The sequence below is a fragment of the Sciurus carolinensis genome, chromosome 13 (assembly GCF_902686445.1).
Source record: "Sciurus carolinensis chromosome 13, mSciCar1.2, whole genome shotgun sequence".
NCBI lineage: Eukaryota > Metazoa > Chordata > Mammalia > Rodentia > Sciuridae > Sciurus > Sciurus carolinensis.
The window spans coordinates 77,188,086-77,260,174 of record NC_062225.1 but is presented as its reverse complement, the minus strand read 5'-3'; positions in this window follow the sequence as shown (position 1 = coordinate 77,260,174).

Here is a 72,089-nt window from a genome sequence, read left to right as displayed (position 1 = left end):
AGACTGAGGTAGGAGGATTGCCAATTTGGGACCAGCTCAGCAACTTAGAGAGAACCTAAGCAACTTCGTGAGACTTTGTCTCAAAATAAAAAATGGAAAGAGCTGGCTATGCAGCTCAGTGGCAAACCATTCCTGGGTTCAATTCCTAGTACAAAAGGTGGGGGGGAAGATGTGAAAAAATAAACATTACCTTGGCAACTCCTCTTTCATTTCTTTTCTGACCAAGTCTATTGTGCCTTACTTAGCTCTTCCTGAAGTGATTGCCTTTGGAGTGGTTGCAGCTCAGAGACCAAGCCTTTCCTACTCAGATGTCATTGTCACGGGAATTTTCTCTTACCCTTATGTCATGGTTGTGTGATGGGCTGACAGATCTGGCTCCATGAGAATGTTATAGGCCAGACTCTAAGGGAAATGACTAAACAGACTCCATTTTGCTCTGAGACTCCATGTATGTGGGAAATAAGCTTCTCCCATGGCAGCACCCTGCCTCTGTGCCCATCATCAGTTACTTAGTGTGACGTGTTTAACAATACAGAATGATCATTCCTATGTAAAGAAACATTGCTCTTTTGATTCCTATTGCTCCTAAACAATGTACCATGTGAATAGTGATTGTGTAAATGTTAGCAACCATGCTTTAGTTTGTACCTAGGTAAGGGTCGTTTTGACCCACTTCCCCCTGTGTGAATGCTCTCATGATGTTAATGTATAATTTTGAATCATAGCAACAGACACTTATGATTAATGTGATTTTCGGTATAAGAACCCCTACAACCCTGTGGTCAGGGATGTTCTCCCAATAGCCATTTTTTGGGGCATTGTGTGAGACAGTCAGTCGGCCAGCTTAATAAAGACTCTCAAATTTGGACTTCTCAGTGGTGATCGGTCTGTTGCGCCCCATAACAGTTGGAGAGAAACAGTCTTGCCACAGTGTCTTTAGGCATGAGAGGAAACCTTACTTAAGCTCAGCTCCCTTTCTGGAAGAAGGGATAAAAGTCTCACGGAGTTAAAGCACACCGGACAAGTCTTGCACTTCACCCAGCAGGGGTACAGCCACAGAACCGCCACTAGCCTGACCTGTTGTTGGAGGCTCTGCCGGGGCAGGCACCCTGGAACCCAATCCCTGCAGCGACAGCAGCCAGAGCAATGATTCTCTCAACGGCCCTCTACTGGGGAGGCACGCCAGGCCCAGAGATGCAGTTTCACAGGATGCTAGAACTCACTGATTGTGTCAGATTGAAACAAGCTAACCAAACCAGACAGCGATTCATTCAGAAAAGTGTCAGGAAAAATCAGAGACAGAGCTTCTTTGCCTTCCTCTAAGCAATACAGACATCCCCACAGTTTTTAATATATTAGAAATGGAAGGAAGAGTAACTTTTTCAATAATCAATGAGAGGGTGACGTATGTCTTTCCTCAGGGTTTAGAAGCCTTCAGTGCCCACCCCCACACCAACCACCAAGTAGTACATTCCAGAGCCTGGCACCTATCCTTGGTCAAGGGCTCCCTGCAATTCCTACCCACTCCCCAAAATCCTATACGAAGCACATCAGTCCTCGCTCTGGATTACATCTTCTCCCATTCAATGTAATTATCTATGGTTTACTAACTTTCAAAGCTCATCTCAAATCATTTCTTTCCATGGTCACTACACTGAATGCACCAGTTCACTGCGGAATCCTTTCTCTGAATTGTCTGAGTCACACTTAAACAACTCGGGCATCCATTCTGCAGGACGAGTTTGTGTAGGTCTACAATCCCCCAAAGAAAGCTCCCCTTCCAAGAGTGCGAGATTATACATTCATCCCCTAGGGGTGCCACACCAACCTACTCAAACCAGGTAACTAAGCAACACAAAGTTCTTCTCTCACAATTTTGCAGGTTTAAAGTCTAAGGTTAAGGTGTCAGCAGAGACATGTTCACTCTGAGGGCTTTGGGGAAGACCCCTTCCATGTCCGTCTTTTGGCTTTTGTTATCGCTGGCAGGTCTTTTCCTTCCTTCCCACTCCAGCTTCTGCCTCCATCTTCACATGTCTTTGTTCCTATGAGCCCTCTCCTGTCCTCAGAAAGACACAAGTCATACTGATTGTGGCCCAGGCTGCACAGTGTAAACTCATTTTACCTTAAGCAATTATATCTGCAAAGACCACGTATCCAAATAAGGTCAAGTTGGATAGACTTAAATTTGGGGAGGGGAGCACTATTCAGCCCAATACAGAGCTCTGTTTCTACTTTCAATGTTCAGTCTTCCCTCCTCTAAGAGAATTTAAGAACTCAGCTGCTAATGATGAAACTTGATTTGCAGAGCTTGCTTTGTATGATGTTCTTGGCTCTGCAGGGGACCCTTTCTGCACCAACTGTGACATGGAGAGGCAATAAAAGTACCCTTCCTAGAAGTCTTGATTCCACTAAGAGAAAGTCCATCACTTTGTTAAGGTAATTGCTTCTGACCTGCTCTTCTCAGAGGCCACAGGTAGGTACAGTGGAATTCACTTAAGCAAAGCTTTAGTATAAGGATCAGGCATAATTAAGGAAGGGAGGGTGGGAGAGGAAACAATCACGGAGAAGTCTCATCTTAAAGCATAGGAAATGTCAAGTTGGATCCACTCTGTGTAAAGGTCAGCCCTAACATGCCAACCTTTTAAAATTTCATTTGAAGGACTGTGTTTAAAATACCATGCTGCAAATTTGCTAAAAATCCATTCACTCTAGGAAAACCTTTTATGTAGCCACAAAATGCAGAGATGCCATGTTAAATGCAATATTAAATAAAAACAATATAAACTCCCTGAATTTCCAGCAAAACAAATGAACAAGCACACAGAACTTTAAACATCTACAAGAATGCTTAGGTAGAGGGAAGCAAGCAAATAACACACAACAAAACCCGACTAATCTTGGAATCAGAAAACTTGTTCTCCAGTTCTAGTTTGCTGTTTTCTGGTTTTTTGTGCCATCAGGCCAATAAAGACACTTCCCCTTTCTCTAATACAGAGTAACACTTTGCTTACACACCATAAATGACTGCTTTATAAAAATGAGATCTTATAAGCAAAATGATTTGAGAAATCATTAATAATCACTCCATAAATATACGTGATAGTCTTCATGCCTTTAGACAAGCAGTTATGTGTTATCTTAATGATTATCAAAGTGGCAATCAAATACTGGTTGACATCTTGAAATAAAACAAATTTTTTCTTCAGTCAGAAACCAAAATCCTAAAGCATAAACCAAACCGGCTGCTGAGGAGGGGCACTTAATGAAAATTTATGGAAGATTGAAAAATATAATGAGACATTCAAAAACAGGGTTTTGAAAGGTGATCTGTTCAGTGAACGAACATGCTTATTGAATACCTAGTGTATGTAGATGTTCACTAAGATTGAAGCACAGATGAAAAAATCAGTACCCCCAACCTATGAAAATTAGGATGTATCCATATACTATTAAAAAAAAAAGTAAAATGCCAAAGTAGTAGATGAAGAAGGCAGAGGCCTGGATTAAGAATTGCTGGAGAACGTCGACATAAGAGGAATCCCTGTGAATATACCTGCAGAACAGCAGAGCAGAAAAGGGGATCAACTGGACATGACAGATACCACGGTACCACTGTGAGTCCATACAAGGTGAATGCATGCAGGTCTTAAGTGGAGGGGAGATTGGAAAGGATGAGGGTGAGGAAGGAGGAGAAGAGATGAAGATACTTTGATTTTGATCCAAAAGGCACTGACATTTTAAGTACTTCTCTGTCATGGACATGACTATCCACATCAGTGTGGAACCACCTGTCACACAGAAACAAAGGGGCCTTTAGCAAATTAAGCAGACTTAGGAGAAACCGTAATGATTGAAAATATTTTTATTCTCTGTTCATTCCAAACAGGAAAGAAGATAAAGAGGTAAAGACTGAACTTACTTACCTGTGAGGTACCAGACACGTGGCCAGCACATTCTATCTATGACCAAATGAATCCATCCATTTCTTGTAATCTCCTTAATTATAAAATATATGTGTATGTAAAAATTATATATACATATATATATGCCCCCCCACATCTGCACACATATATTCCACTCTGTGTATGCAGATAAAGGACTGCATTGCTATCTGTTGGGAAAAGGGGGAAAAAAACTTAATGAGAGATGAAATATAAAAAAAAAATCAGAATGGAATTTAGAGTTGAAAAATGGATGCTTTTTAAGAAGACTGAACAGAAGAAAATGATCAGATGGGAATTAGCTGGATTGGAACAATACATTCTAAAAAGTGACCTATTCTGAGATGGGAAGATCATACCCCTTCAAGAAGAGACAATCAGCTTTTGTGTGCTGTGTCAGTGTAAAAGCTGCTTCCAGCCGAGAGGAGCATAGCCCAGCACTTGCTTTTGAGAGGAGATGGTAAGATGACAGAACGATGAACTTTAATGGGCTATCAGATATTTTTAAATAGCATTTTCCATTTTAAATGCGGTTCCAAATCCAAAGCTTATAGAATGAGGGCTAAAAGCTTCAGTTCAAACTAGAAAGGCCTTCACCAGTATCCGCACCAAAAGCTCTCTGACAAGAATACACTTGATTTCCAACCAGCAAGAGACTAGTTATTCCATTTAGGGAAATGACATCCTGATGACCTAAAATTACCCTTGCAGTTTCTGCATCTCATAGCTTCAGCAATGCATCTATCCTGGGTTGCACAGAAAAGCTTTGCTAAGGCTTTTAGAGAAACTTCCTCAGGGACATCATGCTTCCCTGACTTCTTTGCTAAAGGTGATATGAATGTCTGTCAACTTGGCACCTACCAGCTACCAGAGTTGAACATCCATTCATTTAGGAACAGTTGGTGAATGCTGACCATGTGCTCGGCCATGTGTTAGATGCTGGTAATACAAAGATTAAAATTACAGCACTGGGCTCAAGATATTACACCCTGTGGGGAGGAGTAGAGTAAACAATCAGAATACAGTAACTAACTGGATGCCCAAGAAGAAAAGATGGCTGCTTTTGCCATCCTTATCCTCTTGTTCTCTATTCACCCCTCAACACTGAAGTCAGGCCCATGTCCCTGAATAACACTCATCTGCCAAGACAGCTACCAACCTTCCCATATGATGGCCAGTCCATCCTATCATACCATTTCCAACAACACGTGTCTCTTTGTTTCATTTGCTAATTTTCTTATCTATCTTTTTCATTGGTTCCCAAGACTACATCATGTATTTTCTCCTTAAACTCTTGAAAATTCCTTCTAAGTGTCCTTGGATGGGGTCTTCTTTATTATTTGGTCCCCAAAGGTTAGTCTGTATATAATTTTATTCATTTCTCTGTATATGTGCTTTCCTTATATAATTACAATTGAGGTTCCTAAATAAAACAGAACCCTTGAATCAGGCCTATATATAGTTCATTGTCATTTCTGAGCATGAGATTTTGGAAATGCCTCTGAGCTTCCATTCGAGATGGTAAACACAGCCCACATTTTAAGTGCATCATAGAAAATTTCTATCTATATTCAAAATGGCACATAAACAGAAACATACACTACTGTGACTAAACAGGAAAAAGATGACATTCAGATATTCAATAGTGCAAGAATGTTTTCCCAACATATAATGAAGGGCTTAATTACTAGGTAGAAAAAAATACCACTGACCTAAGATTCATGCAATGCATGGGAAGGTAATCCCCCAAACCTCACAGTACAAATGACTTCAGGATGGATCAGGGGAATTCCTGAAATAACCTCACTCAAGGGCTCTTGGGCTATAGGCAGTCTCAAGGAAATACCAAATAAAATGAGGACATGCTTATAATCCAAGCTACTCAGGAGACTGAGGCAGGAGGATCTCAAGTTTAAGGCTACGTTGGTGACTAGGTGAGACCCTGTCTCAAAAATAAATAAATAAAAATGAAAAAAATAAAACTACAACCACAGAAACAAAAAGATGTACCCCATTTCTGTACAAAGAATCAAAAATAAAAATAAAAAATCTGGGGATTTAAGTCAGTGGTTAAGGGCCCATGGATTCAATTCCCAGTACTGAAAAAGTAAAACTAAAAAAATTTATATGTATACACACACACACACACACACACACACACACACACATATAATACGTACATATATATAGTTATATATATATAGTTATATATATGTGTGTGTATTTTATATATACATGGCATTTCCTTAACAAGTTACTAATGAAAATCTAACTATCCTGCTACTTTTTCTACTTTTATTTTTTCCAGAGGAGGACACCATTTGAAAGTGAGGAGGAGGAAGGGTATTAGAACTATGGACTTTGTCCATCAGGAAGGTCTTATTCTTCTGACATGGGTTCAGTTCTCAATGTTTGCAGGTATTTGTTATAGCATCCCAAACTTAGCAGAAACCTGGTCCTTATTTACAGGGGACTCTGAAGTCCACACTGTGTAGCTTTTGCACTGGGCTTTCTCTTTACCCCCAGAACAGGCTCTGTGCCCTGCTGGCCACAGTTCACTCCCATCACGTTTCTAAAACGTCAAATTTGACCCCACTCCTCCAAAACCTTCTCCTCCAACCTCCACTGCCTGTCCAGATGTGTGCCATTGCCTACTTGGCCAATCAGTTGCATTACTTCAATTGGAGAGAGCAATATAGATAATAAATCTTACTGCTATTTGTAAAAAATAGTTGTTTATTTTATCCTCCATAGAGTTGGAAAGTTAGCTGGACTTTCCCTAATTGACATGACTTTTCTCATCACTGTGTTCTGAGTGTTTGTGCTTCCCCAAACCAAGCTAACAAATAGATACCCTGAAATCTGATTCCTAAGATGAGGATATTAGAAGATGGGGCCCTAGGGGTGATTAGTTAATGAGGGCAGATCCCTATTGAACAGGATCAGTGCCAATAAAAAAGGAGGCTTCCAGAACCACCTTGCCCTTTGCATCACTAAACTGTTAGGTGTCATCTATGAATCAGAAAGCCAGTCCTTTCCAGGGACCAAAGTTGTCAGTGCCCAGATTTTGGACTTCACAGTCTTCAGAACCAAGAGTGATGAATTTCTTAGTAGGATGCAATAGCAAGCACTAATTTTCCTTGCTTCTATGAGTCAGCTATGCTTTTGCTACTATAGGATGGGATTGGCTGCTAGGATAGAATGAGGTTGGCTGCAAATTTGGATCCAAACACTTTTCTTTATGGGACAGTGGACATCTGAAGTATGTACTTCACTTGCTGAATCACAGAAGCACAAGGCAAGCCAAATCTCAGAAGGAACAATTCTTAAGGTCCAAGCCTAAAACTGGTACTTTGTCCATCACTTATAAGTGCTATGGATAAGTTCACCTGAAATAAAGTGGATAGGACACCAAATAGATACAATTAAATGACAAGTATGAATGAGGAATGGTTGAGTTCTGTGGGGTAACTTTCTGATCTTATCAATAATTTGGATATATAAGATATGCAAAAGGTGACTTTCCAAGCTGTACTTGGTCTTATGTGCTAGATTTAACTCTTCCCAATTTTTCTTTCTTCAAGTTGTAAGAATATACATTCACATTCTTCACAAGCACTATAATGTGGGTTCATGGTTATTGGATCTTGGATTAATCAATGTAGCTTTCAATTGGATACTATCATCATATGTATATATTTGAGACACATATATCCCTTATATTTGATACAGGTATATATATGTTTATATGTTTATATGTTTAAATACCACTTCACTTACTATAGCAGGATAGGGTGGATGTGGAATGCAGGTAATAAATGCAAATGGCCCAAATTGCTAACTTGAATTACAAGACACATGTGTGTGGTTTTTCCTTAATTATGTTTCTTCAAAGGGGTTATGAACCATCCTTGTATCCTAAGCATATGTTATTATTCCTGGAATAATCAATATATACTAATGAAATGTTCAAACTATGAACCAATGAAATTAATGATTTGGTTCTTTTCAACTATTTTATGATGATATGTGCTTCAGTCTTGTACTGAAATCCTGCCTCTGTTCATCTCCATTCAATCTCTGACCCAGCAGTTTGATCCTGTCTTGCTCACCCTATAGATTTTTCAGTTCTATGAGGCTTCTTTTATAATGGAGTGAAATATGGGCCCAATAACTCAGGTGGGAAAGCTCCATTATCTGTGCACAGAGCAAAAAACTGTTTCTTTGCGTTTTCATCAGAGTTGGTACCTAGAGAAAGTCAACAACAGTAGAACCTGGTTCTGACTTTTCTGTCACTGTTGGACTTTTTGAAACCACTTTACCTTCCTAGTTCTCAGATTTTTTCCATTGCAAAATGGAAGCAAGATTTTAATAGCTATTTTTCCTTCCCTTCCTATCCTGCTGTATCAAATGAAATGATATTTAAAGCTATGCTTTCAAAACAAGTGTTACACAAATATGCTCTGCAATTATTAAAAGAGAAATGCAATAAATCCAAAGACTTGTTTGAAAGTAAATATTACTTTCTCAGGGAAGGGATGGAAAAAAAATATAAGATATAGAGAAGCTATATTTAGTTCACCCCTGCCTGGATGAAGTGACTTGAAATACAGTATATAACTACAGAATAAATACAACTATTCAAGATACAAATGATTCCCATCTTATCTCACCTACCATAAGATGGAATCCAAGTATGGGACAGGCAAAGCAGGCAAGAAACAAGCATCTCCAGAAAAGGATCTCTGTTGGAGCTGTTTTGCAGAATCTATTGGCCTTACTCAAACTTCAAGGTGCTAGCTAATGCATTTTAGCATACAAGAAAGTTGGTCCTGATTAAAAAGATGTCTTCGCATAAGGAAGTTTCGAGAAGCAGTAGGGAGAAAGAAACACCAATACTGGTGCCATCTCCCATATGGAATTTGAGGCTGGTGCTCCATTTGAGTCTATGTAATGCTAGGGCTTTTTATTTATTTATTTATTTATTCATTTATTTATTTATTTACATTTTTTTGCAATGCCATTCATATTCTAAAACTGGGAAAACATCTTTTTAATGACTAAACTCCACACCTACAAGGAAAAGCTGATTTTCTTAGCCATTGCTAACAAGGAGTCCTCTTGAAATCCCTTTTCCACTCGAAGGACAGGGATTTTCAGAACAGGTACCACTGTAGTAAGGATAGACTAAAAGCCTTTTCAAGACTTCTATGCTATGGATAAAACCACTAATAAAAGCAGTTCTAAGACCTTTCTGTGAAAGATTCCGAAAGAACACTAATTAACCCAGATGGGGAAATCTTCCAAAGATGTATTCCTTCTGTTGAAGAATATCCTGTATTGGCATTTTTGTGAATCATTCTTGACATTTTGCCAGTTCTGCTGTCAGTTTTCAAGGGATACAGAAATAGTGAGTAGATTTTTAAAAGAAAAATCTATAAAACAAAAGTCTGATTACAAAACTACTGTCTGCCTTAAAAACAAAACAAAACACAGAGATGATCATTAAAAACAAAACTTGTAGCAGAGCCTCCTGAGATGGAATCTTTTGATCTGTGGAAGGACTATGTCTGGCAGGCACGACTTGGAGTGTCCCTCAGGATGTGGGTCACTGAGCTGTGTGCATGCACAGGTGAGCACACAATCATGCATATGTGTACACACCCATTCAAGAAGAGTTTATTCAAACCCATTATGTGACAGATGCTGCTAATAAACCCTTAAGAGAGCCACTGCTAGTACTTTCTTATAAAACACTAGTAATTGTTCTAAAAAGAGTAGTTGCTAGGTACTGAAATGTTTATTTTATGCTTTTAATAACTGAACTTTTTTAACTAAGTCATTTACTCAAGCTCATCATTAAAAAATTAAATGGGTATATCAACTACTGAAATGGAAGTGAAGTGTCAACCCGAGAGTCCCTAACTTCTGCAGTTTCAACCACCACTTCCTGTGGAAACTGTATTCATGAGGCATGATTTAAAGAAAATTATTCTCAAATATTACCACCCAAATTTTGCTAATGGCTTTCAACTGTGGCACGACTCACGTCACATTTCACCCTGAAACCCATTCTCTTTATTCCCACTTTTCTTACATGACCCCGGTAAACAGTAATCCTGCCTCCCTGACTCTATCTCCCAACATGACTGAGAAGGAAGAGATCAGTTTTCTTCCACCCTCTGCTTCTTTCTTTTTTTCTTTTAAAACAACATCCAAAGGACAATGCAATAAATACAGGAGTCTAGGTCATCTAGAAGTCAATAAGGGAGAAACCTTTTGACTAAGAACTCAAAAGGAAAGCCAGAATGAAGGACAGGTATGTTTCTTCCTAGTTTGAGAACTGGGGTCTTTAAGAAGCTACTACATAAAAAGGAAATTTGGGAAACAGAGATAGGAAATTTGGGCTGTAAGGAGGATTCCTGCTCAGCTAACAGCACAGGGACTAGAGAAGCTCAACTAGGGGTCTGGTGCCTTAGACTTTACCCTCATATCCTGAATCCGTGTTTGTTTTCATAAAATGAGCAAATAAACAAAAATCAAAACAAATAAACAACAGCCCAATATTCACCGGCCACATGCTACAAAACTCGGGCTGGAGAAAATGTATGAGCAAAGGTAGGATGTTTACTTTAAATATGTTTGTATAGCATTTGGAATCCTCAGAGAGCAGGGCCTAAGTAAATAAAACACTACTACTAATAAAACTTCACGAAGCCCTGTGAGGTGGTGGCTGTGGACCCCAGCCATTCCCTGGGCATAAATGCCTCTTATCAAACTTGCAGGAGGGTCTGATGGGGGTGCCTTGCCCTTGCCCGGGCCGTTTGATCATTTCTGCTGGTGCAGAACAGAATGGGAATTTCAGCAAGGGTGGGGATTCTCTGCTCATCTCCACGGCTTGAGCGCTCTGCCCTGTGGTCAGCCCCTCGACTGGCATTGTACAGACCATTGCAGAAGAAAAATGTTCTCTGGGCAGAGTCTGTCAGCAGGAGGCTTGGCTGAGGGAGAGAGATAAAGAGAGTTCTCTTCTGGTATCATATGTCTTTCTGTGCCTCCGTAATAGCCAGAAGAATACTGAAAATGACTGGCTGAGTAAATTGCCTTTGGAATAAATGTGCTCCCTCCCACTGCTCTCCTCCTCCTGTTTTTCAGTCTCTGGCTCTCTCCCCTCCCTGTCCCTCTGCAGGCATGCAAAGCTCTCTTCTCTCTTTCAGATAATTCATATCTACTGACCAAGCTCAAAAAAAGTACATAGATAGAATGTTCCTCTGATCATTCAGGATGTAGCACTTAACTTTCTGGTCGATGAGAGAGATGGACTCTAGGGGAGATATCCTGTCCATCTTCACCTTCACACACACATCCTCAGCACACCGGTGTCACATGTGAGTTGCTGACCAGACCACAGGGTCTATCTCCCAAACTTCCCTACAACCATTACCCTAAAACTCCTCCCTGGTAAAATATGATCCCAGATAGAAGTGATAGTTCAGTTTTCAGAGTAGGTACATTCCAGGTAATGAAGTTGTTAACTTTCTTACTATAATGTGCTCTGTGACCATATGCTATCAAGCAACACCCAGGTTCTCTATCACTTCTACCTGAGTTCTTCTTGGCAAACCTTGCTTTGGATCTCTTTGAATGCCATCTTTATCTGTTGCACAGATCCTGTAATCCAAACTTCTATGAGCTTGGCTCTCTCCAATTGTGGTTAAAATCATACAGAGATGCACCTTGATCTGGGAGTTATTGCTGTGAACTCCTTTCCACTTGGGAAATACTACGACATCTAAAGCAGGTGTCTGCTAAATTAGTGACACAGTCTCTGCTGCTTTCTGACAACAACCATTTCTCTGACTCTCGAGACACCAACCAGGTGTCCTACAATTCAATTCAATTCTGATGCGATCTACCTGGAGTTGGTATCAGATTCCCTGAGTTAAGGACTCAGTCTCTCAACATTGTCCCCACTTGACATACCTGTTCCAAATCCCAAGTTGCCATCTGTACTTCCAACCAACTGGCTGTAAATTTGGGGTTCCAGAAATCTCTTCCTCAGATGTGATAATTACCTTGAATATTTCACAGAACTCAGGAAATAACTTTACTTATGGTGACTGGTTTATCATAAAGGATATACCTCAGGAGCAACCAAATGGAAGACACACATAAGGGGCTGTATGAGGGCAAGGGTTGTACACATGGGGTGTCCACAGTCTTCTCGGGGTGTGCCATTGACCCAGTGCCTTTATGTGTTTACCAGTCCCGATGCTCTCCAAGTTCCATCTTTTAAGGGGTTTTGTGGATGTTTTATTTCACAGGCATAACTGATTCATCGATTGACCACCGGTGATTGTTTCCAAACTCTAGTCCTTCTCCTCCCTACTCAGAGCTCAACAGATGAAGCTGAAATTTCCAACTTTCTAATCATGCCATGATCCTTGCAGTGAGAAGCTCCCATATTGAAACTGTCCAGGGACCCCTCAGCTACCAGTCATCTCATTAGTATACAAAACACACTCATCATTCAGGAGATTCAAAGGGTTTTAGGAACTGTGTGCCAAGAACTGTGGACAAAGACCAAATATGCATTTCCTGTTTTACTATAGAAAATAACAGAGTTTATGAAGTGTGGTGTCTGCCAAGTTATTAAACACAGAGATACACCAACAGAAGGTATTGTTACCTGTGTTCTCAGCCCTTCTCCAACCTCATACACTAATGTCCTTAATAGCCTAATCTGCAAATTAGCTCATGGCTTCAAGACCTTACCTCATCCGAGACCCAGATTTCAGGGACCACTCTCTATTCCAGCCACCTGATATCACTGAACTAGATTGAACTTGACTTTCTGTGCTATTCTTTGGTCACTACAGCCTACAGGCCTACTTGCATCTATACACATGATTTGTCCCTCCAGTTAAATTACAAGCAAACTGAGATACAGACTCTGTGCCAAACTTTCCTCCTGCTATCCCCAACATCTCCTTCAGTATCTTTACAGGCATCCAAAACATGTTTTATACTTAACATTTATGAAATGCTATAGCTGAAAATAATAATAACAATGATAAAACTAATGCCATTTAAATAACATGATTTTCCTGGAACCTTAGTAGATGTTATACATTTAATAATTTAATTCATATGTAATAGGAAAAAGAATTATCACATTCTCTTCACAGGAGAAAACTGAAGTTTAGAGAAAAGATATCAAGAAACTGCCTTAGGGTCATGCATATAAGAGGCAAAACATTAAATTCCCACTTCCTAATCTCCAGAATGTTGAGATATAGTGAAATTCTAAAAGGCATCATTAATAAGATTTTTCAATGCTCAGTAGAGAAGATTGATTTTTCCAAACAAACTAGATCTCTCCATTTACAAATTCATCTAGGAAGTTCTCTTTATAAGCAAATAGGATTTGCAGCGTGCTTATTCAAGCACTTGTAAATGCTTAGAAAATCATCTGTATATCACAGAATAATTGAGTGACAACTAACAAAGAATGTAGTCCAACTCAACTTGTTCTCTTTCTTATTTTTCTCTTTTGCTATTGCTGTCTTTAAGGTTATGTAGGACAAAAACACTTCAGAGCTTGAATGTGTATCCACTCTAAATGGTGGTAAGCAAAAATTTTTAAACGTGTCATTTGGTAGCATGATTTGAACTTTTCTACACTCTATTTCATGCCTCCTGATACATAGGTTATGTCTATTAGTTATTGTATTCATCCGGGTTCTCTAGAGGAACAGAATCAACAGAAAGTATGACTATAGAAAGGGGATTTATTAGATTGGTTTACACGACCAGAAGCTGGATTGTCCATCTGCAGGCTGGAGAGCTGGAAGAACCAGCAACTGCACAGTCCAAGAGGAGGAAGCACCAAAAAAAGAAGGATCAACAGTGCTACCCTAGTACTACCAAAACTTCTGGAAACTACCTAGAGAATCACTGGCAGTCTGCTTTGGAAGAGTGAAGTGAGAGTCCGATATCCTCAGACAATCAAAGCAGTGATCAAGAACCCATTCAAGAAGAGCCAGCTTGCATCTGCATCTGCTTCCTTAGTCTTCCAGTTTTTATTCCATCCAAGCCACCATCCTATTGGGTGGTAGTGCGGATGCTTTGGGAGGGTCTCCACTTCAGTTCACTATCCCATATTCCAATTATTCCTAGACACACCCTCAATGACACACCCAAAAACCTCTTAATCATGGACATCTCTTAATCTAATCAAGTTGACAATTCAAATTAACCATTAGAGTTATCAATGGTTGTCTTCATTATTAGACTGTAGCCTTTAGAACCACCATTTTTGGGATCTTGAGAGCTCCAATGATATTCAGATCATGTATATTGACCTGGTCTCACCTACTGACCATGACTGGTGACTAGATCATGACTTCATATGTATGTATCTAGCTTCTAATTTTCATCAGTTAAGTATTTCTCTAAAGCATGAAAAGTTATTGGTTCACATATTTCACAAAAAGTGGAAATAAAAGGTATCTTTAATCTTAAAAGTCATGTTTTCTTTCTTCCATGCCATCTAATAAAGTGAAAATCTCCTTGTTAGTGGAGAAACTCTTCCTTGTTACAAATCAGTCCCTTGATGGGAAAAGATATGCCCATTTGTGGTGAAGGAATAAATAGCACATGAACTACTTTAGGTTATTAGATATTATTATATAGCCATAAATCACTTGAGAATAACTTAAATTCCATAAATTTGATATTATTTTCTACCTGAAGTTAACTATCCATACAGCCCAACTTATAACTCTATAATTTGGGGGATCTTGGCCTAGATTAAAAAAAGGAAATAAAAATTTACAAAGAGAACTAGAATAGAAAAAAATAGCTTGCTATAATTAGTGTCACAAGTAAAACAAAGACACAGCAAATTAACAAAACAGAACATAAAAACATATTCAGAAAACTCTTGGACTAGGGCCTGTTCTACAAAATAACTCAAAAGTTTCACCCTGACCAAGATACAAGGGTGAGTGGATTTCCCTTCAATAAGTATATACCCATATTGGCAACCAACATAATTCCCTTTCAAGGCTGTTTTTGAATCCACATAATAATCTTCCTCCAGTCATGGCCACTTCTCCTGAAGGTCAGAGACACATGGTATCCTTAAGCATCCTGCATAACTGTGGACCTACTTCCCTCCCCAACTCCAGCCATAATTCCATTGACCTCAGAGTGTCAATTCCTTACCATGCTCAACTGTCCTTACAGGACAAATTACTTTGTGTGTGTATGTGTGTGTGTGAAGTCTGTGAGATTGGAACATTTGGTTGAACTGATCTATAAATCTAGTAGTGTTTTTTTAGGGGGCAGGATTTAATTTTTCTTATTGAGTATAGCATCATTGAAGATTTCTATTTCTTTTTATATCCATATTTATAGACTTTGTCATTTTTGATCTTTTCTCCATTATTCATTGGTTTTGCTCTTCATTAACTTCCTATATTAACATTATTTTTTAAAAGTTATTTCCTTCTAAAGTTTGTGCTTATTTGATGTGGTAGGCAGAATGCTAAAACTGGTCACCAAGGTCCCATATCCTAATCAGTAGAATTTGTGAGTATGATAAGACAGCCTTCCCATAATTATGTTATGTTACATGGCACAATTGAATATAAGATAGGGAGATTAACTGGAAAAGTATAATGTTTTCCCACAAACCCTTTTTAAAACATAGTCTTCTCTACCTTGTAGCAGAAGAGATAGTTAATAGAGATCGGAAGGAGAGAGATTTGATGTGCCACAGCAAGGATTGAAGATTGTAGCTATGTATATTTACATGATTGAGTTCTAAGGTCTGGTTATTAGTATGAGAGCGAAGTCATTGTGAGGAATTTTCAGGCCCTTTCCTAGAGACAAAGTGCTCCAAAATTCCTCATACCCTAATATTCTTATTGGCAAGATAAAAAGAAAACTTAAATACACATGAACAATATAAGTCAAGAATGGAAGAAGCAACCTACTGCTTTCAAGTTATCACTACTCTATTCTTGACAGAAGATATAAAATTTTATCTAAGCCACTATGCTTTAGGATATTCCCTGGCTGGTCCTGTGCCTAACCATTAAACATAATTAGAAGTTGCTCCTTAGTCTTCATCTTTCAACTTTTCCCTCACATGTTCAGTCTTCTCACCTCTCTGTGCAACATTTTATTGACACTGTATATTCTCAGATCTATCATCTGATTTGCTAATTTCCTCTTTAGCTGTGTCAAATTCAATGCTTGATCTTTCCATTAAATTTATAATTTCATTCACTGTTTTGTAATTGCAATTATTTTTTTCAAGTATGCCCTTGTTTATTTAATGTACCTATCCATTCATTGTATTGAAATAGTCTTCTTTAATTTTTAAAATTTTTTTTTTATTTTTACAGACTGCATTTTGATTCATTTTGATTCACAAATGGGGTACAACTTTTCATTACTATTGTTGTACACAATATAAATTCACACCATTAGTGTAATCACACATGTACATAGGGTAATGATGTCTTTCTCATTCTACCATCTTTCCTACCCCCACCCTCTCCCCCCTTTCATTTCCCTCTACATAATCATAGTTCCTCCAGTATTCTCTTATCCCCCACTCCCATTATGTAACATCATCATCTTATCAGAGAAAGCATTCAGCCTTTGCTTTTTAGGGACTGGTTTATCTCACTTAGCATGATATTCTCCAATTCCATCCATTTACCTGCAAATGCCATAATTTTTCTTCTTTATGGCTGAATAATATTCTATTGTACATATATATATATATATATATATATATATATATATATATATGTATACCATGGTTTCTTTATCCATTCATCTATTGAAGGGCATCTAGGTTGGTTCCACAATCTAGCTATTGGGAATTGAGCTGTTATAAACATTTAAAAAATATTAAATATACTGATAATCTCCAAATTCGTAATCTTTGATGTCCTGACACTATTACTTGTTACTCTTACACTCTCTTGCTCATGACAGTAAGTTTCATGATTTGTTTAATAACTCTTTTTTATGAATACCTGTCCCTTAGTACTCTTTTCTGTGGAAGTTTGTTGAAATGAGATTTAGGTTTATAATATATAACTCTATAAAGGACAACCATTTGCTCTGATTAGTGTCTGGAGCACCACCAAGTTAGAGCTTCTTTAACTCTTCTTTGAAAAAAGGATTGCAAAGCATAGTGAGTATGAATTCTAATCCTCAGAATGCCAAGAGATAAGTCTTGTGGTTGGGAATTCTTGTCAGAACAATTTTTCTTTCTAAAAATTTTCCCACACAGGTGCAGTGCCAAGAGAGATACAATTCAAAAGGCAAACATGTTCCATGGTAGGGTGCATTTATGCTTTCTTTTTGCACACTGAAGGTGTTAACCATCAATACATCTAGATCTCTCTCTATATATACATGCTTATTTTGAACAACTTCCCATGTGTTAGGGTATCAAGAATACATCAGAATGCAGAATGCACCAAAGCAATAACAGTTCTTGCTTTCTCCTTTTTGGATTTCTTATTCATCATGACCTCTAAAATATTTCTTTACTTTTCTACCAGTTCAACAATGCATTGAAGAATACATATTTATGTTGACTTACTAGAAGTTGCTTTCTAATGTATGCAACTAAACTTTCATAGTTTAAGTAAGCTTTTATTTTCACTGGAGCATGCATCATTACATGAAATTACTTTCTTAGCTTTTTGTTCATTTTCTATCCCCCACTCTAAAATGTAACTTCCTGAGACAAGAAACTTATTGATTCTATTCACTGCTATTCCTCCAGGCCTACAATTCCTGAAACAAAGAAATACTCAATAAATATTATTTAAATAAAAATGATTATATATATGCATGTACACAGACATGTGTGTGTTATACACAAACATAAATATCACACCTATAGAATTGAATTTAAGTTTTTAAACTACCAAATTGTTCATAGAATATTGCAGTTCTATTATGTGATAAAGATAATGTTAAGATTAAAAATATATCACAAAAATTAAGGTATTTATTGTATCGAGCAGTAAAAAAATAAATGGGAATCCTTTGGACCAAATTGGTTATTAACAAGACAGAAATGTCACACAAATTCATACTTGTAAAGTCCTCGGTTATTGTAATATATATAGTCACTGAACGTTAACCTTAATTCCAGGTTGTCATTCAGGTTTGCATCCTTAACGCGTCATTTATCTGGTGGGTTTGAAAGGTACCATATTAGAGATTGTCACTTGCAGGTTTGAGGCACCTGGAGTTGCTGTAGTATGACTGACATGAGCATTGAGCAGTCCCTCATAGCCTCTGTCAGCATGCCTTTATCCTGAGTAAAGGGAATAGATTAGATAATTGAAAGGTTGAACAAGAATTCATATGTGTGTATTTGATGGAAGCAAAAACATGTGCTCAAGAATGCAAATTTGAGGATGAACTGTATTTGCTATGGGAAGAATACTGGCATTGAGGTTTGGAGACTTGAGTTTTAATATCTCTTTCTAGTTATTTCACTTAACCCTTCTGGACCTCAGTCAATTTATCGTAACATAAAATGATGTTGTATCAAATTTCCCTTCCAATTCTACAATTTTATTATTGAATATTCCTCACACATGTAGACCTCTCTGAAGATCAAACAAAGATCTTGGGATTAGTTATTCCTTTTTTTGTGGAATTCAGTACAAGGCAAGCCTTAGCCGGACTTTTCAACATTTGAACTCTAAGTACAACAAGATGCTTGTCCCTAAGTGTTTCCCCCAGAGATGTTGGAAATAAAACCAAAAATAGAGTTCTAAATTGAAAATTATCTTATCCAGCCACCTAGGAGAAGGACATCTCAGGAGCCCTTAGAGGTATTTGGAGTTCCTGGCATTATCTCTGAAGTGCTATCTCCAAAGTTGGCCTATGGATGATCCTTCCTAGTTAGATCTTTGTGTCATCTCCTCCTGTTTTCTAAACCTCACACTCTTTTTCTCACTATCACTTACCTCTTGTTGGATTCTTTTCTTCACTTTCTTCCCCTTGTCAATTATGTCCGGTTTGTACCATCTACTAATCAATGGGGACTGAAAGCACAATGTTCTTAAAACACGAAAATCTTAGCCCATTAAACATCCCTAGAAATATATCAGCTCTGACCTCTCTCTGCATTTTACAAGTACATTGCTTATAGAGAACATACAAATAAATAATATCAAATGTGAAACAGGGATTACTGATACTGATCCCCTTAATATTAAAATATAATAAAGGCTCTAAGCTTACACTTTTATTATCTTAAATCAAAGTGGCCAATTCCTTAAAAGACACAAACAGTCAAAATTCACACAGGCTCTGCCCTTCTTAACCAGATTTGGTGAAGTTAATATAATGCATTAACAGCCTCAGCCGACTAGTTGACGAACAGGAGAGTTTTGGTAGTGCAATACCTATAAATAGTAAACTTGGACCATCTCTAATTCCAACTTTTCATTTGTTCTCTATCATATTGGTTCAGGTTGCTTTCAAGCCTAGAAACTGAGATTCTCTATGTGACTTGGAAACTCGGCAAACCTCAGTATTATTTAATTAGTCCTTATCCTCTCATCCTCTTCCTCTCCTGAGAGTGGACCATATACCTTCACTCAGGGTTACCGATGAAGGTCTTATCATAGTTTCCTCAATATCCTATTTTGTGTCAAAAGCAGAGTCATGGCTGGAGCCCAGGCCTATACTTCTAAGCTACAGACTCTGAGAGGCCAGTGAGGCAGGAGTTGGATATTGAGGGTTAAAGTATTGCTCTCTGTATCAAGCATTAAGAGGAGGGGAAGGTCCCTCCAATCCCATATGGATCCCATATTATATAAAGGGAAAGTTGAAAGCAGCAGAGAATCAGAGAGAAGCAAGCACTTTGGTTATGTAATATCCACTCAATAAAGCGCTAATATATATTAGCGAATTATACTTTTCTCAAGCAGCCTTGGAAGCTTTTCCAAATATTCTTGTCAACACAATCAGTTACTCTCAATCAAATAGCTGAGCTAGAGCCAACACACCTCTGAGTGTAAATTGCTGAAGATTCTAGGGTATGGTCCAAGATTAACCCTAACCAAGAAACCTGGACTACTGTTCCCAGTTCTTGGCCATTCTTCTGTCACTTCTCATTTCTCTTTCCCTTCCCTGTCACCTTATCTTTGATTCTTCTCCTGATCTAGATTTCACCTTTCCAAGACCCTCACTACTCCACTTGTCTATGGCTCACAAATCTCTGTAGATTATGTGTACTCTCCAATTCCAATAATCCCCACCTTCACCAATGCTTAAATGTAAATCCTATTGTGTTATAGTAATTTAATAAGTAGGAGCAAGTGGGAAGGAATTAGTAAGTACAAAAACAAACCAAACTCAGTTCTTGGATATAGTCTTGGCATTTTATTAAAAAACGTGACAATGAAGAAATAAGTCAGCTGGATGAGATGGCACATGCTTGCAATCCCAGTGGCTTGGGAGGCAGGGGGATTTCAAGTTCAAAGCCAGCCTCAACAACTTAGCAATGCCCTGAGTCAAGACACCGTCTCTAAATAAAATATAAAAAAAAGGACTGGGATGTGGATCAGTGGTTAGCACCCCTGTGTTCAATCCCTGGTACAAAAAAAAAAAAAAAAAGAAAGAAAGAAAGAAAAGAAAAAAAATTTACAATTCAAAGCAAATTATACTAAAAAAAAATAGAGGTAGAAAATAAAACTTGTCCATACTTTTAGCTTCTAACTCCTCTGCTCCTTCCATTTCCTACCATGTTCTGAACCTATATTTATTACAGAGCTTCCTACACTATCACAAACCACCTCAACTCTGTCCATGGTTTACAACTGAGAAAATCACCTCACAAGAAACATGAGAAAATAACTTCCTTTATCCTCAGACTGACAAAGCTCTCCTTCCCTCTTCCCAACTCACCTCTTCAATGATCCATCTCTTCTGCCTCCTACTTCAGAAAGCAGGACAAAAAGTAGCCCAAGCTTTCATCTGATATCTGCCTTCTACAAGAATCTGTGCTCATCTACTCTAGAGAGACATACAAATATTTGACTTAGGAATGATTCTTTAAGATTTAGATGGAGCTTGGGGAGCCTGGGCTATTTAGGCACATGCACAGAAATGAGGTTCCAGTGTGGGACATCGGTCAAATGATGCAGGTGCTAAAAACTAGGAAAGAAACCTGGACCCCCAAGGCCTCTTCTCTATGGATACCATAGCAGACTGCACAGTACTACTATGTAAGTTAGGGAGAGATATATAAGTTTTGGGAGACACAAGTAAAACCAACAGATATTTAAAATCAAACCAGCAAGGAACACCAGGACATCAAAATTGTACTCTTTACCTTGTATCTCTATCAGTCACTCATCCTCCATCTGCCTTTTTGAGAACTAGATCGTCAAGATCACCCATGCCTTGAAATGTTCATGGCCTCACAGCTAATGATTATATGACATCACATATTATTTTGGGTGAGTGATGGTCTTATCTCAAATGGTCATACTCTATATTATGGACTTGTTTCAACCTTTTGTACAAAGACTTAGGTGTACAAATATTTGAATTCTTAGCAATTGACATGTCCCATTCCTTAGTGTGTTCTCTTTCAAGTCTGCTTTCTTTATCCCCCTCCATTATTTCTCTTTTCCATCCCTTTTTCTTGCCCTGGTTAGGATTGCTTGACTATTTGATTATTATGATAGAGTTTTCCAAAGATTCACCATCAGAATGATTTAAGTGACATTTAAAGACATTATTAAGGAAATAGAACATTGCTCAAAGGTCATAGTTTGGATTTGAAGTTTAAAGGTTTTCATAATGTTGGTAAAGGTATCATAAATGTCATCTCTCTCAACAACCAGCACTCCCATAGTCAACGACAATTGGATTTATTCAGGACTTAGATTTCTTTAGCTTTGTCATGCAGCACTTGTCAAGAAAGACTGCAGTTTCCAGGAAGTTATTGTTTAGCATGCTTGCTTCTTTTACTAACATTGTTAGACATGATACCCGTGAAAATACCCTCTACTGTACAATGGACCACCATGTCCTCATTTCTCAGAGGTAGCAGAGATTTAAAGCACTTCATTCTTCCTGATTCACTACATAGCTTCCTGTTTCCTCAAAGACCATGTTCACATCATAGTGGGTTGGGGTTTAAAATGGGAGAAGTTTTGTGTGGCAAATTGACTTAATACTTTAAACCTGACTACCTCCCTTCCATGGAAGAATTATTTGGGATCAAATTCTCAATCATAAATGAGATCATAAAGAAACTTCTCACTAAATGAACTTGCTTTATTCACAGCATTTTCCAAACACTACTGTCTGTATCATGTCAAGGGGCATCTATGTAAGGATGCTTTAGCCCAAAGCAAAAAAACAGGAAGAAAAAAGAAGGGAGACAGATGACAAAAATCAGTCTTGTTCCTCCCACCAGGACATGTTAATTTCCATATCAACAACAGCATAGGAGGGAGGAGTCCTACCTACCCAAAGTTACCCCAAGGATGTAAAATTTCAGTGTTTACATATTAAATAAAATTGGAAATAACTGAAATAAAGAAAAGTTATTACAATCCATCATATTTACAAAAATAAATCCATCGAGACACCCAATAAATTAGTCTTGATGAGATTTGTAATGAGGCATTAAAGATAAGCTAAGTAAACTGTTAGAATGCTAGAAAAATATATTGCAGCCTAGCAAATCTAGTCATACCTCATATTTTATGCAAATAATTAAATAAGAAATATTTTTAAATAAACAAGAAATTTAAGTCTTAAAAGAAACTAGACAAAGCAGATTTAATGTTTTTGATTACCTAGCTGAGTTCAAAGCTATTATACCCTGAATAGAAATTACAATGGTTGAAAATAAAATACTTTTTTTAGTACTCAAATTCATTGATTCTGTTTTTATCACCAGTGAAAATTAAAGACTTTTAGTATAAGTGAAGTCATATTTAGCTTTTTAAAATTCCAGGGCAGTTCAGAGTTTAATATACTCTTTGGTTTCTGGAGAAAGCTGCTCATTATAGGAGCTAATGGAAGAAAAAATAATTATTCCTATTGTTGTTTCATTGGTGCTCCCAGAGATATCATTCACATAATTGTCAGAACTGTTGATAAGATTTCTAAACAGATCATGAGGATCACTTGTGGGTGAATATTCTCATTTCTTCTAAAAAATCAAAGTCATTTTCTTTTTGTAATGGGATGGACTTTTGTAACTGGATGAAATTCTATAGTTTATTTTGTGTGTATATTATAGTGCATTATGTTGCATGGTATATGTGGTTATTTTCTTTCTGAAACAATATGGACTTACATAGGGCAACAAGACTCACACAGTGATAGCAGATGGTTGCAAGTATAACTTGTGTTGGAGCAGAGTCTACCCCTGTATCATGGTCCTGCATTGAGCATACTGATAGTGAAGTGAAATGTGAAGGCTCTATAGGTTGCTGGAAGAGCACACAGAATCCTCACATGGAGTGTCAGCACTACCTTCTCCCATCAAGTCACCATTTCCAAGAAAGTCACCACTCCCCATGTCTTTCCTCCCAATCCTCACTATATGCCCAGGATCCTTCTCCTCTGCCTACACAGAATGACATCAGCTGTACCTACTTCCTCAGCACAAAGGTAATACCACCAATGACCTGGGGCCTGGGATCTTTCTCTATTGTAGCCCCTATTATGCATAGTCAGAGCTTATGATGCTTTTCAAGGATAAAACTGGATTTCTAGGAGCTCTAAGACATGTATGTCTTTTGCACATGTTGAGAACGTTTCTAGCATCTGTTTTCTGTGCATGTCTTTCTGAGCAGTCTCCACTGCCTATAATTCACAATTGAAACCACTGAAAATTTCTAAAGGTTCATAGGTTTATTTCCAGCACCCTGAGATTCAAACTTCTCCAAATAACAAATCAGGACTACAGGCAACCTTGTGAAATTTTGTAATGTTTCACCCCTAATTGAGCTGAAAAAACAATATGAATATGAGAGTCTCCTTCTCCTCCATCTCTCAACTTGCATGCATTTTTATAGGATTTTGCAACCTCTTTCACTTCTATTGCAGATTAACATGAAGGACAAAATCTATGCTGTAGGTGAGGTAGAGAAATTAAAGGAGAGAAAACAGATGAGTCTAGAAATTTGAAGAATGTCTATCAGACACTAATTTTTGAAAGCCTAATAGTTCTACTAAATTAAATGAAGCAAAATGTGCACACACAAATGAATATGATCATAGGGAAAGAAAATGAATGATCCTGTCCTTAAATAATCAGAAAAGGGGCCTAAACCAGAAATCTGCAAGATTGTCCCGATCCTGTGATTCACCAGAAGGACTCACAGAATTCAACTGCAGTTATACTCACAGCTAAGATTCATTACAGTGAAAGGAAAGGAAGCAAAAATGGCAGAAGGAGAGGACACTCATGCGGGAGTCTGGAGGAAACCAAGCTCTAGCTTTAAACAGTCTGTGTGGGTGGAGTCACATAGGACTAAATTCGCCAGCAATGAGTTTCATCTACTTGTAAGAAGTCATCTACCAGAGACAGGCAGTGTCCAAGCATTCACTGATCACATAGGCACCTTCTCCAGGTACCCAGAAACAAAGCAGGTGTCCAACATTTAAAAACAAAAAAGAAAAAGAAATAAATTTCTTATATAAAAAAATCTGCACAGTGAATTTCATTTAGGGAAAGTTTTATATCAGTATAGGGAACTATCTGCCAGCCAAGTTCCCAGACACCATCATCAACTGATCTTTGATCGGGCCTTTCTGAGGCTCTGCAGTCTCAGGGCTGCCATGTAACTGGTTTCTGCACAGCTCCACAGCCCCTCAGCAGCCTCCTCCTTAGACTGTGTGCAGAACTTTGAGAAGATTTCTTCTCTATTCACATTTGGAAAATACTCACATGTAAGATTTACATATATCAACATTTGGAGAATAAATTTTCCATTTTTTATTCAAGTGCTTTAAGGAAAGCAGGATTAAAGAATCGTGAAAGAGTTGTTTATAATAGGACTTTCTCTTTAGATCATTTGGCTCTTCAGAAGAAGGTATAGTTTCAAAGACTTTGGTAAAGTTTAGAAAAAGAAAAGTTTAGGAAAATGTACTAAAGTTTCTCAGTTCAGTCTAGCAAAAGGAATCATTCCAGGGCCTGTTAGGGAGTTCCAAAAATTTGGATTCAGTTTTCCAGACTTCCTGTTTTAGGTAGCTTGAGTTTTTTCCATGGTAACTTATAGTTGAGCACAGCACACTCCCTATTATCTCCCTGACTGGGTACCCTTATCTTCTCCATACCCAGTCCTGGCCCCAGGAATCAGGAGGTAATACAATTAGCCACATAGCTCCTGTATCATCAGCACATTTTCATTCTCTTCTCCCAAAAGATTAACCAAAACAAATTTTGCCACAGCCCTCCCATCTCACCTGGCATTTGTCTGCCTTAACTCCATCTTCTCTTTCGCTAAACTAACCAATCATGATTAGACATTTCTTTTAAGAACCCTTCCCTGACTCCCTAACTGCAAGTTCCCTTCATCCTGTGTCCTGCTTCTCTTCTCTGTGCCTAAACTAGGACACAGGAGACAGACCTTGTTAAAGGATCAGCAGTTTGGTACATGCATTCAAACCCCCAAGTCAATTTACAATTCTACAGGACAGAGGCTCTTCACACACACACCAGCAAGACCACAGAGAAAATTGCCTTTTGTCTACCACTTAGCAAGTAAGTCACAGATATTCTCAGCAAGAGAAAGGGAGAAGCAAAATCTACCGAAGTGTGAACAAACAGACACCAGGGAAGCATGACAGACACCATACCACAAATTCCAACTTGGACTTGGACTAGGTAAAGAAGAGTGAAGTACAGACTCACAGAGCAGAAGCTGGATTCTCTAGAGTAAGCTTGAAAATCCAAATTGTGGAAAAATATCTGCAATCAATACTGGTAAAAATTGATGAATCAGGACAGAAGTTACATCTGAATATTTCCCAACTGATCTACGAATCATAGTCCTATTTCATGTGCATCAGAAGACAAGAAGGAAGGAAGGAAGGAAGATCATTTTCTAAATAAACTTGGAAAATGTTACACGTACTATATTTCCCTTCTTAGATCTATCTCAGAAACGAGTATAAAAACTTTGAGAGGACCTGAAACAAAGGTCAGATTCACATGACCAGAAGTGTGCTATCTTATTTTTTGTTAAGATTCTATTCTTAACAAAACTCATCTAACTCTGATTCGGGTTCCCCACACCACACTTTGGGAAACAATGCTATCCATGCATTCTTAGAATCAGTGTTTTATTGTCCTTGGTCTCTCTGCATTGTAAATCTCTAAGCTGACTTCTGTCCACCTGAAATGCACAACTTGATCAATCTTGCCTCCAATGTCCCATTATTGCTGAATATGTAGTTGTTTTATGAATTAAATAGTGACTTAAAATGAGCACAGCTGCATGAAGAAATCTGGTTGTATAGCTAGATAATCGGAATAAAAAGATGGGTGGCAACCCAATCCCAAGAAGAAGAAAGAAATTGGTAAAATTCTTAATGGAATCTCTTCCTGGGCTAGAAAGTCTTATTGCCAAAAGCACTCACATGTGATTGAGAGAATATTGGACCCACCATTACAGGTGCTGCTGGGTCCCAAGTTTTATAATCACAATATAATCTAGGGCTTCTCACTCCATCTTTGCAATTCATTTACCATGAAGCCAAGTGGAAGTTACTCGATTTTACTACCTTTGGTTTTCTGATCTGTAAATGAGGTTAGAAGTGTCCACCCATCATAGGCATATAGAGAGAATGAACATAAATGATTTCAAGATTTTGCAAAGTGAAATACTAGTGATCTGTGCTAAGAAGACTGACTGTCTTCATGCTCCATTTCTTCTTCCCACTTCCTTTGGGAGACTCACACTTGTTGGAGGACACTGAAAAGAAAAGACCACCTTATGAAGAGGTCGTTTCATATTCTGTGTGGGTGTGTGGTCAATCAAATGTGATATTCAGCGAGAAACCTGTCCCCTTGTGATTGATCATCAAGTAAAAACAAGGTCCTCAAAGTAACTTTTCACTTTTCCAGAGACTCCCAGTAAGTTGTAATGTCTTTCTACTATCAAGACAATTTTATCATTTCTATTCCTTTGTGACTGAGTAGAACCAGCATTAGTTTGAGATTTTAATTTATTCTTAAGATTTATAAAATGAACTCAGTAGTTTCAGACTAAAAAATGAACTCAGAATAGTTGAAAGGATTATAGCAGTAAAGACTCAATACTGGCCTTAGACTTAACTTCTGAAAAAGAGTACGTCAGGTATCTCTCCCTAAGTGGTGTTTTGATGGTCACATTCAACACAGGGCTCAACTTTCAGGGCTAGGGTTGAGGGTAAGAGAAATATCATTGCTCCTTAAACATTCAAAAATACATCAGATTCTCCATTTTCCCTGGTCATGCAGAAAGCAGTAAGTCCCACAAACTTAAGAAAGTCAAAACCAGCAGAGAGGAAGTCTCTTGAGGACTTGAGTAGAATTATTGAAAGCAATATTTAGAAAGGACCTCAAAGGTTATCTGTGTAGCCTTTAGGCCAATGTATTCTGGATAGTATCCTCTCATTTAGTGTTGGTTTCTACTGGGAGTTGTCAGTATGATGACATCATCTCTGTCACATCTGTGCATGCCTAACTTCCTCAGCAAGCAGCATGTGTTCCTTATAAGTTTTCTTTTTGCTTCTGTATTCCTAAAAGCCAAGGTCTGGTCTAGAAGGTGGGTAAACATTTCATTTGGCAGCATCTCTTCCCACCCAAATTAGAGCAACAGCATTTTAATCTTTCCTCTACTTTCGACAAACAATTGCCCTTCATTCAGCCCTTCTATTCACAAAGAAAACAAAATGGTTTTATAAAATGTCAGCCAGACTACATTCCCAGCCTTTGATTGAACCCTGTATATTTTCTTGAATAGACTATGAAGAACCCTTGACCTGTCACAAACGATGTCATTCAGATTGATGGTACCTTTTACCAGGACTCTTCCCATCCCCCAACACCAGTGATGGTGAAATCAGAGGGCCCCTTCCTGCAGACAGCAGAGATGACACTTCACTGATCCATGGAGCCTCATGCTCATGACCCCCTTGGTCTAAAATTCTCTCCACAATCTCACAGGACTGGGTCTCTCCACCATTCAGATCCTTGGTTTAAAGTTTACTTCGTTGAGAGGCCTTCCCTCACCAAACTAGCTTTCATGGCTGTTCACAAATACCCCATCCCACTCTTACATTAGCTTGCTTTGTCTCAGTGAAATAAACTTACTTTTATTGTGTTTGTTTTTTTTCTTCATTGTATATCTCTTGCAAACAGAGAAAAATCTGGTAAGAACAGGATCTTGCCTGCTCATTCACCACTCTCAATCTGGGCCTTTAAAACAACTCTCAGTATATAGTGGATGCTCATTTACTCTCTTCTGAAAGAAAGATGAATGAATAATTCATTCAATGTTCAAATCCCTCTCAAACTTACTTGAGATCTTAAGCAAATGCTATTCCTTCCTATTTTCCTGTGAGGAGAAGGACCGATAAGGAACTTCGGAGTTCTCCATTTTTATACAGCTTTCAGTATTGCACAGGATTTCCCTCCTTTAGTTGATGTTTAGCTTTCTGAAGTGTTCTTCCCACTGATGGACACTCCCACCCCAAGTAAACACACAAAGCAGATCTCTTCCCTTTCCATGGTGTTTTGATGATTGACCTCCAATCCCCTATGAAGATCTTTTATACAGGTGAGGAATACTATTTCATATTTTAAATTTTCCCTTACTTTTTCTTGTGAATGTATCCCAGTTTACATATCTGTGTCTATCTGGATATAAAACATATTATATTTCTTATAAAATGCAGAGTTCTACTTTTTTTTTTTTAAATCACAGCTGTTTTTACTGGTACATAATGGATAATTGTGGGTGTCCATCCATTATCACTTAATACAATATGACCATTATTGGCTATTACGTTGCACCAATGACTTAGCACAGTTTGTGAAACAAAAAAACATTTCCAAACTGTTTTTACAGAACTGCAGCTAGTCCTATGTGATCGTTGACTTCAAGATGGCCCCAGTGATTCCTGCCTCTGGCTTTAAGCCTTATGTAATCCCCTGCCATGTCAGATCAGGTGGGTTCACATGAGCAGCAAAGCATGGTACAATTGATTGTTGTATCACTTGTGGATCTAGACTATAATAGATATTTTTGAAGTCTGCCAGTTGTGTTGATTTCCTTACTCTAGAGGAAGTCAGCTGGCATGATAGGGGTCATACCATTGTCACAGACATACCCAAATATTATGAGTCCCTACCTTTATACAATCTTAGAAGCACAATCTTTGTCTTCATTCTAGCATTGAAAACAACCTCATGTACTTCCTTAGGATTTCCTTTCATTGGCGGCACAGTTCCAAGTACTCACTCTCTTCATGAACATCAGCTAAAAACTGTTATATATTACAGAGCTGTGTCATGCCATCCTTTGGGCCCTCTGCTGGAAAAGTAGAATCAAGTCTCAAATAATTGCCTTTTTAATTGTATCCTCTAGTATTATAGATGTAGGACAGTACTGTATCATACTCTGTGAATGTAAAACCTCTTGTACCTGCTTTATGATACGTAGTAGTGACCGTGCTTTATCAGAGCTGTTTTTAATGATGTTACTCTAGAATGTTTTCTTTTCAGATGATGATTGAGAAGCTAATAAAAAAAAAATGGTGCCAGGTATCACAACAGTAACAGAATTTTGCTGTTTTCTCGGGTTTTGTTTTGTTTTTGTTTTTTTACCCCCCCGCCCCTTTTTTTAATGGAGTGTGCTGGATGTCTCTATAATTTTGTTCAGATGACTGCAGAACCTGGAAAAGCTGTTGCTGCTATTGATGCATAACATACTGCTATTATTGGTCTTTTTATATAAATATAAATATATATATATATACATATATATATAATTTGAATTTTTGGAAACTTTAGCTGTGCTGTCAACTTTGGAAAAAGTATCCCAGTTTACCGTGTTGAGTTGGCATTGTACAGAAATTAACAGCCATATTGGTCTAGAAACGTTAAACTTAATTTTTTTCCATTTGTACAGGGGTAACGCACTGTATTAAATATGTAAGGTCTTATCTACGTGGGTTTGATTACAGAAACTAATAAAGTATTCTCTAAATAATGAAAAAAAAAAAAAAAAAAAAAAAAACAACCTCATGAGACCCCTAAGCCAGAATCACCCAGCTAAGCTTCTACAGAATTTCAATTCTAAGAAACAATGTGAGAAAAAAAATCAATATTTGTGTTTGAAGCTGTTAGTTTTAAGTTAATTTTGTTGACCATTATAGATAACTGAAACATCCTGTCTCTACCTTCCTGCATTCATGAAACGGTTTTTCAGACATAAATTTGAATTTGGATATTACTTCTTCATACTTTTATTTTTACATCATTACATTTGGTTTTCTCCAATCTATTTAGATCCTTCTCAATAGATAATCAGCATATTGGACAACTGGCCCAATATTACCCCAGAATTTGAAAAGTCCCTTAACTTTCAAGTTACTTTTGCCTTTCAAGCTCATGATAAAAATGCTAAAATGGAAAAAGGATTGGACAGCATCCTGGTGGCCTTTAGCAATCTCTCCAGTTCATACTTCTCTAAGCTCTTTTCAAACATACTTTCCACCAGCTAATACTCTATTTTCTTTGTATCCACCCAATGTATCTCTACTTTATCCACAAAGATATTAAAATATCTGTGTTATGTCTGTTGTATTTCTTCCATCGGCAGCCCAGGCACTGTTAAATTAAAAAGAAAGGCTCTAGTTTGGACATGACTACTTTTTAGTCCATTTTGGCTCCTAATGTTTTTCTACTGTAGAGGCTCAAAGATCATTGTTTTAGTTTTAAAATAATGCCATAGGTTGGCATAAAACCCTTCTCTTCATCAATTTCTTATTTCACCTTCTTCTTTTTACTGAATATGAAAATGACTTTTGTTCAGTTCTGGTCCTGGGCCATCTCCCCCATTCTGCACTGTTCATTAAAGGTTGTTTGCATCATCAGGTCAAAATTCACTGGAAAGTTCATCAAGCATTTTACCATGGTCACCTTGCTTTCCAAGATAGTTCATTCCATCTTTGCACATCTATTTGAACTTGTTTCAATTCTGCTGTATTCAGGTTTGTGTTTTTTTTTTTTTTTCCACTGCTGTAAACAAAAGACCTGACAAGAACAATTTCAAGGAGGAAAAGTGTATTTGGGGGCTCACAGTTTCAGAGGTCTCAGTCCATAGACAGCCAACCATCTATGGAGTCTTTGGGGGCTGAATAAGGAAGAACATTAGGGTGGAAGTGTGTGGCAGAGAAAATCAGCCAGGGACATGGCACCAGGAAGCAGAGAAAGAGACAAAGAGAGAGAGCTCAACAAGGACAAAATATGAACCCCAAAGGCATGCCCTCAGTGACCTACCTCCTCCAGTTACACTGCACAGGCCTACAGTTACCACTCAGTTAATCCCTATCAGAATATTAATGCACTGATTAGGTTGAGGCTCTCATAACCCAATTGTTTCATCTCTAAACTTTTTCATTGCCTCAACCATGAACTTTCTGGGGGAGACACCTCACATACAAACCACAGCAATTATGTTAAAAAGCTGTATATTTTCTTTCAAACAGCTACTTTTTGCTACACCAATCAACAAACAAATGAAAACAAAAATGGTGAACATAAGGAAAAATAATATATTAACCAATGTCCTATTTCATAACTGGTACAAACCCTAAGGAGTCACACTTGAAAAATGAGTGAATGAATGAGTGAATACAAGTTGAAGTATTCTCAGTCAAGAACCCAATTCTGTTAATCAACAGTAAAAATTCAGAGCACTTACATTTAAATTTGGTTAATATACTTTTTCCTTCGACATACTACAAGGGTGGTCATAACTTATTTATTTTGCTGCACTGTCTTCTGAAATATGTTAAAATTTTCTGCCAAGGTTTAAAATCAATAGGCAGAATATTTCATTAATTACTTACCCTGTATGAAAAAGAGGAGACAGAAATAGAACACAATTCTGAAAAATAAAGACTATTTGTAAAGTATTTTCAGGTTTGATTTTATTTTCCATTAATGGTTTTTAAATGACTATCCAAAAAAAAAAAGAAGAAGAAGTGCTATGCCTGTCAGCAAAGAATACTGTTAAATGCAAGTGATAAGCCAATCTGAGGATATATAAGTTATTATGCAATAAGTAAGTCACTTTCAATCAGCATAAAGGAGAATAATAAAAAGGACTGGGGTAATACGAAATTCATCTTAAAAATATAAATCCTGTTATTAGACTATACCTCCAAATACACTCCTGATACAATAAAGAGCTAAATACTAAAAAGGAAATAATAAATGTGTAAAGACTTCAGTAAATAAATGAGCAATGGATATGAAAAGGTAAATCCCCAAAATGGAAGTAGAGCATTTTAATAAACACATTGAAGAAAGAGGTTCACTCCCATGAGGATTCAAATAAAAATTAGAACTATAATCATATATGCTGTGATTTAAATTTAGTACACAGCAATATCAGTTGGTAGAAGGTGAGTCATTTATATTAATGCAAAAGAGTATAAATTACTTATAAAGCCTATTATCATTTGTCAATATCTATTTTAAAAAGCCTTAAAACTGTTAATTACCTCTAACTCACTAATTCCATTTCTGAAAACTTCACTAGAATGCCCTCCCATTCTCTGTGTGGTAATATCTTAGCATACATCCACTTTTCTTCCACGAATAGCTAGCTTGTGCTCCATTCCGTTCCCCAGCCTCCTGCCTTGGCATGGGAAACACCCATGCTGAATTGGCCTTGTGGGAGAGGAGTTCCATTATTCACAAGACAAGGCTGTGTGTCTGTGGAGGGAATTCAGAGGGGAAGATAAGATGTAGCACATAACTCACATTTCTATCAGAAGAAAATGAGATGCTCTCTGAAATAGTGAGTAGTCCTTTGGTCTAAAGAGTAACATAATCCTGAATTACAGAAGAGCAAGGTGAGGGCTGACTTAGCAAAGAGAATAAAGGAGATGATAATGGTAAAGGTGCCTGTCTTGGTACTGCAGATGAGTAAGGCCACAAAGATGAAATCAAGAAAGGAAAAGATCCAGGTCAAAAATGATCTTTCCAACTGGAGTGATGAGATAACATTACAAGGAAAGAGCCACGTTAGAGTTCTTGAGAGCAGGTGAGATTTTAATCAGAATGATAAGTCCATGGGGAAGTGGCCATGCTTTCCCGGATGCCAAATGAAGGATCTGATTTCCAGTCTCATAGGTTGGAAGGGAAGAGAAAACTCAGAGAAACTTTACAAGTTACAAGGCATGTAAATGACCTGAAGCAAAATAAATGCCAGCTTGCATGTACACACACACAAACACACAAATCCACACATGCACAAATGCACACACAGTTCTTTGCTTACTATCTTTTCAAATCTCAGGTATACAGAATTGAGCTATTTACATCATTTGTCAATAACACCCTGTATTTAGCAGTCCAAGTAAGCCTTGAAGGTTTATTGTGTTTTTATTGTTTTTTAAAGTGATGATAGTGTCTATTTTTTAAATTTTTAATTTTTTTATTTGTTATTATTAGTTGTACATAACGGTAAAATGCATTTATACATTTTGATGGATAATACATAAGTAGAGTATAATCTTTCATTTTTCTGATTGTACATATTGTAGGATCACATCAGTCATGCATTCATATATGTACATGAGGTAATAATGTCTGTTTCACTCTACTATCATTCCTTCCCCATATCCCTTCCCCTCCCTTCACTCTCCTCTAATATAAAGTAACTCTATTATTCCCTATCCTACCCACTTATTGTGAATTAGCTTCCGAATATCAGAGAAAACATTTGTTATTTAGCATGATATTCTCTAACTCCATCCATTAACCAGCAAATGCTAGAATTTCATTCTTTTTTAAAGCTGAGTAATATTCCATCATATATTTATATATGCACCACATTTTATTTATCCATTCATCTGTTAAAGGGCACCTAGATTGGTTCCATAGCTTAGCTATTGTGAATTGAGCTGCTATAAACATTGATGTGGCTGCATCACTGTAGTATGCTGATTTTAAGTCCTTTGGGTATAAACCTAGGAGTGGGATAACTGGGTCTTTTCACTGTTTTTAACCTTGTATGTCCTATTTCCAAAACCATTCACCCTAAGACTCCCTCTAGTATGTGGTTTTTCATGGCTGTCTTTCATATGTTTATTTAGATATAAATAGTTTCTTGAAAAGTGTGTGTCTGCTTTGCCTTAATTTTAAAACCAATCTGAGGGAATTATTGTAAAATATTAATCATATGCTAGAGATAAATTCATTAATATTATGTTATTCTCAATACTTTTGCATGTTTTAATATTTAAACATAAATATCTTAAAATACATGTAGTGATGTGTGTCTTTTGAAATTACATAAATGGTATCATGCTACAATTTTCAAATTTTTTCTTTTTTTATTTTCTCCTGTGTTCTAGGATTTATTCATGTAAGTTTATGTAATTACATTCCTTGCAACTGAAATATTATATTCTGGGGCAGGAATATTGCATATCTCACATATCAGTAATTATGCGTTCAAACATTTCCCATGAAATGTCTTTTTTGGCTCTAAGACTTTGAGGTCTTACTGATCCTTCATGTACACGTGTGCTCAATTCCAACAACCTTTTATGATGGCTATCCCACTTCATGCTCTGACCATTCAAATTGCCACATGATCTGATGCCTATAGCTGCTTATGGGGCTTTTGATTTTTACCATTTGGAAGCATGTAAAGGAATGTTTCAATGTTTTAATTAACATTTCTCTCACTCCTAAGAGAATAGGTATCATTTCATAGTATTATTATTTAGTTGAACTTTATCTTTACAAGTCTCCTTTTCATCTTGCTCAATTTTTTTCACTGAAGATTTTGCATTTTTCTTGCTTATTTACTGTTTCCCTCTGTATTTTCTAGATAATAATGCTTTCTCATTGCTACGCTTTGCAAATGTCATTGCTTAGTTGTTGTCCTGTTAAGTTTTCTCTGGTACAACTTGAGAATCAAGTCTCTTTAATTTTGGTGTTTCTATCTCCGGTGGCAGGCTTGTTCCACAGCAGCTTCTTAGAGCAGGCCGCCCAGTGATAGCCTTTCCGCACAGAGCCAACCCCCAACCCCGGACCCAGCTGCGGGCCCGGCCCGCAGGTAGCTTCTGGGACCAGGGCAGGGCAGCCAGAGACTTCCCCAAACAGCCCTGCTCCATCTGGCAGCAGGCATGATCTATAGCCAGCTCCTCTGAGCAGACCCACCTCGTAAGAGCTTTTCCACACAGAGCCAGCCCCCAGCCCTGGACCCAGTAGCAGGGCTAGGGGCAGCTTTCTTCGGAAGCACTGCATTATCAAGTTCCTTCAAGACTTCAGGTTACTGAAGGCTGGGAGGCAATATACTGGAAATCTACAGGGACACTCTAAGCGAAAGAGGAAATCTGCAATATCTCAGAGTCCCACTGATGTCTGATCAATATGAGAAAACAAGGGAAGAAAACGTCCCAAACAAACCTAGATACTATATCAATAAAACCCAAAGACAGCACAGCAGAAGAAATGTCAGAAAGGGAGTTCAGAATGTACATAATTTAAAACAATCAGGGAAGCAAACGAGGAGATGAAAGAGCAAATGCAGGCATTGAGGGAAGAGATGAAAGAGCAAATGCAGACATTAAATGATTGCACCAATCAACAGTTAAAAGAGCAAATAAGAGAAGCAAAAGATCATTTCAATAAAGAGAGATACTAAAAAAAAAAAAAAAAAACAGAAATCCTTGAAATTAAGGAAACAATAAACTAAGTTAAAAACTCCACAGAACGCATAACCAATAGGATAGAACACCTGGAAGACAGAACCTCAGACACTGAAGACAAAATATTTAATCTTGAAAACAAAGTTGACCAAACAGAGAAGATGGTAAGAAATCATGAACAGAACCTACAAGAATTATGGGATATCATGAAAAGGCCAAATTTGAGAATTATTGGGATTGAGGAAGGCTTAGAGAAACAAACCAAAGGAATGAACAATCTATTCAATGAAATAATATTTTTGTATGTTTTGTAGATCATTTTTGCCCACCCAAAGATCCAAAATGTTTTCCTACATTTTTTTATTAGCTTCATATCCCTACCTTTCACATTTAGGAGTTCAATTTCATTTGGATATGTTGTTACCTGATTATTTGGCTAATAATTTTATCATCTTCAGAAAAAAAAGAAGCCTTCTTAAAGAAAACTATGTGCAAAGCTACAACAATGAGTTTGTGTTGAAAGTATAAGAAAAGCATGGAATTATTCTAGAATAATTCCTGATATGTACAATGCACTTATTTTTACTTTCTAAATTAAGGTTTCACAAAGTGTAACATTGACAGCTTATCGCAGAAGAGAAAGCTCAAACTGGTTAATAAGGAATTGAGAGGTGTCTATTAACTGCAAAAAAAAAAAAAAAAAAAGAGAGTTTTTTCCAAAGCAGATCTAAACCAGGGATGGATCATATTAGAATTTTCTTTAGTCAATAAACTATTAAAAAGGAAGCAACATTCTAACAACCAAGGAAATTTTGTCATTGTGGGTGGAGGATTTTTTTTTTTTCTGAGAATGAAGTTGGGCACTGCCATTAAAAATATGTGATCCACAAAGTATGTTGCTACTGTACTTAGAGAACTCCATCTCTGGGTATAAGTTTAAACTGCAACATCATGCAGAGCCAAAAGTTGAGAAAGGACAATTTCACCCCTGTGGAGTCTCTCAGTGACCTCTCCATGCACTCTGCCAGTTGCATACAGCCCTCCCGAGGCAGAGATACCCAGTTGGAAGGGCCACCTCCAGAAAATCAATAGGCCTAACAAAAGTTCTTCTATCCTTCTTAACAAAAGTTCCTTAACTCAGTGATGGGAGGGATGAAGCTCAGGTGCAAGACTAATTGGCTTTAACTTTAACTATAATGTGTGGCTTCCTAGGCAATAGTATTGGTATTGAATGCATTTTCTGCAATGGCTGACATTACCAACATGTCCCAGTAAGGTCAGAAGCCAAGACATCACTGAACCTTGAAAGGTACCCTCTTCAGATAAGTGTGTACATGTGTGCGTTGTATTTTACCAGCTAATTGGTAATTTTGCTTCTCTCAGTGAGGTACCTGTACTATGTTTTGTGCTGAGTTTATCCTAATGTCCATGACAGGCACAGTTCTCATCTACAATAAAAAGAAATATTAAAATAACAACATCAATCAGCAATAGGTTTTTAGATGATTTCAAGTAAACGAAAGTGCTAAGGAAAGTATAGGATGTTCTGAGGGCTCATCATGGGGACCCTAATATAATCGTTGGAGTTGGCAGGCAGCAGAAATTCAGTCCTAGGCATTTAGACAGACAACTGAAAGGGCCAGAGTAAAGAGAATAGTACTTCTGACATTCAGAAACAGCACACGTGAAGGCCCAGAGGATAAAGAAAATGAAATATTGCCATGAAGCTTAAAGAATGCTGTATTCCCTGTCCCAAAGGGAAATCTGATTATTTCACCATCTTTCCCCAAGATTACTTCCATCATACGAAGATTTGCATAGACTTGGCCCATCCCTCAAGGATTCAAATTCTAACTTCTAAAACTTTATGTTCAGATCAAACTCATTATTTTTAAACTCTAAAATAGCCTTTCTTATTATTCCTTTTTAAATTCATTTTATAATTTCCCTAACAGAGCCCAATTCTCCTATCTTAGCATAACTCCAGATCAACCACCTAGGATTATCCCATGGAGTTATCTGCATGAAGTAATTACTTTTTTTTTTTCTTGCAACCATTTCATATTCCAAGATAAGTCTTTAGACTTTAAGGCATGTACTAACTGTTCAGTTTGCAAATTTTCTTGGAAGTTAAAAGTGAAGAATCAGCAATTTGCTTCACTAACTAAAAAAGAAACTTTGAAAAACCATTCCACCTATGTATCTTTCAGCACTTACAAAATCTTGATTAATTCCTTCAGATGTCAAAAATGGCAATTAAGTATATGTCTTTTGCAGAAGATTAGAAACCTTTGTTCAGGGCATTTGAATAATAGTTTTATGATAATGTGCAATTGTGGTGAGTACAAGTCATATTGAATCATTTACTCATGAATTGAAACATGGAAAACTGCCCTGCGTGTCAAAACAATAGGAAAGTGCTTATGAAGTGATTTTGGAGACATTTAATTTCAGATCCCTCTGATCACACGAATGAAAGATTTGCCTATAATATCCTAGAATATATTTCCTTTTTCATCAGTAATTTATAAATGTTTACTATGATGACATTTGAAATTCGATATGCAGGTGTATCTTATTTCACAAGGCAGATGTCATCTTAAAAAGATGTATAGGAAATACTGAAAAATAATTCATATTTTATATGTTCTAGGGAAACTTCCCATTAAAAGAAATTTTCTAGATTCTCCTATGTGAATATAAGGATATTTCTATTATGCAAATGACTCCCATTAATTTACCTGGTTTACAGATTCACATGATTATATATTGGGTTTTCTTTAAAGTTGCCCAACCAGGGTAGAACATAAATCTGAGATAAATGACTTAGGTTTTGCAATGTTACTTAGACTTTAAGAAAAATATGCTTTTGCTAAAGAAGGAAGGAGGACTGTAGGAAGGGGAGGAGAGAGAAAGGAGAATAGGAATAAAGAGGATTTGTAATATTCTGTTTACATGTTGATCTTTAGAGAAACCACCAGTGCAATTTTGAGGTCTGAGGATACTTTGTCATCCATTGTCACTCGCTTTTCCAGATGTTGGCTTCTTTGTGTAGGCCTTGTTAATAAAACCCAACATACGCTTTCAATGGCCAGCTCCTGACTGGGCAATAGTTGGCAGATAAAGGGTAGAAAAAGAAATGTTTCTGAACTTTGAACTAACTTGAAGTTATCTAAAATCCAAGCCTTAAGCTCTTGAAAAATAAAAAAGAGCCATGATGAAAACAATTTTCCACTCTAAAGCTCTAAAATCAGCCTGTATGGGCACAGAGCTGTAAAGGTTTCCCTATCCCTCTTTTCCCCATTTTCCTGACAGAGACCAATCCATTTGCAATAACATTGCACTAATCATCTATAATCATCACTCTTGATAATGAGCCCTATTCTCCAGCCCTATCATTCAATTCCCGCATTTTTAAGTAATCATCTTGTTGTCCCAAGTAGATTACAATGCCTCAGATGGTAAGATTCAGATATGCCTACAATTTTCAGAGCCCAAATTATGCACCAAGAACATTATTGTGTTTTAAACAATACATTAGTTCATTTAATGCTCACATCCCTGAAAATATTTTTTTTTCATTTTCAGAGGAATCAACTACAGTGCTGAGAGTTTAACTTATCCACACTTTCACAGCCAAGAGAAAGCATATTTCAAACACATAGTCCAAAACCCCTGACCATCCTATGCTTGGAACATGACTGAAAATAAGAGTCAATACTTGAATACATAAATGAATGAAAAAAAAGCTGTTCAATAAGTATCCAAAGAAGCAATCAAATTCATGTGTCCTTTCCAGGAAAAAAAAATATGTATAATATTCTGGAAAACAGTGGCCTCTCTTCCTATTCTCATTCCATGAGTCTCCTCAAGCTAAGTGGTCACAGAAGTGGGAGCAAAATTTACATGCTTCTCTGTGACATGTTAAACTTCTTTTTTTTTTTTTTTTTTTTGGTGCTGAGCTATCTCCCCAGCCTTAAACTTCTTTCTTTTTCAGACTTCCTTCCCTCAATCAACCTCCTTACCCCAAGCCACCCACATCCCTGCCCTACGATATGGAGGGCATCTCCCCTCTCTACTGAAAGGTCATTGCAAAGAGATGACAATTTCCTTGTGTTTGTGCCCACTTTCTCTGTCAGATCCCAGTGAAGTGCTTTCCATTCAGATGGGCCTCAATGAATACATGTCAAATGTTTGAAAAATAGGCAAATAGATAATATATCACATGGTCTTTCCATATTGCCTTTTTCTAAGTAGCATGCATTCTGCAAGGCAGCAAACCTCACAGAACAGGGGACTTGTGCATCAAGTACTCTTTCAAGTCTCTCTCTTGCACTTCGCTTATAACAGGGTACAGTATAGACACCTAAGCACTGGTCACTCTATAGACAGAGTGTGTGAACTGATGGCGAGATTCCATAGTCTAAGACCCGAAGATCACACGCGGGGTCTTCGGCAAGGTTCTCAGTTGTTGCAATCTCCTTTCTGAGATTTTCTTCTCTTCCTAATATTCCCCAGGGGTGTCTTCATGTTCCTGGACCCCTTTCCATACACTAAACATTGCCCTTGGGAAGGGTCCCCAGGAGTGCTGGATTAGAGTCAATGTAGTCATAGATTGTGATATGGTCTGCATGGGATGGAAGGTCTTTCTCCTCCCTCCTGAAAGAGAAGGATTTCAGGATCTATTCAGCAAGTGAGAGAAATAAGGGAATTTGGGGGAGGAGGTACCTTGAATGACCCTTTTCTATAGTCCTGAAAAAGAGTAAAGTTCACATGTAGGAAGGAATCTTAAAGGGTGGACATCAATGGTGATTGTTTCCTAAGCAAAAAGTTATCTCTGCTCTGTAACCAGATGGACCATTTACTCTCTGCTCTATCCATCCATAATTCTTGACTGAATTAACTGAAAGGATAAGCACTTATCTGAAAAGATAGCTCTTAGAGTTGCTGGAATTAACCAAGAAAATATGAATGTACGCTGGCAATATTGCTTTCATTTGTTTTGTTTTGTTCCCCTCAACCAAGCCAGGAACCATCCTGAGTGTCTGACAGCAAGAGCATACAAGCTTTCAGTACTCAACAGTGAAAATGAGATATGAGGCCAGCAAATATTTATCTCTAATGGGCTTCGCAAGGCTTAATTAACTCCTGCAGGAGGAGTTCTTTGTGATGTTCAGGTTGCATATATTCTCAAAGGTCAGAGATTATGAAGATGGAAAGGAAGGATGACTTAGTGTACACGCCTCAGTTGGATCAGAAGGACACTTCTAATACCTTAAATCTTAGTTATTGTTTTATTATTAAAATCCTGGAATTGACTGACTGCCATTAGAAGGCTAGATTCCAGACTACATTATAAGTGGTGGTAGTGGGTATTTTGAAGTTAGTGGCAGATACTTCAGCAGAGCAAGGACAGGTGGTGAGAAAGCTCTCTCGCTCTTGCTCTCTCTCTCTCTCTCTCTCTCTGACCCCCTTCCATATTGTTTCCATAGCTTGATACTCAGTTAACAACAGAAGTAGCATCTAAGCCAAGATGTCAGCAGTGGTCTTTCTCAATGCACAAGAGAATTCACAGAAGAACCTGTGTTGGCACCCTGTTTTCAAAGTTCCCAAAGACACCACTGAGCTTTCCAGTTAAGCTGAAGTAGCTGTGAAAAGGATTGAAATTTGTCATTTATTGAGATTGTTTTCATGATGCATTCAACTTCTTCAAGAAAATGAATTTCATCCAATAAATTAAATACCTACTCACTCCAAACTCTGGGGAAAGAACAGGCAAGAAGGCACCGTGTTAAGGGTTCCGAGTTTCCTATAGTAAGTGGAGAAGTGAGGTATGGCATGGGGAAAACACCAGTCCCATAGAGGCAAATTAAAAGCATAGGTTAACCAGGTGTGGGTAAAAAAGGGCATGCTGCCCAGAATGACAGACATCTTAAGCGAAAACTGAAGAAAAGGAGACCCTGACCTATCAGAGAGGGTCAAATTCATATTAGTCAGAATGAAGTTATGTACAAGTCTTGAAGTGAGAGCTAGGTCATCTTGGGAACCCTGGAAAGCCACCCTTGTGTCTGTGGCCCAAGTGAGAAGGCTGGAAAATCACGTGGCAGAGGTGGAGGGGGCACTCACGAGGGCACTTACAATATTTTCTTGAGGCTCCTTTGAGTCATTTAAATTTCAAAAGTAACAATTAAAATAAGATTTCATCTTAGAATCCTGATCTTGGCTTTCTGAAGGGAGCGGATGTAAGTGAGAAGCTCAGGGGGCATGGCCAGGAGGTGAAATGCTATAGAAAGTGTGTGGTCTCTGAAAGGCAGAGGGCAGAAGGCAGAGGAGGGGGGACAGGTGTCAAAGATGCTGGGGATATAGGATTAATGGGATCTTCTGTTACACTGGCCAAAAAGGCAGATTCAGAGAACAAAGATTTAAGTTCTGGTTTAGAACTTTCAAATGGTTGCAGATGCCATTGGCTGGGCCAGGTAATTGGGAGAAGAAAATAACAGCCTGGGACATTTTGGTGAGGAGCAAGAAGAGTGCAATTTCAGGGAGGGGTGAGAGGAGTGCACACATTCATTTCTTTGGCATGTTTATTTTTAAAATATGGAGTTAAATGTGAATTTCATCAAATTCACCCTTCCAGTCTATTAATTCCTGAGTGCCAATCATCTCATGACATGACCAGGGTGATCAACAAGCAGCATCCTTGCCCCTGGGGCTCAGTCTTTCAACTCCTACTTTGGGGTTCACTCCTCTTCCCCACTATCGACAGAGGGCATGCCCAGATGTTGAGATCAGCAAGGATACACATCTCATTGGCCATTAGAATCCAGCAACATCTCTGTCATCAGTCTTGTTTTGATCTGAAAAGTTCCTAGCTCTGACCAATCTCCTGACAAGTGGGATTCTCCTGATATTTAAAAACACAATGCATTTTCATTAAAAAAAAGCATGAAAAGAAATATGCTATTGATGGTGTTTGTGAGAGTGCTTTCCCTCAAATGCACTTTAGAGCTTGGTTCACCAACAAACTGCCCACACTGGGATGCATTCTAATAAAAGTAATGCATTATGGAGGTGAGAACACTTGAAACAGCATTTGCATCTGCTACAAGACTTACAACGTAATGGATTTCTAACTAATTAGCATGATTTCCCAGACTGAATTATCCCACATGTAGGAGTAGCTGGATATAAAAATAAATTTGATTATAATGTGCATAAATTGCTCATTTCTTACAGAATTATGGCTTTTTCTTAAGTGAATGCCCAACTTCCCCAAATTGTCAATGAAAATGTGTTTCCAAATGGCTGCTCTTTTTGGGGCTGTGCTGCTTTCCGGGAGTTTGGCCACTCGTGGCAGCTGCTTTGTTGGAACATGACAAGCACAGCGTCAGGCAATGAGTGTGACCTACATTCAGGATGTTTATGAGTTCTGCAGAAATTGGGTAATTTCACTCACTGTTTTGTTCTTCTTCTGATGATGTGAGGGGTCTCAAGCATCATTCTGGGTAATAAGTCCCTGGATACTAAGAAGAAGGCACAGTACTTAGAGAAGAAAAAGATAAAAAGGTGCAAATCCACTGTGATGTTTTTTCTCCCAGTCCATGCCAGATTTGTTAGAATGGGAGAAAATAAATCAATGACAAACATGTTTCTCTATTCCACAGAGCCTGCCAGTACCATGACTTACCCACAAGACAATTATGGAACAAAACACTAAACACTAAAGGGCAGGCAACCAGTAGAACATTCCATAATTTGGAGGAAGAAAAATTAATCACAAATATACAGCACTTAATCTGAGGAGAACAGGTGAGATTTGGATAGTTGGATTTTGGAAGAGATGATCCACCTCCATGGCCAAGCTCAAAAGTAGAAAAGTCTCCTTGTTTCCTGTACAAACTCACCCATTTATTACTAGACATCAACTACATGTGAACTATAATGATTTTATATGTCATGTGTCATTAAGTTTATTGTCCTATATTCAGTTTGCTAATAGGTATCTCTCTCTCTCTCTCTCTCTCTCTTCTCACATACACACACACACACACACACACACATATGGCTGTTCCTTTGTTGAACAGGTTTGAGAAGCATTAGATAAACAGTTAAAAAGATTATTTCAAGATTTTTCAATATTTAATATTTTCTAATTTACTAATGAAGGAGAACTTTGTTTTAAATTTCAAATTTAATAAATATTCAAGTAATTTTTAAAATAAGATTCAACTTAAATAAAAGAAGCTATATAAGAGAAGAGGGGAATGGAAAGTTTATTATGTTAAGGAAAGCCTGATGGTCTTCCATGTTATAGTTTGGATATGAGGTGTCCCCCAAAAGCTCATGGGTGAGATTATGAGGGTTGCAACCTAAACAGTGGATTCATCCACTGATATGGATTAAGGAGGCTGGTTGGGTATGGCTAGAGGAGGTAGGGCATTAGGGGTGTGACTTCGAGGTTTTTATTTTGTTCCTGGAAAATGAAACTCTCTTTATTTCCTGGCGCCATGGTTTGAGCTGCTTGTCTCCTCCATGCCCTTGCACTAAGACGTTCTGCCACCCATCAGGTCCAGAGCTATGGAGTCAGCCATCTATGGTCTGATACTTCTGAAACCATGAGCCAAAATAAATTTTTTCTCTTTTTTCTTGTAAGGTTGTTTTGTCACAATGACAAAAATGCCAACTAAAACATGTCCCATCAATCCCAAATCACAATGTAACAGCAACTATAATTTACTGATGGCCTACTCTGTGCCAACCATTGTAGTAAGTATTTATTTAACACACACTTTCTGCGGTTTTAACAATAACTTTCTAAATTACCAATCACTGTTCCTATTCAGAGATGAGAAAACTAAGGGTCAGAGATATTAAGGATTTTGCAGAGGGTACCTGGCTTGTCACTGGCAAAACCTATGTCATCTACCTCTACGTGGGACAATTTGTTAAATCATATTTTGTATCATTCCTCGGTAGTTTTATGTGTCAATAACTTGAATGGTACTTCTAGGGGGAATATTTAATGTGGGCAAGGTAGCTTAGCACAAGGGACAGGTGAGTCTGCCCATTCACTAGCTCCATAAATGCTTCAGATGAAGAGGGAAATGCATTGCTCATCTCCACCAGGGGATTTGCACAAGAACCACAGGGACTTGGTGCCCATTCACTCTTTCTCAATGAGTTTTGTAAGGATATGAATCAGGAAAACTCAGGATTGCTCAAAACAGAGGAAAACTTTGGATCCAGGAATAAAGGAACCAGAAAAGTAAAAAAAAAAAAAAAGAAAGAAAGAAAAAGAAAAAGAAAAATTCTCATATTTATTATGAAGGTTGTTTTTGTTTTTGTTTTTGTTTTGTTTTGTTTTTTCTGGTACCAGACATGGAACCCAGGGTGCTTAACCACTGAACTACATCCCCACTCCTTTTTATGTTTTATTTTGAACCAGGGTCTCACTAAGTTGCTTAGGGCTTTGTTAAATTGCTGAGGCTGGCCTCAAATTTGTGAACTCCTGCCTCAGCTTCCTAAGTCACTGAGATTACAGGCCTTTGCCACCATGCCCAACCGACATTAATAAAATTCTAACTCCAACTTTGGAATTGTAGCCTCAGATTTGAAGTTAACAGGGAGGAGATTCTGCTCCTGTGCTAAGGCTTGATCCACTTGTTCTAATCTCTTCTTCACATAATAAACATTTGGTATTTTGTTAGCATATGTAAAATGAGGTCACCTTTATCCCTATCTCTTAATATATAAGTTGTCATGAATCCCAATTAATTACTAAGGGGTAAAGATGAAGCCTGAGTTTAAAGAGCACAAGCAGTCTAGAAAGGAACCCAGTGACCCACAGTAACAGGACCAGTAAGTGTTTCACGTGACAGAGACTTCTTGTTATCACAACAACAGTACCCTTTTTTCCCAATTGACTCTGGTAAGCATAAATGAATGGCTGGTCCTTCAGTGGACCACAACAAAGAAACTGAAAGGCAAGTTTGCCTGTAGTCCCCAGTGGAGAGTCACTACCCACAACTGTTGTATAATTAGTGGTGACCAGCAGGAAGTTCAATTGTGTTTTTCACAAGGTCTAAGGAAGCTGGTTTGCCCTCATTCAGCTATCCCAATAGGGAGTGCTGGACACACAGAATCCACTGATTCCCAAATCCCATTTTAATTATTTGTTGTAGGCCCCAGTGGCCAATTTCATCAGAGAGTTTGTTCCATTTGGGTGAGAATGTTTATTCAGAGTACCACGGAGACTTATTTCCAGGGATGGCGAAAAGTGTGTGTCCCTGAAATGAAACCTCTCCATTATTCACAGAAAATATACAGGCACTGAGTCTATCAACTTCCCAGCTATCACTGATTTCATTTAAACCAAAATATTAGATTTAGCCTATTCATAATACTGTAATCACAACATAGTTATCGTTTTGAATTGCTGGTATTTCTACCTACTTCATTTTAGTATTTAATTTGTTTCTTTTTTTTAAACATGTTACACCTCAGTATTTTAATTATACTCAGCTGAACGTATCTGAATGCTCTCAGCATGCTTCATTATTTATATTAGTGGAGAAAGCACATAAAATCAAATTGCATGCTGATATTCTATAATGTGTACCTGCATACCTCTAAAATAGATTTCTATAGATACAGCAACTATTCAGTGACTCCAGATATGCTAAGATTTTAAAATTTAACTGAATTTTAATGTACTCCCGAAATAAAATTTATGAGTTTTCACTAGAAAATGTCTTATCTGATTATTCATATTCTACAATTATTAACTGTTCCTATTCTGCATTTGATTGAATTGTAAAAAGGTGAATTCCTTCCCTTCTTACCCCAGGCATTAAGCTGTAATTTCTGCACATTTTCAGTTTTCCATATCTAAATTGGAAATTATGTTAGATCTACTGAAATATCAAATATAAATAAAATATAAACTTTTTTTATAAAAATGAACATTACCATTTAATTTCTTCAGGGGCTCTATGGCGATATTGCCTTCCTCACCATTTTTTTTTTTCTGGGTTAAGAAGATACCCTTTATCAAAAAGTTAGTTTAAACTCTTTCATTTTTCGTTTGGAATTAAAAGTCAGATGCCTGAGAAAGAATTTTCAGTGCCTATGCTTTTATTTTTAATATCTCTCTAAAGACTCAGCTGTTTCTGGGATTTGGCAAAACCACCTCTCCATCAATTGGTCTCAGACTAGCATTCCCCAAATGAATGCTTTGGCTTCATCCTATTCCTAATCTAAACTTATAAAAAATAGAGAACACCACCAAAATACATGTCCACTACTCCCCTTGGATGATCAGAGGACACAGAGGATCTCAATACAAATTAGTATCAATTTCCTCTGTGATTAGAATCTTCTCCACTGTGCTACAAAGTGTTGCAAAAGAGATGAGCTGTAGGTATGAAGGAGGATTCAGGAAACAAGCCAATAAGAAGCAGAATTGGAAATACAATGGCTTTTCAGGTGAAGAGAACACCTAGTCACTTTCCCAGAGGAAGACGAGAGCATATTGTGTAAGTTTTAAAGAATACAAATATAAATAAAGCATAGTGATGGGGTTTGTGGGTTCCTAAAACACAAAGCACAGGCAAGGAGTGTGACTGAATCTCTTTGCTTGACAGGCAATGGGGAGCTCTGGAATATTTGTGTGCAGGAAGGCGTAGATCACCAGCACTGTGTTGCAGGAAAATAAATCTGATGGTGTATAAGGAATGTTGGGACTATTACTGGAGGGACAGCAAACCACTGTGTGGCTATCAGAGCAACCCAGGAAATGGCTGATGCAATTCAAGTCCGATTCAACAATTTAGTGCATGCCTAAATTGAGAGTGCACAGTGCTAGACAGTGAGCAGGAATACCTGGTAAGTTTCTGCTGCTCTCTGAAATCATGAACAACCATGTACTGAGTTAAAATGAGAGAATAAAAGGAAGGGGAAAAACCAAGGAGGAAGGAGCAAACAAAGAAACTGGAAAAGGAAGAAGAAAAGCAAGGCAGAGAGAAGAAAAGATGGCATTGTGGAAGGCAAGAAAAAGATTTAACCATAAAGAATAACAACAATTACAAAAATATCTATGGGACTATCTGCTAATAATGCTAAACATTTTAAAGAATTGTATTATTTCATAGAAAAATATAAATGATTAAAATTAATTCATTTGATAGCATATTAATGCTTAGAAACATGTTTTCTTCTTCCTTCTGATTACACAGATACACACACACACACAAGTACAGAAAAAGTGTAATCACTCACAGCCTAACCTATACAAAATTTTCTTATACATGTTTCTGTCTTTCCCCCCATGCTGACTTAGAGAACCTGTACCAGGGCAAATCCACAAAAGGGCAGGGAAGAAACTGCTAAATCAAGTAGAATCCCACCCTTACATGATGTACCAGATAGTGATGTGAAAAATGATTGTTTATGTATTGAACTATTTGAGCATATTAGTCTACCCTCACTGCAATGGAAAAAAAAATGTGCAAGTACTACCAATCAAATGGGCACTTTTATATATAAAAGATTGAATCAAGATCCCTATCTCTCACCCTGCACAAATCAAAGGCCTTGGGATAAGACCAGAAACTTGGCAACTGCTGGAGGAGAGCACAGAGGAACACTCCAACAGGTAGGCATAGGCAACGGCTTCCTTAATAGGACTCCTAGCCCTCAAGAAATAATACTGAGAATCAATAAATGGAGTGGAATCAAACTAAGAAGTTTCAGCCCAGCAAAAGTAACAATTAGCAACTACTCTCCAACAGAGGATTAATACCCAGAATATGTAAAGAACGATAGCAACAATAGCAAAATCAAAAACAAAATTAAAAAACCCAAAAGTCAAAAACAAAAAAATAAAAAAAATAAAAAAACTCAATCAATTAATGGGCAAATGAATGAAAAGACATTTCTCAAAAGAAATACAAATGTCCTACAATTATATGAAAAAATTCTCTATATCATTAACTATTAGGGAAATGTAATTCAAAACTATATTGAGATTCCTTCTTGTTCTAGTCATTCATGGCATTTATAAAAAAAAATACAAGCAACAATAAATGCTAGTAAGAACATGGAAGAAAAGGGAATTCTTTTTTTTGAGCTTTGATATTGCTTTAATTTCAATTTTTTTAATTTCATTTCTATGGTTATACACAATGTAGAGTCATGCCATTTGTGTAATCATACATGTACATAGGGTAATGATGTCTGTCTCATTTCACCACTATTCATACCCCCCTCCCTCTCCTTTCCTTCTACATATTCTAAAGTTCCCCCATTATTCTCTCATTCCCCACCCTCCACCCCCATTATATATCATTATCCATTTATCAGGCAAAACATTCAGCCTTTGGTTTATTGGGCTTGGCTTATTTCACTTAGCATGATATTCTCCCATTCCATCCATTTATTTGCAAATGCCATAATATTATTATTCTTTATGACTCAATAATATTCCATTGTGTGTATGTGTGTGTATATATATATATATATATATATATATATATATATATATATACCACAGTTTCTTTATCCATTCCTCTGTTGAAGGGCATCTAGGTTGGTTCCACAATCTAGTTATTGGAATTGAGCTGCTATAAACATTGATGTGGCTGTGTTACCATAGTTTGTTGATTTTAGGTCCTTTGGGTATAAATCAAGGAGTGGGATAACTGGGTCAAAAGGTGGATCCATTCCAAGTTTCTGAGGATTCTCCACACTGCTTTCCAGAGTGGCTACACCAATTTGCAACTCCACCAGCAATGTAAAAGTGTGCCTTTTTCCCCACATCCATGCCAACATCTATTATTGTTTGTGTTCTTGATAATAGCCATTCTCATTGGAGTAAAATGAAATCTTAGAGTTGTCTTAATTTGCATTTCTCTAATTATTAGAGATGTTGAACACTTTTTCATATATTTATGAATTGCCTGTGTGTCTTCTTCTGTAAAGCATCTATCCAGTTCCTTGGCCCATTTATTGATTGGGTTCTTTGTATTTTGGGTGTAAAGTTTTGTAAGTTCTTTATAAATTTTGGAGATAAGTGCTCTATCTGAAGTGTGTGTGGAAAAGATTTTTCTCCCACTCTGTAGGCTCTCTCTTCACATTCTTGATTGTATCTTATTTGCTGATGACATGATTCTATATTTAGAAGATCCAAAAAACTCCACTAGAAAACTTCTAGAACTAATAAATGAATTCAGCAAAGTAGCAGGATATAAAATCAATACGCATAACTAATGCATTTCTATTCATAAGCGATGAATCCTCTGAAAGAGAAATTAGGAAAACCACTCCATTCACAGTAGCCTCAAAAAAATAAAATACTTGGGAATTAATCTAACAAAAGAGGTGAAAGACCTCTACAATGAAAACTACAGAACATTAAAGAAAGAAATTGAAGAAAACATTCGAAGATGGAAAGATCTCCGGTGTTCTTGGATAGGCAGAATTAACATTGTCAAAATGGTCATCCTACCAAAGGCACTATACAGATTCAGTGCAATTCCAATTAAAATCCCAATGACATTCCTTAAAGAAATAGAGAAAACAATCATGAACTTCATCTGGAAGAACAAGAGACCTTGAAGAGCCAAAACAATCCTGTTAGAAAAAGTGAAACAGGAGGTATCATAATACCAGACATTAAACTATACTACAGAGCAATAGTAACAAAAACAGCTTGGTATTAGCACCAAAATAGACAGGCAGACCAATGGTACAGAATAGAAGACACAGAGACAAAACCACATAAATACAGTCACCTCATACTAGACAAAGGAGTCAAAAACATACAATGGAGAAAAGATAGCCTGTTCAACAAATGGTGCTGGCAAAACTGGAAATCCATATGCAGTAAAATGAAATTAAACCTCTATCTCTCACCCTGCACAAAACTCAACTCAAAATGGATTAAAGACATAGGAATTAGACCAGAGACCCTGCAGCTAATAGAAGACAAAGTAGGCCTGAATCTTCATCATGTTGGTTTAGGTTCAGAGTTCCTCAACAAGACTCCCAAAGCACAGGAAATCAAAGCAATAATCAATAAATGGGAATTCTTATACATAACTGGTGGCAACGTACACTAGTAGAACCACTATGCAATTCAGCTTGGAGGTCCTTCAAAAAACTGAAAATGGGACTACCATATGATATACCAGCTATACCTCTTGTTGGTATGTATCAAAAGAGTTAAAGACAACTGTTTTAGTCAGCTGTTTCGCTGCTGTGACTAAAAGACCCAACCAACACAACTGTAAAGGAGGAAAGATTTATTTGAGGGATCATGGTTTCAGAGGTCTTAGTCCATAGAAGGCTGGTTCCATTCCTTGGGGCTCAAGGTGAGACTGAATATCATGGCAGGAGAAGGTGGCAGAGGGAAGCAGTTTATATCACGGTGATGAGGAAGCAGAGAGAGACTCCACTCTACAGATAAAAATACATACCCCTTAGCCACACCCCAATTTCCACCTCCTCCAGACACTCCCTACCATTTCAATTAATCCCATCAGGGACTAATTCACAAATTGGGTTAAAACCCCTTCAACCCAATCATTTCTCCTTTAAACCTTCTTGCATTGTCTCACATGTGAGCTTTTGGGGGACACCTCACATCCGAACTGTAACAACAGCATACTTTAAAGATACATGCAGTCCCATATTTATACCAACACAATTCATAATAACCAAATTACAGGTCCAGACTAGCTGTCTATCAACAGATAAGTGGATAAAGTAGTGTGTGCGTGTGTGTGTGTGTGTAAATAGAGTGGATGATGATATATAATGGGAGTCGGGGGATGGAGAGTGAGAGAAGAATGGAGGAACTTTAGATTATGTAGAAGGAAATGGGGGGTATGAAAAATCATGCAATGAGACAGACATCATTACCCTGTGTACATGTATGATTACACGACTGGTATGAATCTACATCATGTACAACCATAGATATGATGTACCCCATTTGTGTACAATGAATCAAAATGCAGTCTATAAAAAATTAAAAAATTAATAATTAAAAAAAAGAAGACTGAAATTATGTCATTTTCAGGAATTTGGATGGAACTGGACAGCATTATGTTAAGTGAAATAAACCAAACTCAGAAATGCAAGTACCATTTGTTTTCTTTCATATGAGGTGCTAGAGGAAAAAAAACAGGGCAAAAATTCTTATGAAAATAGAAGGGAAACCATTAGGGTAAAGGAAGGAAACCAGCAAAAGGGAGAAAGAAAGGATAAGGAAGGTTCTGGGGAACAAAGTTGAACATCAAAGTATATTATATGCATGTACAAATACAACACAATGAAACTCTCTATTCTACACAATTAATATTCACTAACAGAACATTACAGATAAAAATAAAATATCTAGGTTTTAGAAAAATATTCAAATCAATTTTTAGAAGTTACAAAGTCTGACAATATGTATATGTTTATAAAAATCCAAATTCATAGCACAGATTTACATAAATCTATGAATATAATTTTATAAATACACTTTTAGGGGTTATAATCCACACCCTACAAAATTTAATCTGAGCAAGAAAGAAATGTATGGAATTATGAGAAACATTTTATTACTCTATTTTAATAAGAAATAAAATATCATCTCCAATACTAAAAAGTATTTGATAAAATTCAAAATTTATTTCTCAATTGAAAAAAAAAATACTCTTAGTAAGATAAGAGCAGTCCCTAAAAAATGCATAACGGATGGTAGCAACCCATATCATACCAGAGGCACTCACATACAGGGAAGTCCACAATAAGAAAAGGGTGCTTCCCTACCACCATTATTATTCTATCATATAGTGAATTTTTCAAGGATGAGGAGGAAAGAAATAACAAAAGAAAAACTAGAAACCAAATGACACCACTGTTTATATATAATATGATTAGTGCCTATTAAACATAAGATTAAAAACTTGAACTGGATTTACTCTGTCATATTTTAAATTTCAAGACATCAGTTGTTTCAACAATAATTCCTTCAGCAGTTAACTTAAGTTCACACCCCCACATCCTCAAAATACAGACCCATACAAAATTCTAATATAAAGATAAACCCTGCTATCCTTTTACTTCTCCCCAACATAATTTTTAAGTAGAAAAACCATTGTAGCTACTCAACTTAATATTGGAACATAACAAAGTGATAAAATACCATGAGGAAGCATATATAATACCAAAATCATTTCAAAAAAGGAAAATCTTCACAGGACCCCAAAACTTGTTGCAAACGTATATTAAATGCATTATTGTGTTCTTTTTTTATTTTTAAATATTGGAAGCAGGATGGTAAAGTTATTTCAAAAAAAGAAAGAAAAGGTAGATTTTTCAATGAGTAATATTAGCATAACTAATGACTAGAAAAAGAAATAATATCAGTATTTTTCTTATTCAGAATAAATAATACACAACAAAATACACTTTTTGATATTTCCTCAACTTAAAAAAATAGCTACTTGAAATGGAGAAATAGTAAATATACTTACAACATATATCAAGTCAAGTAGTGATTAAATGAATGTTTTACTATATTATTAGAAAGATCTATTGCTGAGTGGTAGGAAAAACACAAACAACCCAAAATAATTACAACAGTTAAGAAACAGAAATAGGTACTTTATAGAACACAAGTTCTATAAACATGCAAAAACTGCACAAGTGTAATCATAATAAAGGAATAAAAATTATAATCATAATACACTAGTTTTCCCCATTAATCTGGCAAAGACTAAAAGATAACCAACAGTGTTGTCATGGACGAGAGGAAAACAGAAATGCTTCCATGGCCCTGCAGGCGTGTAAATTGCAAAACCTTCCTGAGTGGTCACAAAACACATTTTTAAAAGGACTAAGAATGTTCAGACTTCTGATTAATAATTTTTCACTTCAGGTGAGAAGTGGTTTAACTTTAAGTAATAATTTACAAACACTTTCACAAGATTTTTCCTGATGGCATGCTCTGTTTAACATTTGCATCTGTACACATACCATCTACCCCAAGCCCACACACATACATGCACCAAATGGAAATTATAATGGGAAGAAAGAGTTCTGTGATTATTTCAGGGATGTGTACTCGCAATTTTTAAATCATTTTTCTGCTTACATCTATTTTCTATTTTTTATAAGGCACACTGAAATTGTTTTGCATATAGAAAAACAAATATGCTATTTTAATAAGTACAGAACCTTTGAGAAAGTGTTATGTTTTTCTCATATGGTAAAAATATCTCACTTTGTTTTGGTGGTCAGGAATCCTTTAATTTAATCAAATTCGGTTATACCCTCTTCCAAACTGATCCTTTGTTCGAACCTCAGTTTATCCCTTGGTAAAAGGAAGAGATGATTCGTAAAACTTGAGATTCCATGAATATTAAAAATATTTTTTCTACACAGGTATCTTATTGGAATTTTTTAAAATTCTCTAATTTTCTGCCTTCGGAAACTCTGAACTTCTGTATCTTGACTCTTAGATGACAGAAGAATTATGCTTCCTCTTTCACTATCAAAATATCATATCTGGTCAAGTAGAAAGATCTAAAATCAAGTTTTTGAGTCTTGTCTCCATTGTTCGTCAGACAGAAAAGAGAAGAAACACAGAGAAGGTGAAGGAATCACTCTGTCTGGGAACGATCAGGTGAAGACTGAAGAGAAAAGCAGAGGGGTCCCTGGGGCCACATGGACTCGGGCAATCTAAGTTGGGTGACCAAATAATTTATCCTACTCATAGGGATTTTTGAGGAAAAGGCAGGGATTTACTAATAGTTGTGCTGGAATGATATTTATGCTGGAATGAGAGATAAAATGGACTGTTCTAGGAAAGTGGACTTAAGATCACCCTAAATATAAATCCTGGAGTTTGGAAAAGGACTAAAATTCTCCATGAATGAAAATAAAGAAGAAAGGTTATATTGGGGTAAGAAAATCTGTCAATAAAAATCATTTGAGGAAGGTTTGCTGGTCAATAAGAATGTGCCACTCTTGTAGCAAATTTGGGGATCTGTTGACTTTGCAACGGTGGGAGGCTGTCCTGAGTCTATCCCATACGCACAGGGAGGCCTGCTTGCTTGCACATAACTCATATGCTTGGTAAAATTCTAAGAACAGAAGAATGATCTTGTTTACCATACCACTACAATTCCTTAAGTCACTAAATACATCCCAACCCTAAACAGAAGTGACCTGAATGGCTAGTCATTCTAGTTTGAGGACAGGATATGGGACAGCATATGGGACTCCCTAGAAAAACTGGGTGGTTGATCAGCCCAACAGCACATCAGGACCTCTTTCTGATGAGGGACTCCATTTACTTCCTATCTATCCATGTCTGTAATTTGATGTTTTTTTTTTCTTTGAATTGTATATAAATTGTGAACTGATTATTGCCATGGACTGAATTATGACACCCTCCAAAATTTGTGGCTTGTAGCTTGATCCCAAGTATCTCAGAATATTTGACTATATTCAAAGATAGGGTATATGAAGAGATGACAAGGTTAAATGGGATCGTTGGGGTGGTTCTTAATCCACTATGACTAGTGACCTTATAAGAAGAGATATCAGGATGCACACACACAAATAAAAGATGACATAAAGATATTGGGGTGGGGGATGGACATTTATGAGCCAAGGAAAGGAGTGTCAAAAGAAACCAGTCCTGTTGGCTCCTTGCTCTTGGACTTGCACCCTCCAGAACTCTGAGGAAATACATTTCTGTTGTTTAAGTCCCCGGAGTCTATGGCACATTATTATGACATCCCTAGAAAACCAACACAAAGATAGTATAAAAGTCATTTTAGCTTAAATCTAAATTTCCCAGAGGAAAGGTTTCCTGGTTGTTGGAAATATGGCAGTCCATCTTGTTTCAGCATATCCTCTTTTTACTAATTTGTACACCAGGAATAGCTATCCAGATTTTTCATAAGCCTTCAAATTGCATTTCATTTCTCTTTCATTAAGAAACCTGTCATGATTTGCATTTCTGTCCATCTGTCCAAGTTCATTTCATCTCTCTAAGGAGTTGACCTGTCTTCCTATTTAGTACGTATAATTGGTTTTGATGTCCATGTTAGATCAAGTTTAATTATCAGGTGACCAATAGTCTCCAATGGCTTATTTCAAGTTTACCCATTTAGAATATATTGTTATTTAACAGCACATCAGGACTGAAATTATCCTAGTTACGGTCTGTCATTTAAGCCTTTACAAATCATACCCACGGTATGTTATAGTTTTGTTCACTAATTACTAAGTATACCATGGAAAAGTGAATTAACATTTTGAAAATAGGCAGAATTATACTTACAAAAGTGAAAAATACCTTTTTTCTTCTGATTGGGAAGGCTATACATTTTATCCCTTTATTCTTGTTTCAATATTTTAAACTTGTAGTAAAATAGAGGCAAAGTTTCTAGGTCTCAGTTGATGGAAGAATCACTTGTTTCGCTGGGGACCACCATGAGAACCAGACCAGGACCACTCTGATTGGCACTGGAGTTAGTTTTGGTCTCTGCTTCCACAACAGTTCCCGAGGTTCCCTCCACAGTGGTGTGACCTCAGGCCTTTGCTCCTGATGTTTGTACCTGCTACCCTCTTCCCAGTTCAGGTTTGTTCTACTCTGAGACATTCCTCTTTCTTCTTATGAGACTATTCCCTGCAAAAACCATAGACACTGACAAATACTTTCATCTATGCAGCAGAATAATAACAGCTTGTATTATTTAAATGAAATTTCAAAAAAAATAATTAATAAAATTAAGTTAAAGATTGGCTTGACTAGTCCTTAAGAAGGAATCAAATTCCTTTTTTTGTTTGCTAAGGTTGTATAGATTTGATAGATACTAATCAGGGCCTGGTACAGTACCTGGCACAGAATAGGCTCTTGATAAACATTTTTTAAATTAACTTAGCTTCTGGTTTCAGAGAAATCACTCTAAGAAACCATCTAGGCAAAGCAACAAACAAGACTAGATGCCACATCTGTTCTGATCTATCAAGGTGGACTGAAGCATGAAAAAACTGTAAGACGGCCAGGACAGGGAATCATGCACACTTGTCTGATAAAGACAATACTGCATAATACAAGGTCTGGCCACAGATATGGGAAAAGGAATCCTGAAGGCAGCTAAAAGTAAATAGGTCAATAGTGTCTGATATCTTGACCATGTGAGCAACCAAATTCAGGAGAATCTGTGTCTTCCTCCATCATGCAGATGGCTTAGCTTTGGTGTAAGTTGCCCTCAAAAGATGGTACTGGTCCTATGAACATTAATTTCCTCAACCATCCCCAAAAAACCAGCACTGAAGGGCTGTTTTGCAGACAGTTATGGTATTATGGCCATTTCTTCTACTAGAGGCTCCATGATATTATTTTTTGTTTGTTTGTTTGTTGTTTTGGAAGCAATGACAATAGAAAATATAAATATGATCCAACCATTCATCTTCTCGATCTTTCACAGATGGCTTTCTTGTTTGAGCAGGAGAGCATTGACAATCACACATCACTGTTTTTTAAGAGCAAAGGTTACATTCTCTGTTGGATTTTTAAAAATATTTCACTCTGTATTGCCTTAGAATAATTTAATAAAATTTTCTATACTTGTAATTTATATTTTTTTAATTTGATTTTTTACTCCTTACATATTTACTTGTAAGATCATTTTCATAATACATAATTCATGCTACACTAGAAGATAGGATAAATAGTCTCAAATGGAAATGAAAATATTCCGTGTTTCAAATTTGTTTTGGCTAATACTTTTATCATCAGCTTTTCATTTTATAAACCATGCTTTATTTATAGCTAATCTTGCCTTAAAATCATTTATTCAATTGAAAAGTTTATTTTATTGGTATATTTGATTTATCTTTAGATGTCTCATGAAGCCAGAAAACTTGCCCATATTGAAGCGTCCCTATTGCTCTCAGGCTGGGTATCAGTCAGGCTTATATTTGACTTCAAGTAAACAAGGCCCCCAAAACAATGACTGACACAAGACACTAGTGGTTTTTCTTTTTAAGTAAAAGAAGCTGAGAGATAAGCTATGGTCAGATTAGATGCCAGTGTGGGCTCAGGCTAACTCCAGCAATCACTAGACCACGGCATTTGTCTTCAGACCCCAGATGGAGACCTGAGCTCAAGACCACATCCACAGCAGGATGGATAGAGAGCCAAAGAGAAGCACACCATCTGCCTCCTCACTCCAAGGCACTTCCCAGGAGCTACACAGCAGGTTTTTCCCTACATCTTATTTACAGACATTGATCTCAGGGCCATACCTACATTTAAGGGACGTTTAGAAATGCAGTATTTTACACAAATAGGTATCCAGGAAAAATCAACATCAACTTAACATGCAAAATGGGGAATATAAATGAGGGACCAATAGACAGTTTCTCATGCAGGGATTTAAAAGGATGCATATGGTGATTCTGGAGTCATGCTGAATCCCTTGGCCAATGGCAGCAGGTGGAACCCAAGCCAGTGCCAGAGAGGTACGCAGTTAACATGCAAAATGTTTATCTGCTGAATGAAGAAAGGATGAACTAACATCTTTCTTAGATGATTTCCATAGTTAACAACTATTTGACTTGACCAGGTATGTCTCAAGAATCCCTTGACTATCCCTCACCCTGTGGTTGTCAAATGCCAGAGGTCTGGCTGAAGTTTGAACTGGATAGGGAATTAGTATGTCAGCCTGGTCACATTTGGCCCCTACTTGCTAAGTGACCTTGAGTTATTTACTTTTAATGAGACTGGGTTTCCTCACTTAAAAACTAGGCATAACATACTTTTTTTATTGATCTCTTCATTCATTCAAAAGATATTTTTTGATTAGTTATTAGGTACTAGCCCTGTGTTGAATGCTGAAAAGTCAACAGGGCACAGTGCATGATACACTAGAGTTTAGCAGAGAAGCAGACCTTTAAAATGATCCCCAAAGTTGATTCAGTGTAAGTGAAGTAAAATACGGTCACTAGAAGTTAGAAAGGGTGGGGAGGAGAGAGGAAAGAGAAAGGTTGACTAGTGGGTACCAGTGTGTGGCTACATAGGAGGAATAAGTTCCAGGACTCCACAGCACAGTGGGGTTGTTTCCATTACTTTGTTACATATTTTATAAAGAACTGGAAGAGTGCAGAGGTTCTCAGCACAAAGAAAGGAAAAATGTTTAAGGAAATGGAAATTCTAAATACCCTCATTGATCATACATAGAGCACACATGTATTGACTCATTGTATTCTACTCCCTTTAAATGTATAATATGTCAAAAATAAGACAAAAGATAATCCCCAAGTAAATCTGTTTTTATAAATTATAATCAAGGAAGTGCATGGTGATATAAAGTATAATGGAAGTCCTGGACTTAATTCACAGGGCTTTCATAAGAGAAATACACTCAGCTACAATGGAGCCTGAAATCTAATCAGTGCTCGACGTATGTGAGTTTTTCCCTGCCCTCCTTAAGCTGGAGAAGTCTAGACATGCAATCTGTGGCAGCAAGTGCTGAGGATGCTGGGCCACACTGCACAGGTCCCAAAGTGCTCAGCCTTCCCTCCCTGTGGGGCAAGGGAGACTTGAAATAGGGCATCACATTTAAACCAGAGCTTTAAGCATAAGGAGAATTAATACAAGAAGAGGAATTTCCCAGAGAAGGAATAGATTGGGGTATCATAGTCTTAATGTGTCCTGGGCCCACGTAAATGAGAAACCATTGCATTTTCTCTCTTCCTTGCCTTCTGCTTTCTGTGTCCCCACAACTCCTTGTATGTTTCTTTCTTACTCTTTAAGAATGCAATATCCACATGTTTTTCTTTCCATGTCCCTTTTTAGGGGAAAAAAAATCTGATTGAATCCATTCACATTACAAAGTACATGACATACCAACTGGAAAACTCTTTAATGGAGCAGTCTAATAAGAACTGTACAATCCAAATAAAGGGCCTACCAAACTCTATGTCATTTTGACACTAAGTGCCGAAAACTTCAAACCACTTATAAGCTAAAAAATCAGTATTTTCTTTATTTATTCTCTCCTAAAAGCATGGCAAATCTCATCTTTTATTTAAAGCAAAATATAAGCAACACATATCAACAGAATAAAAAGCAGACAGTTCAATTACAGTTAGAGAACCCAATAAAATGTTGAAACTATTACCTATAATGATTAAACCTAATCTCTAATCATTAAATTAAGCAGTTTGGGGGAATGAATATGTACCTATATATTGTTTTTGGAAAATAATCCATAAAAACCAAGGTTTGTATCCAGTGGGTCAATTTTATGAGGAAGACGAAGGGGGAAAGCATACATAAAACTGAAGCTATCAGCCACCCAAGTGTGGAAGAGTAGCCTGAACCAACAGGTCTGAAGAAGCTGCACAGTGCCTAAGCAAGGGAGGAAAGTTGAGAGCAGGAATGGGTTCTGAGGGCCAGGGCCACTGCACAGGAAGCCAAAGGCAAGCAGAGGAGCCAGAATTAAACTCCAGGTCACATGCAGTCAAGGTCAGTTGAGAGTAGGTGAAGCTCTGAATGGTGGAATTAAGGCACCAGCAGGAAGGTGGAAATGACTAGAAAACACAGGCCTTTTCTCGCCCCCAAAAGCAAGTTTACACTGATTGAAATCTCTTCCCTCATGAGGCTTTGAGCAGAAGCACATTGTCATCACTAGCTGCATCCTTGCTTACACTCCCCGTTACACTTTTAGAAGGCGTCTGTGACATCAGATGCCAGGGAACCCAGGGCGCAACACTGCTACCTCTCAATCCCCCTCACTTAGAGCCCCCCCGTAGGTGCTAGGACTTGTTCAGCACGATTTCAAGTGATATTCAGAATTGGAACTGGTACTACATCTAGAAACTACCTTATCATATGATTTGAATAAGGTTTAAACAACTAAGTAGACACCAAATCTAGAGGAAAATAAACAGCATTATGACCCTGCTCTACGAACACCACAGGGACTTCATGCTATGCATTGCTTTCTGCAGATGACAGACAGTCACACATCCAGGGGGCAGTTTTCTTCTATACTGTGGGTTTGGTGTGGATTTTATTATTGAATTTATTAGTGGGTGAAACAGAGTGTTAGTAGGCTAAGAACATAGGGGCACAACCATAACTTCTTTTTTTTTTTTTTTTTTTTTTTTTTTGCGGTGCTGGGGATCGAACCCAGGGCCTTGTGCATGCAAGGCAAGCACTCTACCAACTGAGCTATCTCCCCAGCCCACAACCATCACTTCTAAGGAATCATTCCCTTGAACGTTCTCATAGAGATGAGGAAAAGGGATGATTTTTTTAAAAATTTAAAATCCTAGTGAGAACAAAAGAACTTGTAGTGGTAATGGTTCTATGAAGGTCTACATAATGAAATTATTATAAGAACTATAAAAGATTATTACATGTTGAAAGTAACAATCTAATTGTGATAAACCCTAAACTGTGCTTGAAGAATGGGATGGATAGATCTCTTTGTTACTCATGCCTGTGATTGTTCACATGAGTTATTTATATAGTAAGTGAATCAACTTCTATGAAAGTGGATTAATATTATTCCTCTTTGTATGTTTTCTCTTATATCTGAGGAAATCATCTGGGCTGAGTATGGTAAATCACGGGGGCAAAACTTATCAGGTTTTTGATGAAGTTAAGTAGCCATGTTCTCTTTAGGATTCCTTGTATATTTCTACCCACTAATTATTATTTTCTTTAAATTTTTATCCCAAAATGACATTGGGAGAATGCTGTGCTGATGAATAAGGCAGCCTCACTCTCTCTTGTCTCTTCTTTAAAACTATTTGAGCTTAGGTATCTTATTTTGATCACATTCCAGAAAAACATTGTTTTCTTAATTGGTATGCTAGTATTCTCCTGGCTCCATTCCTGCATTCAAAGCCATATTTGTTTTTCATATCCGAGACTCCTATTTTTATATTCATCAGATCTGATAACTGATTTTGTGTTTTGCCATTATTTGTACATTCTGCTCAGTTTGTTAGGCTCCTCTAAACCTTATGTTTTAATCTTATTCTCTCTCTCTTATTTTTCTTCTTTATGTGACTTCTTTTTTCTCAACAAAACAATTGTCACTGAATATTCTCTGCTAGTATTATCATTCAAATATGCCTGAATTTTAACTTTCATAAATTTTTAAAGTATATCTGGTTAATGAATTATTTATGGCCTACTTCTTAGCTGGGAGCTGAGTTTTGCACTGGATTGTCCAACTATGCCTTGATGAACCTAATGGTGAAACTTTCCTACGTAGGCATTGTTGCTCTAGCCTGAGTAACAGTCTCAGCATTGGGCTTGAAGTCCCTGCCAATTGGGCTTCTATTTGGTTAAAAGAAGGCTTATGAAAATCTGGCAAAGATTATAAAGGATTTCCAAAATATCAGTAGCTTACTATTGTTGAACGACATCAGCTCCAGCATCACCTGATACAAACAGATGTAAACACTACAAAATAATAGGATCTATCCAAGGACACCTGTTCAAATCCACACTTAAAGCAGATTTCCATTGGGGAACAAGAAAATGTTTGCAGCACAAATTAATAATAATTCAAGAAGAGATCAGAGCTAAACTCAAAACAATTTTCCATGTTACATATAAAAGTACTTTTGAAAACCTCCAAAATCTATTTTAAATAAATAAAAGAGGGCATTAGCTTCATTAAACATGGGAAGCTAACATACTTTTATAAATAAAAAATATGCAATAGAATAATTAAGATAATCATTGTAAGCATTTCAAAGTATAATAAGTAATAGAGAAAAACAATAAGAAGAATAAAGAAAAAGCCAGACACTTGGTCATGGAAAAAAGACTATGGATGTATAACTTGTGAATAATATACATTCTTAAAGGAAACAGAACAAAAACTATGGAAATGATAATCAAAATACTTGCATTTCTTAACTGTTCTCTGCCTCATAAATTCATAAAGGACTTCAAAGTACAAAAGTATACTCCATTTTTATTTTAAATAACAAGGCATCTCCAGTTGTTTAGATCTTTAACTTGCAATTCCATTTTATAGTTCCATGTACCTAGTTCTCTTCTATTTCTTATTAAGGCTACTTTTATGTATTTCACATATTTGTTACTAATATGGATGCAATATAAGTTTTCTTATTTGTTTCCGTAGCAGATCATTTCTTTGGAACAGATATTTTATAAATCCCCTAAATATACTAAACTCAATATATTTTAGTTTATACTTTTATATTAATTCAATATACTGTGCTATTTGAATCTGTCTTTCAATATTTATCCTCATTACTTTTTATGTTATTCTGACAACTGAATTTTTGAATAGCCAAATAAAAATGATAATACTAGAAATGATATTTATGTATTTATTTCAAAATGGAGTACGTAGGATTTTATTCTGCAAGTAAAAACTTGATTCATGATTTAACAGAAACTTTGTCACTTTAAGTCAAATTTTATATTTTTAAGAAAATTTTCATTGTCAATAATGGTACATTTTACCAATATCTTTGGATTGGAATTTGGTTTTCCTTTTGAAGTTTATTAATAATTCGTATATTCGTGGGCTAGCAATTTCTCTCAATTTAGGTATTTGAAATATTTTAGAAATAGAGCATTGTTATGACTTGGATGTAAGGGCTATGAGAGGCTTAACCCAATCAGTGAATTAATCCCCTGATAGGGATTAACTGAGTGGTAACTATAGGTGTGTAGGGTATGACTGGAAGAGATGGGTCACTGGGGGTGTGCTTTTGGGATATACATTTGGTGACCTGAGCTTAATCTCTCTCTGCTTTCTGATCATCATCTGAGTTGCTTTCCTTTGCTATCTTCTTCCACCAAGATGTTCCGCCTCACCTTGAGCCCTGAGGAATGGAGCCAGGTGTCTATGGACTGAGACCTCTGAAACTGTGAGCCCACAAATGAACTTTTCCTCCTCTAAAGTTGTTCTGGTCAGTCTTTTAGTCACAGCAGCAAAAAAGCTGACTAAAACAAGCACAGTCCCCTTAGAACCTATGGAAGTTTTATTTGATTGTCATTTTATGCTCCATAAGTAGATAAGGCAAAATTAAGAAAAAAATAAACTAATGAGAATTTGAAAATGAAGAAGAGTAAAGTCACCCTGGATCATATATTTCAAAAGTATAATAAATTCTAGGATGTATTATTATAAAAGAACAAAAATTAAAATGCTTAATAGAAACACAAAAAATTATGTGAAACTAAAACCAAAATTGAAAGGTAGAGCAAATATTAATTAAGATAATAATGTGTTAATAAAATCTGATACAAGTAACAGAATAATATGCATTACTGAAAAACATCAATCACAAGAACTCTCTGGGGTCTGAGTTAGCTCTTTCTTTCTCTAACAGAATACACTCTCCTTACTAAAGGTATTGTTAAATTCTATAAAGAAAAGAAAAAATATCTTCTGTCCTTCCGTCTCGTTATCATATGTATATGTGTGCTGTTTTCCTTTGTGGCGTGTGTGTGTTTGTGTATGTGTGTAAAGGGAGATAGACTCAGAATGCATGTGGAATTCTGGTTAACTAACAAAACTTCTTACCCCTATCAGCTTTTGTATTTTTGAATGTGTTGTAAAATTTAAGTCATAATTTATACTGAAAACTTTGTTGTTCTTTAAATGTCTTCTTAGTCTAATGACCATCTGTCCCTGATTCTGTCTTCCTAGTGGCTACTCTACTGTACTAACTTGACCTTCTCTGAAATACTCACATTAGCAGTTTACTCCAAAAGGAAATAAGCATTAATATATTTGGAGTAAACCTGAAATTTAGTTTTCTGGATCATTCACATTGCTAGTTGCTGTTTGACTATGGTATCAAAGCGTTGAAGCATTTCCACTGAGAGTTACTGTGACAGTGACGATGGCAGGGTAAGGAGACAGGGAAAGGCCCTTGCTCACCTGCATGCACTACCAGATCTTTTGGGATCTTTGTTTGGATGTAAGGTATTGCCCCAAGCTCATTCATGAGACAATGCAAGAAGGTTTAGAGGAAGGGCCCAGAGGGCAAGGAATACTCCCAGAAAGTGTGGCTCTAAACTACCTTAGATGACAGAAAATATGTGAAGGGTTGACAAAAACGCAGAGAGAAAAAGACCCTGCAAAGATGTCCCTTGTCCACACTTTGTTTCCATTGAAAGAGAGATTTTTTTCTGTTCAAACTTAAGTGCTTGATATTGGTAAAAGATATTATGGAAGATATGATTAAAAAAAATGAGACTACCTATACAGAAACATTGGACAAATGTACAGGGTAGAGATGAGGAATAGAACAAGAATTACTAGCTCCTGAAGGAGGAGGGAGAAGCAGCTGGCTGAACTTACCCATTGAAACTCAGGGCGACATTTCCTCTCCTTACTGTTTTCTCTGTGAAGTGTCAATTCCCTGTGGACCAGGCTTTTACCCTCTAGTTCTCCACGGTAGGCAGGGCGCACATAGTGGTACACATGCTTTCCTTATTCAACTGAACACTTACTATGTCCTAAATATGATTCTAGTTGTACTTCACATCAGTGAGTGCAGTAGACAAATGCATTTGACCTTGTAAAATTTACATTCTACCATAGGGAGATACATAACACAAGTCAATTATACGACAGGTTAAAACATGATCAGTGTTATGGAAAATATTAGATCAGGGTAAGGGGGAATGATAATGCCAAGGAGAATTGCAGTGGAAAAGGGTGTTCAAGGAAGACCTCATTGGCAAGACAATCTTTGGGTAAATATTGAGGTGGTGAGGAAGAAAGCAGCAGAACTACTCGAGCAATGTGAATTCCATGCAATTTAACTGTCTTTTGAGGTTGTCATTTTCCAAAGTCAAGCTTATCAATTGCTAAAACAATGGCCATACCCAAAGAGCAGAATGCTGACTGTTTTAAAAAGAGTCTTTTTTAAAAGTCTTACAAAAGTATACCAAATCCTGTCTTAAACCTCAGTTATTATCCTTGGACAAATGAGTGTACTTCTTGGCTCATTTTCTCATCAATATAATGGAATTTTAAATAATATCTCCCATTTTGGTGTATGATGCATGAAAATACTTTTTGATAAGGTTTAGCTCAGTGCATACTAAATAAGAGTGAGTTATTCTTTCACACAACAAATATTTATAGGATGATAATCTTGAAATAAACCAATCTCTTCTATATGCCACAAATTGGCCTTTTTCCTTTTCATAAAAAAAGTAAAGAAAAATTAAACAACTTCAGAGCTACCTAGATTCCTAATGGGATCATTACATAACAAGATGCATTACCTGTCATGTCTTAAATGTGCTATTCAGAAATTTATCATTAATTATTTAAGTTCCTTTTCATTTTCACAGAACATCTGTTGAAATTCAAATATGGTATTACCCACTCTAAAAAGTGGATTCATTAATTATTTTATTTATTAATTCAGTCCGTTTTCATTCATTCTACCAATATTTGTTGAGTGACCTATACCTCAAATGGCCCCTTAGTGGTACCTAGCAACCATCCTACAGTCTTTAATATATTATATCCACCAATCTCCTAGAAATTATTGTCCATATTCTTCTTAAAAGGAACTTGACCACAAGCTTAGGTGACTGCTTCAGGTAATAAAGACATTTATGGACTGGTGCCTGGTACCACTTCTGTACTGTCCATTGTTCACAGTTATCTGCCCGCCCAGAATCATGACATAGGCACAGGAATACCAGGAAATTTGCAGCCTGTACTTTAAAACTGTCCATCATCTGACCTCTGCCCACACCTTATTTATATTTCTCACACACACAAACTGTATTCAGTCTCTGAAAACTACAGGGCTCTCAGTGTATGACAATTCCATCCAACCTCAGAATGAAGAGATGGCCAGACTCTAGCAGAGCTTTGGACAGTATGACTCCCTGTGTCCCATGGATGCTGACCGGCCCCTGTTAAGATGCCTGCCTGATAAAACTCAACCCAAAACATTTACAGTTTATTCAAGCCAACTCCTGAAATAGGCCCCTGATCCCCCTCCTTAGTGCAAGTATTAAGGCTTACAGTTGGGGATATTTCTGTCCCTTTAAGTTAGATGTGTATCTTCAACAACTTGGGAGCATCTTTGTTAAGAACTTTAAATTCATCTTCTTTTCAAATGTCATCATCAGATGAAACCCCCTTTCTCCCAGCTGATCTCCATACTTGCCAGTTAACAGACATAGCTTTTATGATCTTATTTACACTGCCAACCCTTTAGTAATCTTTCCCTTGAGTAGCAATTGTTCCCCTTTCCTAATCCCACATTATCCCCTTAACACACCTACCCACTTCTGCACAAGTCTGCAAGGTCAGCTCTTTCTCCTACCATCAATGCTTACTAACTAAAACCTGTTTTAACCATCTTGATACATGCCTAGCTTTGTTTATCTTTGCCATTCTTCCTTCCAAAAGTCTCATCCTGTTCCACTACTGACTCTAACTCCAGTATTCACATTTAAACTAAGTCTAGGTACAATGAATCTTCGGGGTGTAGTAACTTTAGTATTGTATCCTTCAATCTGAAGAACTGTAAACTAAAAAGAAATGTAAACTAAAAAGAAAAATCTTCCTCTGTTTACACACTCATAATATAATCCCGCAGTAGAGCCAAGTCACTGGTTCATAGCAATTCTGAAAGTCAGCTGGGTAATTTGCCAATCTTTTGGTTAAGGTACAGTCTCACTCTGAGCAAATTACTAGCTTTAGCTCTTTGTTCTACATCTTGATTTTCTTGGCTTCCTCCTCTGGACCAACTTCTTTTTATCCCCCAATAAAAAGTGGTCTGTTTGCAACTAAGTAGACTTTGTCTGCTCCCTGACTAAAAAGAGTTGGGGCAGGGGGAGGGTTCTTTTCAAAGTCCTCTTTTCATGTATACTGTCTTTCTCTTTTGCTTCCAACTGATAAAAACTTTGTGGGTTTTCTATGTATCAACTTATGAATCCACTCATCTTATGAGTCATGTCTACAACTTGCTTAAAGTTCTTTTTACAGTGGTAATAAAAAGTCCTCAAAGTTCTTTTGAAAGCCTATAATTTCACAGAGAGGCTGAGCAAGTGATGTCTTTAAGATCCTTAAATGTCACTTGTTTATTTGAAAGGGCTATGAAGCATCACTTTCAATCTTTCTGTAGTTTTAACAAAGGGTTAATAGATACAGCTTTGGTTCCATCTTTAAGCATTTCTGATAGTACACTGAATTTCCCTAAGTCCTTTCTTACTTAGAAAAAAAATATTTTTCTCATGGAGATAAAGGTAAGCAGTAGTTTGGTTTTTGAACTCAGAAAGTCCTGGGTCCTTGAACTTCCTCAAAACTTTTCTTGAAGAAAATTAAAGTTTCAATTTTTGTTACCTCTTTCTCTGTATATCTTCAGAGACACAGAAAACAAACCATGGGGTACTTGCAAAGTCAGCCTGAAATTTTTATTTGGTACCTTCATTGGTAAATTTGGTAAATATATTTTTTTTACATCAACACAGATTACAGTGTTGCTAAGATTTCTGCCAATGCATAACAAGGTTTATATTATCACTCCATATTAACAATTTCTTCTATCCTGATTTCCTTGCTCAATAGGCTTTCTGAGGCCATTCTTGACTTCATAAATAATATCCTCAAATTCCTTCTTGCTTCAACTAACATACTAACTTGCCTGACTAACATATAAGGACCTTCTAGCTTATATTAGCTGTCTAGTTCCAAAGCTATTATCTAATTTTTCTTTTCAATATTAGACCTTCACTTGTACAGTTAAAATTATCTTTCAGTTATGTTTTACTTTATAAGAATAAACTTGGTAGCTTAAAATAACTTTTATTATGGTTACAGATTTTGTAGCAAAGAGTCTTAGTTTGAGGTGCTGTGACAGATTGCCAGAAACTGGATGACTTAAACAATAGAAATTTATTTCTCACAGTTCTGGAAGCTGGAGAACCCTAGATCAAGGCACTAGCATATCTGGTGAGAGACTATTTCCTGTTTTGCAGAATGATCATCCTCTGACAGCATCCTTCACAGGGTAGAGAGCAGAGAGAAGAAGGAAGTACTGTGTCCCTGATAAGACAGAGATATGGGCACTAATCCTGCCTGAGGTCTCCTCCCTCATGACATAATTACCTTCCAAAACCCCACAACCTAATATTAGAGCTGAGGATTTCAACAGACGAACTTGGGGAGGCCACAAACATTCCATCTGTAATACAGAGGAATTAGGACAGGGCTCATGAGAATGGTTGATCTCTGCCCCATCATGTTTAGGGCCTCAGATGGGAAGACAATGGGGGGGTGACTAATGCTGGTGACTAAAATCATCTGTAAGCTTGATACCACAGGGCTGCTATCTTGGCTGGGGTAAGTCAAATAAGGTTAAAGCCAATCCAAGTCCCTAGTCATGGCCTTTCCACATGGCTGGCCTTCTTACAGCATAGCAGCCTCAAGTTCTGGTGAACTTATCACAGGGCAGCTTAAACTCCAAGTGAGAACATTCCAGAAAATAGGGTCAAATATGCATAATCTCTTATGATGAAGCCTTATAGGTCCCAAAGTATCACTGGGGACTTTTTAGTTGAAACTGTCACAAATCCATCTAAATTGAAGAGATAAATTAGACCAGTTCTTAACAGAGGTCCCAAATAGAATGGGAAATACCATGATGACCCCATTTGGAAAACTTAATTAGCCACACTCATTAATAAATAAATAAAATGTGATAAAATATATGATTAAGTAATCCATTAGTTTAATCATATAAATAAGTTTAACTATAATGTAGTTAAGTGATCATAGCTTATTCATATTTATACACATACACATGTACACACATCTCTACCATGCATTTAACATAATGAAGTTGCCCCTGAGATATAAATTACAGTTTAATTTAGATTCTCTTAGGTCAAATACTCAAGTAAAATTTCAAAGAAAAATTAGCATATAATGATCAACAATTTCAAGGTGGTACTCCAAAGTAGCCAATAGCATGAATTTTATGATCCTTAGTCTATTATTAATTAAGCTATGAAAGCTTAATCTACTTACTCAGACTCTTAAAGCTTCAAGGATTCTTTTAAACAACTTTATTGACACATGATTTATACAGAGTAGACTTCACTCATCACAAGTGCAAAATTTGATGATGTTTTAGTTGGTTTTTCAGCGTTGTGACCAAAATACCTGACAAGACCAACTCAGCAGAGGAAAAGTATATTCTGGCTCATGGATTCAGGGGTTTAGCCCATGGTCAGTCAAATCTATACCTCTGGGCCCAAGGTAAGGCAAAACATCGTGGTGGAAGGGCATGGCTGAGGAAAAGAGCTCAGAACATGGTAACCAGGAAGCACAGAGAAAGCTCCACTCATCAGAAACAAAATATAAACCCCAAAGTCACATACCCCAGTGACCTACTTCCTCCAGCCACATCCTACCTACCTACAGTTACCACCCGGTTAATCCATTCAAATGAGTTAACCCACAGTTCTCAAAATCTAATAATGAGATCTGAATATTCTTGCATTGTCTCACACAGAAGCTTTGGGGGGGACACCTCATATCTAAACCATTACCTGACAAATCTATATATCTATGCAACAAGTGAAATATACCCCCAATGAAATCATGTCAAAATCAAGATACAGCACATGACCATCACCAACCCTCCCAATACACACCAAATTTCCTGGTGTTCTTTTTCATAAAGTCCTGACTTTATGAAAATATTAGTCTGATTTTATTAATTATACATTAGCTTACATATTCTTGAATTTTTAATAAATAGAATTGTATACTTTTCCTATCAGACTTTTGTTCATCATAATGCTTTTAGGGTTTCATCAATGCTATCGTATAGATTACTTTCATCTCTTTCCATTGTTGAGTAGCATTCAATTTGACAGATTTAACACATTATATTTATCCATAAATGGCACCATTGGTTGGGGCCACCCATGAGGCTTTTGACTAATCCAGCCACTGACATGTGATTCTAGTCTCAGAGAGTGTCAGGTACCAGCTTCAATCCATGAACACATGGGCATCATGGCCCACACCCAGCAAAGCTGTGGGGTTGGGGTCACCCAAAGCTGGGCATTCAACCCTCATCCCAGTATGTCCAGAAGGCAGGGCACAGAATCAAATATTATTCTCAAGACTTAAAATTGACTCTGTTTCCCGCAGTGGTTTTAGATTGACTTGGGGCCTAATTACTCCTTCTGCTCTGCTTTCCCATTTCTCCCTTCTGGAGTGGGAACATCTACCTTGTGCCTGTCTCATCATTGTGTTTTGAAAGCACCAATTTGTTCAATTTTACAGACTCACAACTGGGGGAAGTTTGCCCCAGAATAATTTATAACTTGGGTCTCAACCACATATGAATTAGATATTTAAATCAAACTGGAAATTTAAATGTTTTCACTGGTTATGGGACAAGTTAAACATTTTAAGGATATGGGGATAGATTTAATATATTTTGCATGGGAGAAAGCCATAATTTGGAGGGAACTGGGTGTAGAATGCTATGATCTAAACGTCTGTATATCTCAAAATGTATGTGGTGAAATTCAATCCCTAGTTCAGTGTCATTGAGAGGTGTGGTATCTGGGTGGTGATTTATTTGGTCATAAGAGCAGAACCCTTGTGAATGGGATAAATTCCCTTACCAGAGAAGCCACAGAGAGTTGTTTGTCCCTTTCACTATGTGAAGACACATAGTAGGGGCCATCTCTGAGGACAAAACCCTCATCAGACACTGAATTTGCTGGCATTTTGATCTTAGATTTTCTAGTCTCCAGAACTGTATAAATTTCTATTGTGTATAAATTACTGAGTCTAAGGTATTTTGTTATTGGAGTACAATGGACTAAAACAATAAACCAATAGATGGACATGTGGATTATTTATTTATGGCTTAGGGTTATTGTTAATAAAGAAGTTATAAACATTTATATCAAATATTAGTATAGATGTAAATTTTCATATCTCTTGATTAAATATCTTAGAATGGCTGAATCACTTGATAGTTTAACTTCTTAAGAACACTACTGACCTGTTTGCCCAAGTAGTTGAACTATTTTAATATTCCTATCAGTTGTGTATGAGCATTCTAATTACTCAAAATTTTAACTTTTACATC